The sequence below is a fragment of the Eleutherodactylus coqui genome, chromosome 12, assembly GCF_035609145.1.
Source record: "Eleutherodactylus coqui strain aEleCoq1 chromosome 12, aEleCoq1.hap1, whole genome shotgun sequence".
Lineage (NCBI taxonomy): Eukaryota > Metazoa > Chordata > Amphibia > Anura > Eleutherodactylidae > Eleutherodactylus > Eleutherodactylus coqui.
The window spans coordinates 17140151-17212239 of NC_089848.1; positions in this window are offsets into that span (position 1 = coordinate 17140151).

Here is a 72089-nt window from a genome sequence, read left to right on the forward strand (position 1 = left end):
TTCATACCCCCTCTGGCTGGATTATACCCCCATGATAACAGTAGTGTTGAGTGATATACACAAGAATTACTAACTGACTTCAATGTTAAAACTGTAAACACATAGACTTTTATTACTTCAACCAGAAAAACTTCAATCAGTAAAAATATTTGAACTACACAAAGTTGAAAGATTCCTGCCACACTTCTTAGTAGTGTTTACACATTCACATAAGGCACCCAAAACATTATAATTAGAGATGAGCGAGCACCAAAATGCTCGGGTGCTCATTACTCTAGTTGAGCTTTTCGTAATGCTCGAGAGCTTGTTTTGAAGTTGAATTCCAGCACATGGGCACATCGCACAACAGTCGGTACACTGGCAGCTGGAAGCGATGTTGCAGTGTCCTGAGGGTGGCAGCATCTGTGGTGGAATTTCTGAAATGTGCGCACACGTGAGCAGCTCTGACAAATTGGGGTAGTATTTAAGAAAGCACTGAACCACCAGATTGAACACGTGGGCCAGGCATGGCACGTGTGTTAGTCTGCCAAGCTGCAGAGCCGCCACCAGGTTACGCCTATTGTCACACACGACCATGCCTGGTTGGAGGTTCAGCGTCCAAAACCACAGATCTGTGTGCTCTGTCAAACCCTGTAACAGCTCTTGGGTGGTGTGCCTCTTGTCACCTAAGCTCAGGAGTTTTAGCCTGGCCTGTTGACGCTTCCCCACTGAAGGTGACGTGCTCACAGATTGTAATTGAGAGGTGGAGGAGGAGGAGGGGGGTGCCATAATAAGGCGGAGAAACCATGACCGAGGTAGGACCCACAATCCTCAGTGTGGGTAGCACGTGAGCGGACCCAGGGTCAGACTGGGTCCCAGTCTCCATTAGGTTAACCCAATGTGCCGTCAGGGAGATGGATGTAGTGTCCCTGCCCGCCAGCACTTGTCCCATGTCGGTGGTTAAGTGGACCTTCCCAGTTACTGCGTTGGTGAGGGCACGGTTGATATTCCGTGACATGTGCTGGTGTAGAGCGGGGATGGCACAGCAGGAAAAATAGTGGTAACTGGGGACCGAGTAGCGAGGGACGGGCACTGCCACAAAGTTGCGGAAAGCCTCAGTTTCCACCAGCCGTTATGGCAGCATCTCCAGGCTCAGCAGTTTGAAGATATGCACATTTAGCGATTGTGCATGTACAGCTGAACGCTGCACTGGGACTGGGACACATTGGTAAAGGCAGTGGAGGACCGTGCAGGTGAAGGGGTGGGTACAGGGCGGGAGACGCTCGTGCCTGTGTCCTGGGAGGAGGATTGCATCTCAGTGCCAGCATGTGACACAGGGGAAGAGGCAGTGGTGTGACCCGGTGGCGGTAAATGGCCTTCGTTCCACCTCGTCGCGTGCTTAGCTATCATATGCCTGCGCATGCTGTTGGTGGTCAGGCTGGTAGTGGTGGCTCCCCTGCTGATCTTGGTGCAGCACAGGTTGCACACCACTGTTCGTCGGTCGTCCGCGTTCTCATTAAAAAACCTCCAGATCTTCGAACACCTAGCCCTCTGCACGGGAGCTTGCCGTGAGGAGGTGATGTGGGGAACATATGGGGGATTACTTGCTCTGGCCCTGTTTCTCCCTCTGGCCATCCCACTGCCTCTTTCAACCTGTTCTGCTGCTGCACTTGCCTCACCCTCTGAAGCCCTGTCTTCAGTAGGCTTACCAACCCAGGTCAGGTCAGTCACCTCATCATCCACCAGCTCTTCCTCTGAAATCTCACTGACAGACAACTGTGTCTCATCATCATCATCAACAAATACCTCTTGAGACACTACTTGGTAGTCCCCACCCTCATCACCCCGAGACTGTGAAAGGTCCAAATTTTGGGCATCGGTCACAACAAACTCCTCAGGTGGCTCATGAACCATTGTTTGCCACACAGGAAAGGGACCTGAGAACAGTTCCTGTGAGCATGCCTGTTCTGAATCTCTCCTTTTCCTGGACTGAGCAGGCTGGGAGGGAGGAGGATCAGCGTGAGGATTCACAGGTCCAGTCCCTTGGCTAGCGTGAGTGGACTGCGTGGAAGACTGGGTGGTGGATAGATTACTGGACACATTATCTGCTATCCACGTCATCACCTGATTGCACTGTTGTACTTTTAATAATGGTCTACCACACGAACCTGCAAACTGTGAGATGAAGCTAAGGAGCGTAGATACGCAGCGTTCTACTTCTCCCTCAGCAGCAGGCACTGTTTCACCTCGCCCAGGACCTCGGCCTCTGCCCACACCCTCATTCAGATGCCCATGTCCTCGGCCTGTACCCCTAGTCTTCATCATGTTGTATAATGCACTGCGTCAAAATGCTACACAAACTGCAAGAAATTTTTTGCATATGCTTTAAGACCAAAATAGACATTGTAAACTACGTACAGTCTTGTTAGATAGTGTGGATCGACAGGACACACACAGGGGGATTTGGCATACACTTTAAGCCCAAAATAGACACTGTAAACTGCATACAGTCTTGTTAGATAGTGTGGATCGACAGGACACACACAGGGGGATTTGGCATACGCTTTAAGCCCAAAATAGACACTGTAAACTGCATACAGTCTTGTTAGATAGTGTGGATCGACAGGACACACACAGGGGGATTTGGCATACGCTTTAAGCCTAAAATAGACACTGTAAACTGCGTACAGTCTTGTTAGATAGTGTGGATCGACAGGACACACACAGGGGAAATTGGCGTACGCTTTAAGCCCAAAATAGACACTGTAAACTGCGTACAGTCTTGTTAGATAGTGTGGATCGACAGGACACACACAGGGGGATTTGGCATATGCTTTAAGCCCAAAATAGACACTGTAAACTGCGTACAGTTTTGTTAAATAGTGTGCATCAACAGGGCACACACGGGAATTTGGCGTATGCTTTAAGCCCATAATAGACACTGTAAACTGCGTACAGTCTTGTTAGATAGTGTGGATTGACAGGACACACACAGGGGGATTTGGCGTACACTTTAAGCCCAAAAAAAAGAAAAATGAGAGTTTTGTTACTTCCTATCTAGTCTGTGTACACCAGTAGCCGTATACTATATAGAACTGGTAACACTATGCAGTATACAGCCAGGATGCTTGTGAATGCTTTGTGCGCACTACTGGTCCCAGCCAGCCAAACTGCTGATGCACAAAAGTTGAGTTGCAGTCCTAAAAAGGACTGCTGTGTACTTTTTTACTTTTCTATCGATGCGTCCGTATAAAGGCTTGTTTTTTGCGTGGCGAACTGTAGTATTTGATGGTGCCATTTTTGGGTACATAGACTATATTGTAAAACTTTTATTTTTTTTTATGATAACAGGGAGAGAAAACGCATCAATTCTGCCATAGATTTTTTTTTACAGCGTTAGGCTGCCTGCAGACAGGCGGAAATTCCGCGTTGGGATTTCCCGCGGGATTTCCGCCGCTGGAAGCCTGCATAGGATTGCGTTAACAAACGCAATCCTATGCAGACGGCCGCGGTTTCGCCACGCACAGAAACTTCGCTCACCGTCCGCCTGGCAGCCGGCACATGAAAGAGCCGGGGCCGCAGGAGAGGTGAGTGCCCACGCTGCTCTCTGCAGGCGCTCTGCAGAATAAATGACACAATACATTTTTTTCTGTCGGCCGGAATGATTACGATACCAAAATTCTTATTTTTTTTTAGGTTTTCCGCTTTTCTGCAATAAAACCCCTTTTTTGCAAATCTTTGCATTCACTGCATTCAAAGTCCTGTAACTCTTTTATTTTTCTATGTACGGAGCTCTGTGAGAGACTATTTTTGCGAGACGAGTTGTAGTTTTTATTGGTACCATTTTGGGGTATGTACGGCTTTTTTGATCACTTTTATTGCGTTTTTTGGAAGGCAAAATGCTAAAAATTAGCATTTTGCCTCAGTTTTTTAGCGTTTTTTTACACTTTTTTTCCATGCAGAACAAAAAGCATGTGCCACTTATTGTACATGTCGTTGCTATTTTTATGCTAATATGAGAAAAAGAACCAAAAATGTGTTTTTTACTTTTTTATTTGCTTTTTTCTTTTTCGTACATTTTTATTGTCTTTTTTAAACTATTTGTGTCCCTCTGGGGGACTTACAGCACAGAAGTGATAATCGCTGTGAGAAGGCCTTATTGCTTATTACAGCGATCATTGGCAATGGCAATAAAGGACGCCTGTATTTAGCGTCCTGTTGCCATGGCAACCAGCCAGGCTCTCTGCAATTATATCGCTAGAGCCCAGCAACTTCACAGAGGGAGCATGCTCCCTCTGTGAACCCTTCCTATGCCGCAATGGCAGGGAAGGGGTTAACAGTGGGGGCGTATCTCCGATGCACCCCGGCTGTTGCAGTGGGAAGCCGGCTATCACTGACAGCAGGCTCCCGCTGCTGGATAGTGCGAGATCTCTTCTAATCTCGCGCTATCCCCAGGACGTAAGTTTACGCCCTGTTGTGGGAAGTACCCCACTGCCAGGACGTAAATTGACGCCCTGGAGCGGTAAGGGGTTAAGGACCGGACACTTTTTAGGTATTTTACCCATGTGGTGTCTTTACTGCCCTATTATATAGATATATATTTTTTCTTTTTCTTCAGCAACAAAGATCATTTTGCTGCATTTGTTTCTTTCTTTTTCAGTGACATATAGGGCTATTTTCTAAAATCTTTTATTCACTCACTTTTTTTTTTCAATTTTTCAGTTTTATCGGGGTAAAAAGCTTAATTTAAAAAAAAAAATTATGGTTTCTTTTTAAAATTAGTATATGTATGCTAAAATATACATTACAGAAGGGGAAATATGAAAACATAGAAACAATCGCAGAAAATGGCCATATACTTACAGACTAAGGGCTTATTCAGACCACCGTGTATCGGCTGGGTATTCACGCCAGTCAATATACGGCGTCCCGCTCTGCAGGGGGAGAAGGCTGGAAGCAGTGCACTGACCTCCCGCCCCCTCTCCGCCTATTTGCAATGAGAGAAGGCGCTGCGGAGGCAGAGCTAAGTTCCGAGACTTGGCTCCGCCCCGGTCCAGCTTTCTCCCATTGCAAATAGTGCCAAGGGGGGGAGAGGGGGCGGGAGCTCAGTAAACTGCTCCTGGCTCTTCAAGCCTCCTCCCCCTGCAGACAGGGATGCCATATATTGGCCGGCGTGACAACCCAGCTGATATACGGTCGTCTGAATAAGCCCTAAGGAGGGCAGATTGCTGCATCCTCTCACCATGCAGGTAGCAGACTATCAAACGAGGGAGCTAATCACACCTGAGAGAATGCACCAACCTGCCCTCCTTAGTCAGTAAGTATATGGCCATTTTCTGTGATTGTATGCTAAAATATAGTATAGGACGTTTTGATATATAATTTGTATAGTTTTGGATTACAGGAAGCATATGGCAATGGCTTTGCTTGACGTCGGCAGTGGACCATTTTCGTTATATATATATGTGTGTATAAGCCCTATATATATGACGAAAGCCCTGACTGACTGATTCTCTCACTTCCTGATGTCATAAAAACATGAAAGTTGGCACAAGCATAGATTATGTCCAAAATAGGAAAATTAAAGGAGTCCCAACTCGATTATTCAATTCTAGCACAAAAGAACTAGCGTCCAAATTTTACATACGTAATCTAATTCTCTCACATCCCGATATCATACAAACTTGAAATGTGGCACAAGTATTGATAATGTCATAAATAGGAAAAGCTAATGGGTTCCAACTCAATTATTCAATTCTAAGCGCAAAAGAATTAGCGTCAAAATTTTACTTACGTAATCTAATTCTCTCACTTCCCGAAGTCATAGAAACTTGATATTTGGCCCGAGCATTGATTATGTCATAAATAGGAAAAGCTATTGGGTCCCAACTCAATTATTCAATTCTAAGCGCAAAATAATTAGCGTCCAAATTTTACGTACAGAATCTAATTCTCTCACTTCCCGATGTCATAGAAACTTGAAATTTGGCACAAGCATTGATTATGTCATAAATAGGAAAAGTTAATGGGTCTCAACTCAATTATTAAATTCTAAGCGCAAAAGAATTAGCGTGCAGATTTTATGTACGTAATCTAATTCACTTCCCGATGTCGTAGAAACATGAAATTTAGCACGAGCATTGATTATGTCATAAATAGGAAAAGCTATTGGGTCCCAACTCAATTATTCAATTCTAAGCGCAAAATAATTAGCGTCCAAATTTTACGTACAGAATCTAATTCTCTCACTTCCCGATGTCATAGAAACTTGAAATTTGGCACAAGCATTGATTATGTCATAAATAGGAAAAGTTAATGGGTCCCAACTCGATTATTCAATTCTAAGCGCAAAAGAATTAGCGTCCAAATTTTATGTACGTAATCTAATTCTCTCACTTCCCAATTGTTACCGTGCAGGGCGGCGCGGGGTCCTCCAGTCAGCGCGCGCCGCCCCGGCTTCGGCTCCAGTGTCCTGAAGCTCTGACGTCAGGGCCTCCCCGGCGTTGGAGGGGGGCGGTGGGCGGCCGGTGGCGTGGGCGTGTCCGCCCGTAGGGTGTCGGCCGCACGCCTCCACCTCTCTTGTGCAGTAGTGGGGGAGTTGGCTCTTCCCCCCTCCACCCCTGGGCGGAGTCCTGTAGTCAAAAGGCTGGCGGTGACCTGAGCTCACCGCCAGTTGTTGGTTCTCTCGGCTCCTAGTTAGTCCTGTCTGCAGTTCTTCTCAGTCAGTACCCTAGTTTGCTCGTCAGCTTCCTTTCCCAGCTTTGCCTTGTGCTCCGTATTTCCTGTCTGGTCACTCCATCTGCCTTTCCTTGTCGGTACTCTGTCCCCCGTTAGTTAGGTACATCTAGTGCAGTCGCCAGGTCCCTAGCCAGGGTAGGGACCGCCGTCCAGTTGTCCGCCTGGGGTTAGCCAGGTCGAGGCAAGTAGGCAGGGACAGTGGGGTGTGGTAAGTTCAGGGCACCCCACCTGGCGCTCGGAGGGGGGTCAGAGTGCCGTAACATAATAACTGGCCAACATCTCCGTTTCCTTACTTCTCTTCCTACCCCGTCTGCCTGTCCTGCAGCTGATGTCACCACCGATGTGCTGCAGGGGGTATGGAAGGAAGTACAAAACAATCTGGAGGTAGTGGGGTCTCGCATGCAGTTGCGCAGTGGGAGAAGCCTCTCAGTTTCTGAACCTTACAGGGTGGGTCAGAAGGTGTATCTGTCATCCAGGAACCTAAGATTGAAGGTCCCGTCCTTAAAGCTGGTGCAGCGCTTTGTAGGCCCTTTTACTATCACGCGTGTAATTAACCCGCTCGCTTACGAACTTGAGTTGCCAGCCACGTGGAAAGTGCATAAGGTTTTCCACAAGTCCTTGTTGAAACCCTTTGTCCCTTCGGTGAGGCCCACCTTCGGTCCCCCGCCCCCCACCCTGGTGCGGGGCGAGGTCGAGTATGAGGTTCCGGAAATCCTGGATTCTCGTCTGCGATGGGGGACCTTGCAATATCTGATGGCTTGGAAGGGGTTTGGTCCTGAAGACAATTCCTGGGTGGCTGCACGGGAAGTTCACACTCCCGTGTTGGTATGGCGTTTCCACCGTCGTTTTCCGGATAAGCCTGGTCGGGTTTCTGGGGGCCCGGAGGTCCCCCGTCACAGGGGGTTAATGTTACTGTACAGGGCAGCGCGGGGTCCCCCGGTCAGCGCGCCGCCCCGGCTTCGGCTCCAGCGTCCTGGAGCTCTGACGTCAGGGCCTCCCTGGCGACGGGGGGCGGCCGGTGGCGTGGGCGTGTCCGCCCGTAGGGTGTCGGCCGCATGCCTCCACCTCTCTTGTGCAGTAGTGGGGGAGTTGGCTCTTCCCCCCTCCACCCCTGGGCGGAGTCCTGTAGTAATAAGGCTGGCGGTGACCTGAGCTCACCGCCAGTTATTGGTTCTGTGAGCTCCTAGTTAGTCCTGTCTGCAGTTCTTCTCAGTCAGTACCCTAGTTTGCTCGTCAGCTTCCTTTCCCAGCTTTGCCTTGTGCTCCGTATTTCCTGTCTGGTCACTCCATCTGCCTTTCCTTGTCGGTACTCTGTCCCCCGTTAGTTAGGTACATCTAGTGCAGTCACCAGGTCCCTAGCCAGGGTAGGGACCGCCGTCCAGTTGTCCGCCTGGGGTTAGCCAGGTCGAGTGAAGTAGGCAGGGACAGTGGGGTGTGGTAAGTTCAGGGCACCCCACCTGGCGCTCGGAGGGGGGTCAGAGTGCCGTAACACCAATGTCATAGAAACTTGAAATTTGGCACGAGCATTGATTATGTCATAAATAGGAAAAGTTAATGGGTCCTAATTAGATTATTTAATTCTAAGCGCAAAAGAATTAGCGTCCAGATTTTACGTACGTAATCTAATTCTCTCACTCCCTATTTTATATAAAGGAAATGTCGCATTGTTACCTCCACATGGTGTTTCCTGGGTAACGCAAAGAACCATGCAAAATTGTGAACATATTTTTTTCCTCTGTATCTCTAAAGTCACCACAACTTCATAAGATTTTCCATGTGAATATATATATATATATATATATAGTTTTTTTAACTTGTTAAAAAAAAGACCTCTGGAGTTCATTCACATTCTATTTCTTTTTTTATTTGATAACTTCCCACTTTAGCCAACCTGGCTGTGGCCACGTGTCATTAGTTGTGCCAGGAGCACATAGCCAATCACAAGCATCAGCAGTCAAATGCCTTCATAGCAAGCCTGTCATTGGCCAAGTGGTCATGTGCACAACCTGCAGCTGTCGTCTTATGGGTCTGTACGAGCAGAGATCGGGGCTCCAGTGCTGGACAGACAGTTACTTGGAGCATTCCTTATTACTTGGTTCCACAACCAGAGACATTTTTCTTTTTTTGAGTACTGGAAAACCTCCTTAAGAGTAGCAATTGTCATTAGAAAAGAATATTCTTTGTTCCTGCCTTTACTTATAAAGGCAAGTAACTAGAAATGAGCGAGCACCAAAATGCTCGGGTGCTCGTTACTCGAGTCGAACTTCCCGTGATGCTTGAGGGTTCATTTCGAGTAACGAACCCCATTGAAGTCAATGGGCGACCCGAGCATTTTTGTAATTTTTGTGAAAAAATTGATCTGAGTGGCCTAACATGGCGGTCTTTCACTGCACCCAGGACATAGGCCTCTGCACAAACCCTCAGCAATCGCGTGCCTACAGCGGACTCCAATGCTAGCGTAGCTGTGCACGTCTCATTAGCGCTGTATTGCTACTGTAGTTTGTCCCAATGAAGTGCCCCGGATAGTAGAGCTAACGTCAGATTAAATACAGGTGGGCTTCAGCCCACACTGCATGCCCCAGTCAGACTGGGGTTCTTTATAGGTAGACACAGGCAGGTACAACTCCGTGTGGACCGACAGCATGGACGGGTCCCAGGAAGCCACCGGCGTTACATAAATAAATCCCATTGCATTGCCCAGCACAGCTGAGGTAACGTCAGATTAAATACAGGTGGGCTTCGGCCCACAGCGGCTTGCCCTAGTCTGACCGGGGTTTTTAATACATAGACACAGGCAAGTACAAATCCCTAATGTGAAGTCCGTGTGGACCCAAAGCATGGGTGGCTCCCTGGAACCCAGCAGCGGTACATAAACAAATTCCATTGCAGTGCCCAGCACAGCTGAGGTAACGTCAGATTAAATGCAGGTGGGCTTCGGCCCACACTGCATGCCCCAGTCAGACTGGGGTTCTTTATAAGTAGACACAGGCAGGTACAACTCCGTGTGGACCGACAGCATGGGCGGGTCCCAGGAAGCCACCGGCGTTACATAAATAAATCCCATTGCATTGCCCAGCACAGCTGAGGTAACGTCAGATTAAATGCAGGTGGGCTTCGGCCCACACTGCATGCCCTAGTCTGACCGGGGTTTTTAATACATAGACACAGGCAAGTACAAATCCCTAATGTGAAGTCCGTGTGGACCCAAAGCATGGGTGGCTCCCTGGAACCCAGCAGCGGTACATAAACAAATTCCATTGCAGTGCCCAGCACAGCTGAGGTAACGTCAGATTAAATGCAGGTGGGCTTCGGCCCACACTGCATGCCCCAGTCTGACCGGGGTTTTTAATACATAGACATTGGCAGGTAAAAATCCGTAATGTGAAGTCCCTGTGGACCCACAGCATGGGTGGCTCCCTGGAACCCATCGGCGGTACATAAATGTATCCCATTGCAGTGCCCTGCTCAGCAGAGCTAACGTCAGATACAATACAGGTTGGCTTCGGCCCACAGTGCATGCCCCAGTCAGACTGGTAATATGTACCTTAACAGTAACCGCGTTGGTGGGAAAGTGGTCGCGACTGCGGACCTAGTAGCGCGGTTTTATTTAGTTGGTTTTTGGAATGTGGCCAGGATTAAGTGGGCCGTGGCGGGGGGATGGTGGGGGGGCTCTCTTGTTGTGTCGTTAAAGGTGAAATTCTTGGACTGCCACCAGACGGACCAATGCAAAGGTATTTGCCAAGAATGTTTTCATTGTTGGAGGAGGAGGGGGATGTTGGTGGGAAATGGCCTCGCCGCCATCATGTCTTTGGGAAGCCTCCGTTTCCAAACCCCAGTGACATAGCATTAGCAGCGGTATAGGCAGAGCCCAGAATTAGTAACATTTCAGCGGTAGCATTAGGGACAGGCCCCAGTAACATATCACTAGCAGCAGTATAGGGGGAGCACAGTATTAGTTCCATTTCAGTAATAGTAGCAGTCAAGACAGGCCCCAGTAACATATCACTAGCAGCAGTATAGCGGGAGCACAGTATTAGTTTCATTTCAGTAGTAGTAGCAGTCAAGACAGGCCCCAGTAACATATCACTAGCAGCAGTATTGGGGGAGCACAGTATTAGTTCCATTTCAGTAATAGTAGCAGTCAAGACAGGCCCCAGTAACATATCACTAGCAGCAGTATAGGGGGAGCACAGTATTAGTTCCATTTCAGTAATAGTAGCAGTCAAGACAGGCCCCAGTAACATATCACTAGCAGCAGTATAGTGGGAGCACAGTATTAGTTTCATTTCAGTAGTAGTAGCAGTCAAGACAGGCCCCAGTAACATATCACTAGCAGCAGTATTGGGGGAGCACAGTATTAGTTCCATTTCAGTAATAGTAGCAGTCAAGACAGGCCCCAGTAACATATCACTAGCAGCAGTATAGGGGGAGCACAGTATTAGTTCCATTTCAGTAGTAGTAGCAGTCAAGACAGGCCCCAGTAACATATCACTAGCAGCAGTATAGGGGAAGCACAGTATTAGTTCCATTTCAGTAGTAGTAGCAGTCAAGACAGGCCACAGTAACATATCACTAGCAGCAGTATAGGGGGAGCACAGTATTAGTTCCATTTCAGTAGTAGTAGCAGTCAAGACAGGCCACAGTAACATTCCCGTTGCAGCAGTTAAGGGAGATAACAGTCTTTTTCACATTTCAGTAGTTGCAGTATAGACAAGGCCCCAGTTACATTTATGTAGCAAAAGTGTAGGCCAACCCCACACACCTTGCTGTACCATGAGTGCAGGCGAAGCCCATAAAAATTACTAGGATTACACTGTAGGCGAGGGCCCAAAAAAATTGGTGTACCAACAGAACAGTACTAATGTACCTCAGAAAAATTGCCCATGCCCAACCAAGAGGGCAGGTGAAACCCATTAATCGCTTTGGTTACTGTGGCTTAATTTGTAACTAGGCCTGGAGGCAGCCCAGTTAAAATAAAAATTGGTTCAGGTGCAAGTTTCAACGCTTTAATGAGAATTGAAACGTAAAACATTGTTTACAAAAGTAATATGACTGAGCCTTGTGGGCCTAAGAAAAATTGCCCGTTCGGCGTGATTACGTGAGGTTTCAGGAGGAGGAGGATGAATATAATACACAGATTGATGAAGCTAAAAGGTCCCCATTTTTTATGGTGATAGAGAACGATGCTTCCATCCGCGGCTGCAGCCTACGTATTGTTTAGGTACCACTGCTGTCCGCTGGTGGAGAAGAGAAGTCTGGGGAAATCCAGGCTTTGTTCATCTTTATGAGTGTAAGTCTGTCGGCACTGTCAGTTGACAGGCGGGTACGCTTATCCGTGATGATTCCCCCAGCCGCACTAAACACCCTCTCTGACAAGACGCTAGCCACAGGACAAGCAAGCACCTCCAGGGCATACAGCGCGAGTTGAGGCCACGTGTCCAGCTTCGACACCCAGTAGTTGTACGGAGCAGAGGCGTCACGGAGGACGGTCGTGCGATCGGCTACATACTCCCTCACCATCCTTTTACAGTGCTCCCGCCGACTCAGCCTTGACTGGGGAGCGGTGACACAGTCTTGCTGGGGAGCCAGAAAGCTGGCAAAGGCCTTGGACAGTGTTCCCCTGCCTGCGCTGTAGATGCTGCCTGATCTCCACGCCTCCCCTGCTACCTGGCCCTTGGAACTGCGCCTTCGGCCACTAGCGCTGTCGGATGGGAATTTTACCATCAGTTTGTCCACCAGGGTCCTGTGGTATAGCATCACTCTCGAACCCCTTTCCTCTTCGGGTATGAGAGTGGAAAGGTTCTCCTTATACCGTGGGTCGAGCAGTGTGTACACCCAGTAATCCGTAGTGGCCAGAATGCGTCTAACGCGAGGGTCACGAGAAAAGCATCCTAACATGAAGTCAGCCATGTGTGCCAGGGTACCTGTACGCAACACATGGCTGTCCTCACTAGGAAGATCACTTTCAGGATCCTCCTCCTCCTCAGTCCACACACGCTGAAAATATGACAGGCAAGCAGCATGGGTACCCTCAGCAGTGGGCCGAGCTGTCTCTTCCCCCTCCTCCTCCTCCAAAACACGCTGAGATATAGACATGAGGGTGCTCTGACTATCCAGCGACATACTGTCTTCCCCCGCCTCCGTTTCCGAGCGCAAAGCGTCTGCCTTTATGCTTTGCAGGGAACTTCTCAAGAGGCATAGCAGAGAAATGGTGACGCTAATGATTGCAGCATCGCCGCTCACCATCTGGGTAGACTCCTCAAAGTTTCCAAGGACCTTGCATATGTCTGCCAACCAGGCCCACTCTTCTGTAAAGAATTGAGGAGGCTGACTCCCACTACGCCGCCCATGTTGGAGTTGGTATTCCACTATAGCTCTACGCTGCTCATAGAGCCTGGCCAACATGTGGAGCGTAGAGTTCCACCGTGTGGGCATGTCGCACAGCAGTCGGTGCACTGGCAGATTAAACCGATGTTGCAGGGTCCGCAGGGTGGCAACGTCCGTGTTGGACTTGCGGAAATGTGCGCTGACCCGGTGCACCTTTCCGAGCAGGTCTGACAAGCGTGGGTAGCTTTTCAGAAACCGCTGAACCACCAAATTAAAGACGTGGGCCAGGCATGGCACGTGCGTAAGGCTTCCGAGCTGCAGAGCCGCCACCAGGTTACGGCCATTGTCACACACGACCATGCCCGGTTGGAGGCTCAGCGACAAAAGCCAGCGGTCAGTCTGCTCTGTCAGACCCTGCAGCAGTTCGTGGGCCGTGTGCCTCTTCTCTCCTAAGCTGAGTAGTTTCAGCACGGCCTGCTGACACTTGCCCATCGCTTTGCTGCCACGCCACGCGACACCGACTGCTGGCGACGTGCTGCTGCTGACACATCTTGATTGCGAGACAGAGGTTGCGTAGGAGGAGGAGGAGGGTGGTTTAGTGGAGGAAGCATACACCGCCGCAGATACCAGCACCGAGCTGGGGTCCGCAATTCTGGGGGTGGGTAGGACGTGAGCGGTCCCAGGCTCTGACTCGGTCCCAGCCTCCACTATATTCACCCAATGTGCCGTCAGGGAGATATAGTGGCCCTGCCTGCCTGTACTTGTCCACGTGTCCGTTGTTAAGTGGACCTTGGCAGTAACCGTGTGGGTGAGGGCGCGTACAATGTTGCGGGAGACGTGGTCGTGCAGGGCTGGGACGGCACATCGGGAAAAGTAGTGGCGACTGGGAACCGAGTAGCGCGGGGTAGCCGCCGCCATCATGTTTGTGAAAGCCTCCGTTTCCACAAGCCTATACAGCAGCATCTCCAGGCTGATCAATTTGGCTAAGTGCACGTTTAACGCTTGAGCGTGCAGGTGCGTGGCGGCGTACTTGCGCTTGCGCTCAAACAGTTGCGCTAGCGATGGCTGGATGCTGCGCGGACAGACATTGCTGGATGGGGCCGAGGACAGCGGAGGTGAGGGTGTGGGTGCAGGCCGGGAGACGGTCGTGCCTATGTCCTGAGAGGGGGGTTGGATCTCAGTGGCAGGTTGGGGCACAGGGTGAGAGGCAGTGGTGCAAACCGGAGGCGGTGAACGGCCTTCGTCCCACCTTGTGGGGTGCTTGGCCATCATATGCCTGCGCATGCTGGTGGTGGTGGCTCCCCGGCTGATCTTGGCGCGACAAACCTTGCACACCACAGTTCGTCGGTCGTCTGCACTCTCAGTGAAAAACTGCCAGACCTTTGAGCACCTCGGCCTCTGCAGGGTGGCATGGCGTGAGGGGGCGCTTTGGGAAACAGTTGGTGGATTATTCGGTCTGGCCCTGCCTCTACTCCTGGCCACCGCACTGCCTCTTCCAACCTGCCCTGCTGCTGCACTTGCCTCCCCCTCTGAAGACCTGTCCTCAGTAGGCATAGCAAACCAGGTGGGGTCAGTCACCTCATTGTCCAGCTGCTCTTCCTCCGAATACTCTGTGCGCTCCTCCCTCGGACTTACTGCAATTACTACTAGCTAAGTGATAGACAACTGTGTCTCATCGTCATCGTCCTCCTCACCCACTGAAAGCTTAGTTTCTAATAAAGATCTACCGCGTGGACCCATTAATTGTGAGATGAATCTGGGGACCCCAGAAACTTGCCTCTCTCCTAATCCCGCAGCAGTCGGCTGCGATATACCTGGACCAGGAGCTTGGCCTGTGCCCACACCCTGAATTGGGCCTCCGCGTCCTCGCCCGCGTCCATGTCCGCTAGGCCTACCCCTACCCCTCAGCATGGTGTATTACGAGTAGAGCAGAAACAGAACGCTGTAATTAAATGTGCCGCTTATTGGCCTGTGGTTGAAGGCTGACTTCGCTTACGGAGCGCACAGCAGAGCCAGGAAACAATTATGCGCAAGCCTGTAGTGAGACCTAGGTGCATATGACTGAGCTACTGGAATTCAAAGCGAAGAACCAGTCAAGTGACCAAAGGCCAGTGGTAGGCCTTAAGTATTTTGCTTCAATTGTTTAAAATGGTGAGGTGAAAAACCAGACAGACATCGTATGCAGCGTAAATATGTATACTGTTTCCCTGTGGCGGGATGACGGTGATCATGTAACGGACACAGCAGAGCCAGGAAACAATTATGCGCAAGCCTGTAGTGAGACCTAGGTGCGTATGACTGAGCTACTGGAATTCTCAGCGAAGAACCAGTCAAGTGGCCAAAGGCCAGTGGTAGGCCTTAAGTATTTTGCTTCAATTTTTTAAAATGGTGAGGTGAAAAACCAGACAGACACCGTATGCAGCGTACATATGTACACTGTTTCCCTCTGGCGGGATGACGGCGATCATGTAACGGACACCTCTTTCCCTGTACCACTGTCCCCGCCTCACCAGTACTGCCCCTATACTCAGTAAAATGACTGCAGACTAAGGACGCTATGGTCTGCATGCCCGATATACAAAAAAAAAAAAAGGGCAACACTGCTAAAAGCAGCCTCAACAGTACTGCACACGGTCAGATGTGGCCCTAAGAAGGACCGTTGGGGTTCTTGAAGACGAATATAACAGCCTAACACTCTCCCTATAGCAGCTACAGCAAGACGGCACTTTCCCTAATGTCTCTCAGCGTGCATCTGTGGCGAGCCGCGGGCGGCCCCAGTTTATATACTCGGGTGGCACCTGATCTCCCCAGCCACTCACTGCAGGGGGGTGGGGTAGGGCTGGAACTTCACAGGAGGAAGTTGTAATGCCTTCCCTGTGTTACTATTGGCCAGAAAACGGCACAAAATTTTCTGGGAAGAAAATGAAAGTGACTCGAACATCGCGTGGTGCTCGTCTCGAGTAACTGACATCTCGAGTACCCTAATACTCGAACGAGTATCAAGCTCGGACGAGTACGCTCGCTCATCTCTACAAGTAACACTTCTAGGGCAGCATCACATGAGTGTGTTTATATGTGTATTTGCAGTCACAAAATCTGCACGCACAATGCATGCAGAATAGAACCCATTTGACTTCAGTGAGTTTGATTTCATGAGCGTGTTTTGTGTGCACAAAAAACGCAAAATGCTCTATTTTTGTACACATTTGCACACCAAAGGCACCCTAGACGTCTATAGGATGTGAGCAAATACACAAGAGGTTGCGTGAAACACCGCACAAAACCGCAAGAAAAAGAACACATCTGGACCTCATTAGGCTAATAGCCTTTTAATCCACTGAGAGGTTATGTTGCACGCGCATGTGAACTGGCCCTGCATGCGCAAAAAGTACGTTACCATGTGCCGATATGTGCACAAATATACTTCAACCAACCTTGTTTACGGCGCTAATATACGTTGTGCTGCGGTGAACATTTGTTTTTTGTTTTTTTTAGCAAAGCCAAAAATGAAAGCAAAAGGAATAGTGTATGTGTGTATTATATATATATATATATATATATATATATACATTTTTTTTTTTTAATTTATTTTTAAAAATATATATTATATATACACATAAATATTAAAGCACCATAAATTGCAGGGCACTTTGCATATGATAACAGGTTAAGTTAACTCTATTACATATGGAGAACAATAAACATGAACTACATGAGTTACAAACTGGTAAAGAGGGAGAGAGGACCCTGCCTGCTCACTGTTCGGACAATCCCTTTAAGGGACCTTTTACATGGGATGACTTGTTGCGCGCAGAAACCCAACAGATTGTTCCGGTGCTTTTACGCAAGAACGAGCATTGCTAGTGAATTAAGGCAAAGTGACCTGGGATCGTTTTGGCCCACCGCCTCCAACCACAGTAAATAGGCAGTCATAGTAACATAGTTTGTAAAGCCAAATGAAGACAGTGTCCATCTAGTTCAGCCTGTCTATCCTCCTGTGTTGTTGATTCAGAGGAAGGCAAAAAAAAAAACCAAAAGCAAAAGCCAATTAGCCCTTTTGGAGGGAAAATTCTTTCCCGACTCCCTAATGGTAATCAGACTAATCCCTGGATCAACCCCTAATAGTTCCTACCTGCCTGTATACCCGGATTAACAATTAACCTAAGATTTATATCCTGTAATATCCTTCCGCTCCAGAAAAACATCTAGACTCCTCTATGGATTTTGCCATCACCACATCCTCAGGCAGAGAGTTCCACAGTCTAACTGCTCTTACAGTAAAGAACCCCTTTCTATGTTGGTGATGAAATCTGCTTTCCTCTAGACGTAGCGGATGCCCTCTTGTTACCGTCGCAGTCCTGGGTATAAACAGATGATGGGAGAGAGCCTTGTATTGTCCCCTCATGTATTTATACATAGTTATTTGATCACCCCTTAGTCGCTTTTTTTCTAGAGTAAATAATCCCAATTTGGATAGCCTCTCTGGGTATTCCAGTCCCGTCATTCCGTTTATTAGTTTAGTTGCCCTTCTTTGAACCCCCTCCAGCACTGTAACATCTTTCCTGAGCACCGGTGACCAGAACTGTGCGCAGTTTTCCATGTGAGGCCTGACAAGTGCCTTATATAGTGGGAGAATAATGTTCTCGTCCCTTGCCCCTATACCTCTTTTAATGCACCCCAAGACTTTATTAGCCTTTGCAGCTGCTGACTGGCATTGGTTACTTCAGTTTAGTCTACAATCCACTAGTACCTCGAGGTCTTTTTCCATATCACTTTTCCCTAGTAGTACCCCATTTAGTGTATATTGGTGACATCCGTTTCTCCTGCCCATGTGTATAACCTTACATTTTTCAACATTGAACTTCATTTGCCATTTTCCTGCCCAAGCCCCCAGCTTATCTAGGTCCATTTGTAGCCGCACATTGTCCTCCGTTGCATTGATTATATTGTATAATTTTGTGTCATCTGCAAATATTGATATTTTGCTGTGCAGCCCCTCTATCAGGTCGTTAATAAATATATTGAACAGAATGGGGCCTAATACTGAACCCTGTGGCACCCCGCTAGCGTCTGTGGTCCAATCAGAGTATGAACCATTTATTATCACCCTCTGCTTTCTATCATAGAGCCAATTCTTTACCCAGATACACACGTTTTCACCCATTCCGAGCTGTCTCATTTTATATATCAGCCTATTATGCGACACGGTGTCAAATGCTTTAGAGAAGTCCAGATATACCAGATCAATAGACTCTCCCAGGTCCAGCCTAGAGCTTACTTCATCGTAGAAGCTAATCAGATTTGTCTGACATGATCGACCCTTCATGAACCCATTCTGGTGAGGAGTTATCCTGTTGTTCTCCTTGAGGTACTCTTCGATGGCATCTCTCAGAAACCCCTAGAATATTTTTCCCGTTACTGAAGTGAGACTTACCGGCCTGTAGTTACCAGGCTCACTTTCGGTCCCCTTTTTATGAATTGGAACCACTTTGGCAATTCGCAAATCCAATGGTACAACCCCGGTCTTAATAGTATCCACAAATATTAGATATAGCAGCCTAGCTATCACATCGCTTAGTTCCTTTAGTACCCTTGGGTGTATTCCATTTGGGCCTGGCGATTTATCTATTTTAATCTTTTTTAATCGGTTCTGCACTTTCTCCTGCGTTAGGTAGGAGATGTTTTGTGAGGGGTTCATTTTATTCCCCTGCATCTCGTGTGGCATTTCCTTTTCTTTTGTGAATACGCTTGAGAAGAAACTATTTAATAGGTTTGCCTTCCCTCCATCATCTTCAATGACTTCTCCCACATTATTTGTTAACGGGCCAGTGCTCTCAGTTCAAATCCTGTTGCTGTTAATATAGTTAAAAAATAGTTTCGGGTTGTTTTTGCTCTTTTTGTCGATTAGTTTTTCTGCCTCCTCCTTAGCAATTTTGATCTTATCTTTGCATATTTTGTTTTTTTCCCTGTACGATTTTAGCGCTTCTTCGCTGCCTTCTTGTTTTAGTAGTTTGGACGCTTTCTTTTTTTCGTTTATTGCCCCTCTTACCGTTTTGTTGAGCCACATTGGTTTCCTTTTACTCGAAGTTCTTTTATTTTTAAAGGGAATGAACTGCTCACATGAGGTGATTAGGATCCTTTTAAACTTTTCCCATTTGTCCTCTGTACTGATATTTTTGAGGATGTTGTCCCAATTAATGTTACCCGATAGTAGTTCTAAGCTGATCAAATTTTGCTTTACTAAAGTTTAGTTTATCACTCCCTGATAAAGTTTCTTATTGAATGACAGCTGGAAGTTGATTATATTGTGGTCACTGTTCCCCAAGTTCCCCTCAACCTCTACCCCCTTTATTCGGTCCGGTTTGTTAGTTAGTACTAAGTCCAGAATGGCCCTCCCTCTTGTTGGTTCCTTCACAAGTTGGATAAGGTAGTTATCTTTAATTGATCTCAAGAACTTATCACCCCTATGAGATTTGCAGGTTTCGTCTTCCCATATTATATCTGGATAATTAAAGTCCCTTCATGATAATTACTTTGTTGCGATTTGACACTTCTTCTATCTGCCTTAATAGTAAGGTTTCAGTTTCTTCTGTTGCTTTTGGTGGTCTATAGAAAACCCCTATCAGGATTTTGTTATTTTTTCCTCCCTGTATTTCTACCCACAGAGATTCCACCTGTTCATGTCCTGCACCTATATCTTCCCGTAGTCTCGGCTTTAAGTACGATTTAACGTACAGGCATACCCCTCCCCCTTTCTGGTTCCCGTGGTCTCTTCTGAAGAGATTTTAACTTTGCAAATTCGCCGACCAATTGCACTTATCATCCAGCCATGTTTCCATTATTCCGACTATATCATAGTTTTCATCAGTTATTCTCGCTTCAAGCTCACCCACTTTACCGATCAGACTTCTTGCATTCGTGGTCATGCAGTTTATACAGTTTTTTTTGTTCTTTAAATACGTTTTGTTGCTAATGGTACTATTGGCTGATCTGTCAGTTCTAACTGTACTTACCCCACCCCCTGCTCCGCCTCCATCCCCATTGCTTAGACCCAGGTTGCTAGCTACACTGACTACCCCACTATTTCTCTTTTTGCCCTTCCCCCCAGTCCTTAATTTAAACATTCCTCCAGCCTTCTAGCCATCTTCTCCCCCAGCATTCAGATTCCTGCTGGATGAGGGAATTTGAACGATTTATTGGCCTGTGTAATACGGCCCTAAGATGAGTTCTCAGTGTGGTTTCAGACGAGCGTATGCGCAAATACAATCGCCTCAGCGCAACGTATCTGGGCAGTGACTGAGGTTGATTTGTGTGCATATTGGTGCATAGTAGCATACTTTTTTGCAGACACAGAGCCTGTTCATATGCGTGTACAACACTCCTCTGCCCAGATTTAAAAGGCTATTTAGTCTAATGATATGTTCTTTTCACTGCAGTTTTGTGCATGACTTTTTTGGTACGCAAATATGCAGAAAGATAGATCAGGGCTTTATTTTTTGCTCGCTGATCGCTCAGTGTAAATAGCAGCTGTACTGAACGGCCACTATGTTAAGTTAATGGAGAGGGGTTGGGGAACGAGGAGAGAAATCTCCTGCAACCACCCCGCCCCTCTGCTGGCCGCTATGTGAGAGAGCCAGCAATACTAGCTCCAGTGCAACAGCACGAGACAAGTGTCAGGCATTGTTTGCCCGGTGCCCGTTAGAGGGGTATATTCTGGCCCGGAAGGGGAAAAGTCTGGCCTACGCTATTTTACACTCCCGGTTATAGTTTGGCCTAAGCCATAATTACCCAGGGTATAATCTAGCCTAGGCCCTTTTAACCCCTGGTATATTTTGGACAGGGGGTTAATTTGGTTTATTACACCGGCATTGTGCAGCTTTCATTACAACAGCTGGCAAACAGAAGAAGGTAAAAAAAAAGAGGGAACTTCCGCCCTAGTAGGGCATATACAAATGGGTCGTTCTGGTCGGACAATCCTTTTACATATTTTCAATGTACTAAACACCTAATAGAGATCCTACACAGAGAGCACAACAATATAAGTAGACAAGCTATTACACTGGGGAACTAGAAAAATCCCATTCATTTCGTTCTAGGAACTCTAGTTTTTGAGATACTCCTGATGTAATTATCTATTTTTGTTATATTTCCTTATTTTCCCACCAGCATTTGCTTACTATTAGTACATATGATACAAATTGCCACCACTGCACATCACACTTGGGTTGATGAAACAATGTGTAAAGATATTGAAGAGAAGTGGAAGGTGTTTCAGTTCCAAATTTAGAAAATTTCCTATGATGAGCATGAAGAAGCTAAAAGCAGGGAAATTCGATGGACCACAAATCCAGGAAATCATGAAAGACTGGGGTTTCCAAGATCCTGTGGACAACGTTTAAGCGTGTGTGCAGTCGTTGGTTTGTATGATTGTAAAGCATTTCCTTGGGATCTATAAGGCTGGTAACTCTGGTGAACTTGTGGAGAGTATGCTCACTGCTGTTTCTGAACACTTAAAGGGGTTGTCCTGCAGATTAAGTAATTTTTTTTTCTGCAGATGCCACCTGCAAATCAAAGCGATTAAAAGACACACTAAACCCCCATTTCAATAGCCCTTTCCGCTTACCTGAACAAGCTTTTTCTCTTCTTAGTAAAAATTCTCTTCAAAGATGGCACCGCGGGTCTTCTCCCATGGTGCACCGTGGGACTTCTCCCATGGTGCACCACAGTATATGCTCCGACACTGTGTCCTTGCCTCTTCTTCCAGCAGCAGCGGCAGGCATATTAGCACTTTCTGCTTAGGTTAAGCAGCGCTGCTGATTAGAGCCACCTGATTGGCTCTTCGGCACCACGTGACTACACAGCGTGCACCAATCAGGTGGCTCTAATCAGCAGCGCTGCTTAACCTAAGCAGAAAGTGCTAATATGCCAGCGGCAGGCAGACACTCACTCCGCTGGTATATGAAACCAGAAAGTGAGTGTACTGCGCATGCACTGACCGGCGGCGCGCGTTCCCTGCAATGATTCCAGAAAGAGCGCAGTTCCGGCGGAAGAATGAACTACTGCGCATGCGCTGAGGGAAAGAGGCTCGTTCCCACGCCGACGAGAGCTGCTGCCGGCCCGACAAGAAAACCAGAAGATTTCTTGTCGTAACCATGGACAACGGAGGAGCAACACAGGGGGGGGGGCACCCCTAAAGGTAAGTCAATAACTTCTGTTTGCATCATTTTCCATGCACAATGTATATTGCAAAGTGCATGGAAATGGGCAAACAGAAGTAATGAGATCTAATGTTTATGGCCGGACAACCCCTTTAATCATCAGATCGCAGGACCTGCAGTCATTCTGGGTGGATCTCCAGATTGTCTTGGTGATGTAAGTGATGAACAGAGTGAAGGATTTCACCAGGAAATAGAGACCGTCGAAAAACAGGACTGCGGCTGATGGGATACACATATGATGGCGTACTACTGGTAAAACATCCAGCGCGAGTGTCCAGAAACATCTCATTGCAAGAAATCACAGAAATGTAGTTTCATCGACATCTCAATGAAGAAACTCTTGTTTTATTCATGTTGTAGGCGTCTTGGGATTTATCTTTGTACCATCAGCTTTTGATTGACAATCATTACATGTATAATACAATATGTGTACATTTATATGGACATGTGTTGTATCTTGATTAGCAGACCTGATGGAGAAAAACTAATGTCATTTTCAGAATCTATGACCCGAAATATCACTAAAGTTCTAAGATCTCAGTCACCAAAAATTGTGTTCCCCAGTTAAATCTTTAATTTTCTGATCACAAGTCACCATAAAAAATGAGAATTACCAAAACCGTAAATGCGGTAGTTGTATTTAGCGAAGATCTACATTTATGCAGTATGTCTCTGTTGGTCTGGGTATATGGGATTGGGTTAGCTCATGGAGGTGGGCATCTCCTGAGCTGGACAAACATGCGGCAAGCATCCATTCAGTTACACCCACAACCGCAGATTTCTTCTGGCTTTCTCAAATAAATTATGAAAACAAAAACCGAAGACCCTTGGCATCCAGATTCTCTTCTAACCATAGTTAGCATGAAGACCAACTGCTCAGCATGAGACACAAATGTCACTGCATGTAAAATATCTGTTGTGTTATGTCAAAGTGAATCTGTAGAATTCTAGTAGGTCAACATGAAAAAACATTTTAGAAATGTCCAGCTATTCATTACATGTAACTCTTTGGCCATTCTGTCTTATTCCACATGACATGTTTAATCTGTTCTAGTACTATTTTCTAGTTTTGGTACTTAGATTTGATATATTTTCCGCAGAATGTTCACTGGATATCAGTATTCAGAAGACGCACTCTTTAGCACATATTAAGAATTACTCATGCTTATGAATTACAGTCATTAAATATACATAAACAACAATTGCTCTTGCTGCTGTAAAAAGCGAACTAATGTCAAAAATGAACCATAAACCTTTCAAAACACAGAATAGCAAATGACATACAGTAATCTGGAGGGATGGCAGCACAAGCGTGCCAACTATCTGCAGATGCTACGCTGTCTTCACCCATTTGATCAGTTATATTTGATGTCTAGAGTAACCCAAATTTATCATATTGAAATTGTCCCCAGATTAGTTTCCTATGGAAAAGGGAAAATAATTGTACAATGTTCTGTAGAGAAGGGATCACTGATTTGGATCTTCATCTCTTGGACACAGTATAGAGCCGGTACAGAAGGGCACCCCTCCTTCCAGAGAATCAGTCCTGCATTACACAGCCTATTGATTTGACTGGGGACAGTATAACGCTTGATTTCCCTTGTTATGGCACCGCAGAGATACTAAACACTTCCAGTGAAACATGTCGTGGTGGACTAGAGGAAATTGGTGAGTTTTAGGGCTTCTTCACATGGACATGTTGTAATCCTGTTATGCGTCCGTAATAATTACAGCCGCATAATGGGACAAAACAAAACTATTGGTTTCAATGGTTTTATTTCGGCAAGCGGTATTCTCGCCCATTAATGGTATGGGCGAGAAAGTATAGGACTTAAGTTTACGTCCTGGCAAGGTGGTAGTTAATGCAACAGGATGTAAACTTACGTCCTGTGGATGACCTGGCCTCCCACTGCAACAGCGGGGATCAATGAGAACACAGATCTTAACCCCTTACATGCCGTGAACAATACACATCGCGGCATGTAAAAGGTTCACAGAAAGAGTGGGCTCCCATATGCCATACACAGCTGTTCAGGCCTGCCATGGCCTGTGATCACTATCATGAGTGATAATGCATTGCAGTACAGAGGACTTTGAATGTAACGATGTAAAAAAAAAAAAAAAAAAAAAAATGGTTTTATTGCGCAAAAGTGGAAAAACATGGAAAAAAATTTGGTATTATCGTAATCATACTGTGATACGAGGTCTTATAAGCTATTGTTTCTCTGTTAACAGCCTGAAGGCTGAAGCATATTATATTTTGGTATTATCGTAATCATACTGTGATACGAGGTCTTATAAGCTATTGTTTCTCTGTTATCAGCCTGAGGGTGCATTCCCACGAACGTATATCGGCTCGGTTTTCACGCCGAGCCGATATACGTTGTCCTCGTGTGCAGGGGGGGAGGATGAAAGAGCCAGGAGCAGGAACTGAGCTCCCGCCCCCTCACTGCCTCCTCTCCGCCCCTCTGCACTATTTGCAATGGGGAGAGGCAGGCCGGGGCGGGGCTAATTCTCAGAACTTAGCCCCACCCCCAGCCCACCACTCCCCATTGCAAATAGTGCAGAGGGGCAGAGAGGAGGCGGGAGCTCAGTTCCTGCTCCTGGCTCTTCCATCCTCCCCTCCCCCCTGCACACGAGGATAACGTATATCGGCTCGGCGTGAAAACCGAGCCGATATACATTCATCTGAATGCAGCCTGAAGGCTGAAGCATATTATATCATATTATATCTGTTTCTTCTATTGTATACTAATTTGAGCCTTATTAGCGTCCCTTCCTCTTGAAACGTAGTTGTCTGTACATATAGTCTGCTTTACTATGTATCTAATCTTCTCCTGTGTGATACTAGCTGTAGCTAAGATACTGTGTAATGAGATACTAGGAACATAGCACTGGAATTTACCCACTAACTCCCTTCCCTTTTCTCACACTCTCTCCCCTTCCCTTTCCTAAAACCTGCTAAAGTGAAAGTAAAAACATATTTTCATGTCTTGTGTAAAGATGAACCAATAAGTGTTAGCTTTTAATATATAAACTGTTATATGTGATGTAATAACTCAGTCGGAGATATGTGAACGCACAGTTCCCGCTGACTAAACTGTGTCGACACATATAAATCTTTGTACACTTCCTACATCCTGGGTGTCCTGGCAAATGTTGGATCGTACATCAATACCAGCCTGCAAAAAAATGTATTATGTCATTTACAGTATGTTGCATGATTAATGCTGTAAAAAAATGGCAGAATTGGTGTTTTCTTTCGCTGCCTTCCAAAAGAATATCTAAAAGTTTTGCCACACATTATTTGTACCCAAAAATGGTACCAGTAAAAACTACAGCTCTCCGTGCAAAAATCAAGCCTTTATATGACCATGCCAACAAAAAACTAAAAGATTATGACTTTTGAAATGCAGAGATAAAAATTCCCCCAAAATCATTGTGTCCTAAGGGCCAAAATAGGCCACATCACTAATTGGTTAAAATTAGTGTATACTGCATCGAAAATTAAAAACAAGCAAATCTGTCAGTGTCCATTCATATTTATGTACGAGGGAGAATCACAATGTAATGCCTCCATATCTGCAACTTTTTATGTATTCGAGTGGGTACTCCACTAATGTAGGCTTTCCCTTTTCAGACTGTCTAATGAGAACCATGGACAAGAGGCTAAAACAAAGAGGTCAGGGTGTGCACCTAAGGAAATCCATAATTGGCTGAAGAATGTTTATGGGGACACTGTAATAGACATTAGTAATGTGCAGTGTTAGGTGGAGTAGCTTAAAGCAGGGCAAACCAAAAGTGCAGATAAACTGAGTAGTAATGGCCGTCTGTCAACATCAGTCACCAATATGAAATGACAGACTGCCAATGAGCTGATTTGAAGCAACAGACACAATGCAGTTCAGGGTGTTGCTGATGAATTGCATGTGTTATTTGGCTCTGTACAAGCAATGATCACTAACTTGGGGTATCATGAGGCCACTCTTATACACACACACCACTTTTTACCGCTATAAGCGCAGCGTCTTGAGCACCGTGCTACCCGGGGTTACTCAGACGTGTGCTCGAATGCCGTGTTTCTAACACCACAGTTTTTGAGAGCTGTCTGTTCTACTTTTGCTTTTTCGCATTTTTTATGTTCAAATAAATTTTTATTGTGAATGACATGTAAATGGTTACACATCCACATTTAAAAGGCAAGTCAATCTTTAGAAATTAACGTAGAGATTACTATAAACAAAAACAAGAGGGAGATAGTAAGGGGAAGAAAAATGGGATTAAGGCAGGGCCTCTCATGAATTTGTAAGTATTATGGTGATTGTTTATCTAGGTGGCCTTTTTGGAAAATAATTGGTAGCGTCTGGCTGTGTTACAAGGGTTCCGCTCAAAGAGGTTACTCTGATAGACAACCTCAGAACTTCCCAGGCTAACCCATGTGTGCCCTCTGGAACGTTTGGCGAAGAATGAATGCATATTTCCTGCGGGCATGGTGCATGCAGGTCTGGGCAGCACAGACGTATTAATTATTATGGTGACCTTTCCCTTATACCTCCCTTCAGTTGTAGCCGGGTGCTAGAAAACAAGTCACCGGCTGGTTCCGGATTGCATGTCGCCATCTTCCTCTCTAACATACAAACAAAGACAGAACTCAAGACAAAGGGGAAAAAGGGGAGGATGGCTGGGGGGGGGGGAAATCAAGAGTATTCAATGGTCTCAGTCTGGGGCATAAGTCAGGAGTAGATTCCCAATTCTGGGACTTTCCTGTCGGTCTCAATCACCTTAACTCCTCAACAGATTACCCCTTGTTCTACCCATCCCTTAAGGTCAGCTGACTCTCTGAACACTACCCAGGGCTGCCATGTTCCCTATGGGACACCTCCCATGCTTTAGGTTCCTCCGCCCCTAGTTCATCGTATCACATGAGGTTATGGAGTTCTTCCACCAACATTCCCCTAGTAGGAGCGGACGTGGAGCGCCAGAGCCTAGGGATGATCTTCCTCATAGCTATCACAAAGAACTTTAAGAGGCCTGTGTTAGCGTTCTTCACCGAGCCTGGGAACACCGAGAGCAGGGCCAATTGCGGCGTCATCTTCACCCTAGCATGGTTGATATGGTTAAATAGGGTTGTCACCTCTCTTCATAAGGTCGCGACTGGCGAGCAGTCCCACCAGATGTGAGTCATTGTGCCTCTGCTCTCGTTGCACCTCCAGCACGCTGGCGAGGTCTGGGGAAATATTTTCTGTAGCAGGTCAGGGGTCCTATACCACCTTGAAACTATCTTGAAGTTGAGGTCTTGGATCCTACCCTGTCAGCCCATAGATGTTTTAAGAAAATTAAATAAAACTATATTTTTAGTCTATATCTGTGAAGGGCTACCCGCAGAGGAGAGTTTATGGGTTAAGATCCAAAATTTGGACCAGTCCTCTTCCATAAAACCCACACCTAGTTCTTGTTCCCAGGCCTCTATGTATCTCACAGCCTCGTCCCCCGCCTCTCGAGCCAGCAACATCCTATAGATCCTGGAAATCATGTGTCTTGGGTTTATGAGTGAGGAGCAAAGCTGCTCAAATGCCGTGAGAGGCGCTGTCAGGTTTTCCTTGGGTGTCAGTGAGCTCACAAATCCCCTCAGTTGTAAGTATTGAAGCCAAGACCCAGGACGAGGTGTATTCTGTCCCAAGATTTCAGTCATGGATTTTACCCCCGTCTGCGTCACGACCTCTCTGAGTCTGGGGATCGGATCGGCCGGTAGGGCCAGGAGCTCCTGTTGTCTTAGTGTGATTTCAAATTGTGGGCTTGCAGTTAACGGTGTGAGGGGGCCTGGTACAGAGACCAGACGGCATCTAGAAGCGAAGCCTGCCCAGGTCTTGACCAAGTATAGAGTTAATCCATTTTGGTGGGATTCAGAAGGCCCCGCTCAGGCCGTCAATGTCGCCAGCATGCTCTATTTCCACCCAGAGCCTAGAACCTCTACTATTCAGGATGTCTAAGACACAAGTTGCAATATTGGCTTTATAGTAAAGGGAAAAGTCTGGGAGGCCCAGGCCTCCTATCACCTTTTGCCTTGTCAGCAGAGAAAAGCGCATACGCGGTTTACGTCCCCTCCAGACAAAGTTCGTGATTAAAGATCTAAGTTTTTTGAGAAAGGGTTTTGGGGGCCTGATCGGGATTGTTTGGCACAAGTAAAAGAATTTGGGTAACGCATCCATTTTTATCGCATTGACCCGGCCGTTCCAAGAAAGATATAGGGGTCCCCATTTACTCAGGTCTCATTCAAGATTTTCGGCAAAGGGGGTGAAGTTTAGCTTAAAGGCCTGGGAGGGATCTGTTGGGATTTGGATTCCCAAGTATTTGATGTGTGAATTGTTCCAATGGAAGGGGAGGGAGGACTCCAGATGCGTGACCTCGGCCTGTGGAAGCGAGACATTCAGGTCTTCAGACTTTTGCGCATTTATTTTGTAGTTGTTGACTCTCCCAAATTTTTCAAATTCTCTCAGCAGGACCGGCATACCGACCCAAGGATTAGTCAGATAGAGAAACAAGTCGTCCACAAAAAGCGCCATTTTGTGCTCCATTGAGCCAATCTTAAATCCTCTAATCGACTCATTGCTTCGGATGGCGTTGGCCAGGGTCTCCATTGTCAGAATATATTATAAAATACATTATTAGTGAGTGAATAATAATATTATAAGTGTTTAAATATATATCCAAACCAAACAAAACTGTATTTTATTGTGCATCTATTTATTTATACATTTTATAGCAAAGTATATATATATATATTAGACAGAATAAGCATATATTATAACCTTTGAGTTAAAAAAAAAAAGCTGATTTATTATTGATGTTTATTTTTAGAGATGCGCGAGCGTACTCGGAAAAGCACTACTCGCTCGAGTAATTTGCTTTATCCGAGTATCGCTGTGCTCGTCCCTGAAGATTCAGGTGCCGGCACGGAGCGGGGAGCTGCAGGGGAGAGTGGGGAGGAACGGAGGGGAGATCTTTCTCTCCCTCTCCCCCCCGCTCTCCCCTGCTCCCCGCTGTGACTCACCTGTCAGCTGCAGCGGCACCCGAATCTTCAGGGACGAGCACAGCGATACTCGGATGAAGCAAATTACTCGAGCGAGTAGTGCTTTTCCGGGTATGCTCGCTCATCTCTATTTATTTTACGATTATCTATATAAACATAATATTTATATTTTTAGGTATTTTTAAATATGAATATATCATGATTGCATTAATATAAATGAATTATGAACGAGATATATATATTTTTTATAAGTGCTTAACATTGCTTTAAACATCTCAATAGGAGAAAGCAGTGTATGGATTTGCTTGTATGAAGTTGCGGTCTAGACATTTATTTCAAACCGCTACGGAGTGTCATTCAAAATCAGAATAATTTTATTCCTGTCCGTGGAGGGTTGATTAACAGGGGCTGGTTAAGTCTGGATGCCGGAACGCACTTGCGTTCCACAAAAAGCACACATGTGTAGTAGATATGTAACTACGGTAAGCAGTGAGGAATAGATTGACGTCATCTGATTTCTGAGCGGCGTCTGGTGTTTGAAGATGGGCATCCGGCGCCATGCATCTCTACAATCAATCCCACACGGTAAGGCAGTGCACTATATATATGACTGTTTTTTGCATTATATGTTAGCTTGAAAAAGGCATTTTATTGTAAATAGAGATGAGCGAGGACCAAAATGCTCGGGTGCTCGTTACTCGAGTCGAACTTCCTGCGATGCTCGAGGGTTCGTTTCGAGTAACGAACCCCATTGAAGTCAATGGGCGACTCGAGCATTTTTGTATATTGCCGATGCTCGCTAAGGTTTTGATTTGTGAAAATCTGGGAAATTCAAGAAAGTGATGGGAACAACACAGAAACGGATAGGGTAGGCGAGGGGCTACATGTTGGGCTGCATCTCAAGTTCCCAGGTCCCACTATTAAGCCACAATTGCGGCAAGAGTGGCCCCCCCCCCAACAATTTTTACTTCTGAAAAACCCTCATTAGCAAGGCATACCTTAGCTAAGGATCACACTACCTCCAACAAAGCTCACTGCCTGCATGACACTCCGCTGCCACTCCTCCTGGGTTACATGCTGTCCAACCCCCCCACACGACCCAGTGTCCACAGCACACACCAAAGTGTCCCTGCGCAGACTTCAGCTGCCCTCATGCCACACGCTGGCCTCATAGCCACACCACCCTCATGTCTATTTATAAGTGCGTCTGCCATGAGGAGGAACTGGAGGCACACACTGCCCAGGGTTGGCAGGGCCAGGCAGCGACCCTCTTTAAAAGGGGCAGGGTGATAGCCCACAATGCTGTACAGAAGCAATGAGAACTCCAATCCTGTGCCACCTCGCACAGGGGAATGCAGCACAGTGATTAACGCGTCTACATAGGGACTGGGGGACAGAGAGGGTTAAGTAGGAGGAACGAGCTAGAGGAGCTAGGGGCGGAGTTTTATGAGGAAGAGGAGGAGCCAAAGAAGAGAGGAAGACAGAAGAAGGAGCGAGTGGAGGAAGAAAGAAGAGAAGAAGGGAGAAAAAGTAGTGGGCAAAGCAGAGAGAAATAGAAGAGGATAAGAGGAAGAATGGAAGACCTGCAATCAAGAATCCGGGAGGCAATCCAGCAGGACGGCATCAGATGGCTACTATAGCTGCTAGAAGGATGTAAAGGGCCATCCACGGTCGAAGCACCACCGCCGGGTGGATCCGAAGACCAGCGGCAGTAACCCCCCCAGGACCAACCAGCAGCAGTCGAGGAGAACGCTAGGGGAAGACCAAGAAGAAGAAAGAACCCACCTGCAAGGCTCAGCCCCAGCCCGGTGGCAAAGCGCGGGACCACATGAAGTAGCCCGGGAGCGGAGGAGCGGCGAGGGACCAGGTCCCTGAAGATGGCATCGCGGCAAGGAGCGGAGACGAGGAGGAGCACCGTCAGGTGTGCATACACGGAGGACGGCGGCGGAAGGGCTTGGCGATCCTACTCACCTGAAGAGCAGGGTCCCACGACAGTGGAGGCCGGGAACAGCAATCCGGAAGGACGGCGCGCGGTCGGGTGCACGGCAACAGCTAGTAAGGCAGCGCAGCGGGGGGGCAGGCAAGATGGCGCCGACCGTGCGGCCCAGCAAGATGGCGCCGAACACGTGACCAGGCAAGATGGCGGCGCCCGCGCGCACCACTGCGAGCGGGAGAGCGGGAGCCCAGAGCGGGGAAGGGGGGAGGGGGCAGAGTATACTCAGCGCCAGGTATAGAGCGAGCGGGAGGGCCTGGGTCAGCAGTAGCCCCCTTTGTAGCTCAGCCTAGAGCGAAGTGGGCTACAGCCATTTTAACCCCCGCAACTACACAGGCACCAGAGCAGGTTCTGCTCACCAGGCGCCTATGAGCGCAGGGCCCCATTCCTTAAGACAAGCGGATGCCCCCCACGGTCTCCAGCGTATGTACAACATTCCCAATATAGCCCTGTGGGTAATGATAACAGGCGGCAACAGGGTAGTGGGTGGTCCCCTAGGGACACTCAATATTTGAATCACGCGAGCCGCAGGGCAAGCGGGCAGGCAGAGTTGCCGACATTCTCTAGGCACCAACAGGCTTGCGACAGCCCAGATCACGCGGCTGGGTCACAGCGTTAGACAGGAGGCAGATGGCACAAGCGGCCGCGGCGGGGTGTCCCCCACTTATTCAGCGGAAGGCACAAGGAGCGCTGTGCGTGGAGGGCGAATGGACGAGAGGTCTTCAGAGCAGAGGGGTAGTAGCGCAGAGAGCAGGCGCAATGTGAGGCCTTGTCTCCCTACCCTTTGTCGTCCGGTATCTCTCTCACCAGCTTCCTCTTCAAGCGAGGGGCAACAACGCCGCAGGAGGCACGACACTCACGGGGAGCGGTCCTTCCGGGGCCAGGAGCCGCGTTTTCGGTCTGAAAAGGATCGCGGAGGGCACGTCGATCGCAACAGGAGACCGGTACCTTCAGAACAAAGAGGACAACCTGCAGATGTTGCACGAAGTATGTTAGTGGTGGTGCCGGAGGTCGGCCGTGGTGGTGAGTCCTCATTGTTTGCTGCTTGGAATAATGTAATGGATCCAGCCAGAGAGGCTGAGAAAGATGATTTCGTGATGGTTTTAAAATCACTGTTGGGAAAAATGGATAAAAAAGAAGGGCTTTTAGTGTCCTCCGGGCCAGGGGGCATGGGCCCGCCTGACGTGAGTGAGAAGTCGGTAGACCATTCAGAGGGTCTACAATTTGCTGATCCCCTTTTCTGTGGTGTAGCCCCGTTGGGTGGCGGTTTGCCGGAAGAAACAATCGAGAAAGTGAAAAAAGGGCTTTACGTTGAGATTTGGTCGCTTCTGTCGCCGGGACACATGACAGTAGATAGGGAGCGCTCATACGAACGCGGGTCCGAGAAGAAGCCTAAGATAGCTAGGACCTTCGGGAACTGGCTTCAGGCTTTCTTGGTGCTAGCACATGTAGCATGTCAACACAACTCTAGCAAGGGTCCGAAGTTGATGGTCTACATGAATACCATATATAGTGCGTACAAACTGCATGGCGGATCGGCGTGGTGGAGGTACGACGAGGATTTCCGGCGTCGGGTTTCTGGTGCGAGTCAAATCAGCTGGGCGTCCAAAGCAACGGATGTTTGGATGCAGCTGATGTTGGCTCAGCGCCCGCAAAAAAAGTCCTTTCTTGGATGAGCCGCAGCGGCTGGGCAACAGCCGTCTGCGGCCTAGTCCCGTCCAAACGGCTCTTGTTGGTTGTACAACGAGGGCCACTGCAGGTTCTATGCAACGTGCAAATTCCGCCATGAGTGTTCGGTATGCGGAGGACAGCACGCAGCTGTCCGATGCTTCCGAAAACCACGACCAACCATGGTGGGTCCTGCAAGCAGCGCGACGCACCCCGGTGAAAGACAGTTACCTGCACCAGTGGTTAGAACTGTGCCACAGGAAACGGGAGGAAAGTCTGCTCAAGGCGGGCTTCACTAAGGGGTTCATGATCCCTTACGTGGAACAAGCGTCTGCAATGTTTTGCCACAATTTGAAATCGGCGCTAGACAATATCGAATTGGTAAAAGAGAAACTGTTAAAAGAGGTTAAGTTGGGCCGAATGGCAGGTCTGTTTTTAGAACCGCCCTTTCCCAACTTACGAGTCTCCCCGCTGGGCTTAGTTCCAAAAAAGGAACGCGGAAAATTCCGCCTGATTCATCATTTGTCTTTTCCAAATGGCGAATCAGTAAACGACGGGATATCAAAAGAACAAGCAACGGTAAAATATACATCTTTCGACAGCGCAGTGCAATTGGTTCGATCAGCCGTAAAGGGCGCCTTGATGGCGAAAGCGGACATTGAGTCCGCTTTCCGATTGCTGCCGGTTCACCCGGAGTGTTTCCATCTTTTGGGTTGCAGGGTTGAGAATCAATTCTTCATTGATATGTGCTTGCCCATGGGATGCTCCATCTCTTGTTATTATTTTGAGGTTTTCAGTTCCTTTTTTGAGTGAATGGTAAAATTCGAGACGGGCATTCCATCGGCGATACACTACTTGGACGACTTTCTGTTCGTCGGGCCCGATGCGTCAGGTGACTGCGAATTGTTACTTTCGACCTTCAGGAAGCTAATGCGCAAAGCCGGCGTCCCTCTGTTGGGAGAAAAAAACCATGGGCCCAGTGACAACGATAGTTTTCCTGGGCATCGAGATTGATTCATCCGAGATGGTTTTCAGATTACCGTCGGAAAAAGTCGCACGCTTGCGACAATTGGTGACCACGATATCTGCGGCAAAGAAGGCAACCCTGCACCAAATGCAAGTGTTGATAGGCCTGTTAAATTTCGCCTGTAGAGTCATCCCAATGGGACGACCGTTTGCGAGGAGGCTATCATTAGCCATGGTGGGGGCAAGAGAGCCTCATCATTTCATTCGGATAACACAGGGCATTCGTGCGGACCTTCACATATGGAGGGTTTTCTTGCACGAATTTAACTGTCAAGTGATCTGCCAGGAAAATGAAAAGTCGAGCAGTGAGCTCAGTTTGTTCGCCGATGCGGCGGGTTCAGCAGGTTTTGGAGTCATCTTTAAAAACCACTGGTGCAGGGAGTCCTGGCCAAAGGTATGGGTGGAAAGAAAATGGACGAAGAAGAATGTTACGCTGTTGGAATTCTTCCCGGTATTGGTGGCGGTGGAGTTGTGGGGCCCTCAGTTGGCTGATCAAAAAATATGTTTCTAGTCGGATAACGCAGCAGTGGTCCAAATTGTGAACAAGCAAACCGCATCATCGGAGGTGGTGTTGGCACTGCTGAGGTATTTCGTTTTACGGTGCCTGCAATTAAATATTTGCTTCAGGGCAAAACACGTGCCGGGATGCGAGAACGGGCCAGCTGATGCTCTCTCTCGTTCGCAGATCGAGACGTTCAGGGAACGTCACCCTACGGCGGACAAGGAGGGGGTGCGTTGCCCTGCTTTTCTGTGGAATCTGGTAGACGAGAACTGATGGCATTGGTGCGTGCATCAGTGGCTGGCTCTACATGGAAGGCCTACGAGTCAGTATGGGACACGTGGTTGAGCTTTGCGGGCAGCGAAGCGGTAGACGAGCAGCGCGCTCGGACAGCAACATTTGATATGTTAGCGTCACTGAGGTTACGGAAAGTTACAGTGGGTGTGGCTAAGAAACATCTGGCCGGGGTGGCCTTTTTCTTGCAATTGCACGCAAAAACAGATATAACGAAGGATTTTGTCTTTAAAAAAATCATATAAGGTTGGAAGAAGGAGGGGGGACCGGTGGACTCCCATCGCCCCATCACCTTTTCCATTTTACTGGAACTTCTGGAAGTTTTAGGGTCAACTTGTAGGGACGAGTACGAGGTTTTATTGTTCAGAGTTGCATTTTCACTAGCGTTTTTCGCAGCCCTTAGAATTAGCGAGCTAGTTGCGGCTAGCAAAAGTAGACCAGGAGGCCTGAAGGCAGCAGACGTTTTGTTATCGGAAGACGTTTTAAAAGTTTGCGTTCGTAAGTCAAAAACGGACAGATACGGTAGAGGAGAATGGCTGTCCATAAGCAAACTGGACGGCGAGTGGTGTCCGTTAAGACTTGTTTCGCGATATATGGCGGTCAGGCCAGCGACCCATCAGTTTTTAGTTCACTCACCGGGCCTCCCTCTCACCTGGTTTCAATGTTTTGCGGTTTTACGTTCGGCAGTTTCCAAGTTGGGGCTAAACCCAACGGAATTCGGGACCCACTCATTTAGGATTGGCGCGGCCACTATGACAGACGCGTGCGGGATGCGTGGGAAGGTGTGAAAAAACTAGGGAGGTGGAAGACGGATGCATACAAAACATATGTGAGACCAGATTTGATGATTCGTTGAGTATAAAAAAAAAAAAATTAATTGTGATAGTTGTATTAGGAATTAAGTTACCGATTTACACAAGAGCGGTTCCGTGTGCAAAAGTATATCGGTTAGTATTTTGTTGTTCCAGTGCTCGAACAATGGACAGTGTGGATTATCGGGCACTGGGCGGAGAAGAGGGCAGTGGTTCGCCCAATCGGAAGGAATTTAGGTTTGCAAGGCATAGATGTTCATTGGCATGGGATTCGAGGACTTCAATGGCCCAGGCTCCTACGAGAAGTAATGCAGATCGGCAGGTGGTCCCCCCGAAGAGTCGTCCTAGTGGTACATGCCGGGGGGAACGACCTGGGAAGGATAAAAATGGGAGAGCTGCTGGTCCTTATGAAACAAGACATGTTACGTTTCAGAGAATGTTTTCAGGAATCGGTGATGGTTTGGTCCAACATCGTGACCAGGAGGCACTGGAAAGAGGCTAGAGACCCAGGAGCCATCGAACGCGTGAGAAGCTAATTAATCTGAAGATGTCGCAATTCATGCAAGTGTTGGGAGGAATCGCAATCAGGCATTGGGAGCTGGAAGATAGGGAAAGGGGAGCCCTTAGGCGGGACGGGGTTCATTTAAACGAAGTCAGGTTAGATACCTTTTTGTCGGGATTACAGGACGGAGTGGAGGCAGCATTAATTAGAGCTGCGGGGGTGGGGCGGCCTACGGCGTAGGGATACGCCGCATACCTTTTGGCATATGAGCTTCCATGCCGGTGGTGTTGTTTCGTGGAGGGTTAGCAAGCCCGGAACGAGATCGGGGCTTTCCAACACCCAGGATGGTTTCTACGGTATTCAAAGCATGGAAAAGTTTAAATATCTGAAAGTTGCAGTTATAAATTATTTAGAGTTAATAAAAGCTGTGGCCTACCCCATGATTATTTACCAACAAGAAGTAGTTGAATCGTTTATTTTAAGAGCGAGTTCGAAAAGGTTTTTTGTTAAGTGCCCACAGTCGGGAATGCAGCACAGTGATTAACGCGGCTGCATAGGGACTGGGGGACAGAGCTGGTTAAGTAGGAGGAACGAGCTAGAGGAGCTAGGGGCGGAGTTTTATGAGGAAGAGGAGGAGCCAAAGAAGAGAGGAAGACAGAAGAAGGAGCGAGTGGAGGAAGAAAGAAGAGAAGAAGGGAGAAAAACCCGCCCACCCATCCTAATTGGAAGGGTAAGGGAGGAGATTTGGCCATTTAGCATGGCAAAGCAGGCATTGGTTACAGGAAGTCGTCACAGCTTGTGGAGAAGGCATATGAGTTTCCATGCCGGTGGTGTTGTTTCGTGGAGGGTTAGCAAGCCCGGAACGAGAACGGAGCTTTCCAACACCCAGGATGGTTTCTACGGTATTCAAAGTATGGAAGAGTTTAAATATCTGAAAGTTGCAGTTCTAAATTATTTAGAGTTAATAAAAGCTGTGGCCTACCCCACGATTATTTACCAACAAGAAGTAGTTGAATCGTTTATTTTCAGAGCGAGTTCGAAAACGTTTTTTGTTAAGTGCCCACAGTCCTGCAAACGTGGGCATAGCAATGGGGAATCCATGTGCCACACAGTATTCATTTCTGTCAAGGTGTCGCATAGCTCAATCCACACTGCAAGGGGAAAGCCGTCTGCGCTCTGCCCCCTACCCAAGTCAGTCAGTGCCTTTGTGCCAGACAGGTCAAACACCGCAATGGGAACTAAGTTTGCACCAACAGCATAGGTGGGTCCTAGGAAACCCAAGACATGAACCAAAAATTGATCTGAGCGGCCAAACATGGCAGACTTGCACCGCGCCCACGGCATAGGCCTCGGCCCACAGATTCAGCAATCCTAGGCTGGAAGCGGACTTTCACTGCACCCAGGACATAGGCCTCTGCACAAACCCTCAGCAATCGCGTGCCTACAGCAGACTCCTATGCTAGCGTAGCTGTGCACATCTCATTAGCGCTGTATTGCTCCTGTAGTTTGTCCCAATGCAGTGCCCCAGATAGTAGAGCTAACGTCAGATTAAATACAGGTGGGCTTCGGCCCACACTGCATGCCCCAGTCAGACTGGGTTTTTTTTATAAGTAGACACAGGCAGGTACAAATCCCTAATGTGAAGTCCGTGTGGACCCAAAGCATGGGTGGCTCCCTGGAACCCACCGGCGGTACATAAACAAATCCCATTGCAGTGCCCTGGACAGCAGAGCTAACGTCAGATTAAATACAGGTGGCCTTCGGCCCACACTGCCTGCCCCAGTCAGACTGGGGTTCTTTTTAAGTAGACACAGGCAGGTACAACTCCGTGTGGACCGACAGCATGGGTGGGTCCCAGGAAGCCACCGGCGTTACATAAATAAATCCCATTGCATTGCCCAGCAGGGCTGAGGTAACGTCAGAATAAACGCAGGTGGGCTTCGGCCCACACTGCATGCCCCAGTCAGACTGGGTTTTTTATAAGTAGACACAGGCAGGTACAACTCCCTAATGTGAAGTCCGTGTGGATCCAAAGCATGAGTGGCTCCCTGGAACCCACGGGCGGTACATAAACAAATCCCATTGCAGTGTCCTGGACAGCAGAGCTAACATCAAATTAAATACAGGTGGGCTTCGGCCCACACTGCATGCCCCAATCAGACTGGGGTTCTTTTTAAGTAGACACAGTCAGGTACAACTCCGTGTGGACCGACAGCATGGGTGGGTCCCAGGAAGCCACCGGCGTTACATAAATAAATCCCATTGCATTGCCCAGCACGGCTAGGATAATGTCAGATTAAATGCAGGTGGGCTTCGGCCCACACTGCATGCCCCAGTCAGACTGGGTTTTTTTTATAAGTGGACACAGGCAGGTACAACTCCCTAATGTGAAGTCCGTGTGGACCCAAAGCATGGGTGGCTCCCTAGAACCCACCGGCGGTACATAAACGAATCCCATTGCAGTGCCCAGCACAGCTGAGGTAACGTCAGATTAAATGCAGGTGGGCTTCGGCCCACACTGCATGCCCCAGTCTGACCGGGGTTTTTAATACATAGACACTGGCAGGTACAAATCCGTAATGTGAAGTCACTGTGGACCTACAGCATGGGTGGCTCCCTGGAAGCCACCGGCGGTACATAAATGTATCCCATTGCAGTGCCCTGATCAGCAGAGCTAATGTCAGATACAATACAGGTGGGCTTCGGCCCACAGTGCATGCCCCAGTCAGACTGGTAATATGTACCTTAACAGTAACCGCGTTGGTGGGATTGTGGTCGCGACTGCAGACCTAGTAGCGCGGTTTTATTTAGTTGGTTTTTGGAATGTGGCCAGGATTAAGTGGGCCGTGGCGGGGGATGGTGGGGGGGCTCTCTTGTTGTGTCGTTAAAGGTGAAATTCTTGGACTGCCACCAGACGGACCAATGCAAGGGTATTTGCCAAGAATGTTTGCATTGTTGGAGGAGGAGGGGGATGTTTTTGAGGCACCACGTGTCCGTGGTTATATGCACCTTAACAGTAACCACGTTGGTGGGAAAGGGCCTCGCCACCATCATGTCTTTGGGAAGCCTCCGTTTCCACACCCCAGTGACATAGCATTAGCAGCGGTATAGGCAGAGCCCAGAATTAGTAACATTTCAGTGGTAGCATTAGCGACAGGCCCCAGTAACATATCACTAGCAGCAATATAGGGGGAGCACAGTATTAGTTCCATTTCAGTAGTAGTAGCAGTCAAGACTGGCCCCAGTAACATATCACTAGCAGCAGTATAGGGGGAGCACAGTATTAGTTCCATTTCAGTAATAGTAGCAGTCAAGACAGGCCCCAGTAACATATCACTAGCAGCGGTATAGGGGGAGCACAGTATTAGTTCCATTTCAGTAGTAGTAGCAGTCTAGACAGGCACCAATAACATATCACTAGCAGCAGTATAGGGGGAGCACAGTATTAGTTCCATTTCAGTAATAGTAGCAGTCAAGACAGGCCCCAGTAACATATCACTAGCAGCGGTATAGGGGGAGCACAGTATTAGTTCCATTTCAGTAATAGTAGCAGTCAAGACTGGCCCCAGTAACATATCACTAGCAGCAGTATAGGTGGAGCACAGTATTAGTTCTAATTCAGTAGTAGTAGCAGTCAAGACAGGCCCCAGTAACATATCACTAGCAGCAGTATAGGGGGAGCACAGTATTAGTTCTAATTCAGTAGTAGTAGCAGTCTGGACAGGCCCCAGTAACATATCATTTATCACTGTAGGGAACCACTAGTAAGATAAAACGTAACTTTTATTATAAATATACGTGACAAACAAAACAAAAGTAATAAAAAACACAACAATATGAGTTGTGTGTATGTGCGTGATACTGTATTTGATAATATTATGCTCGCACCAAGGAGGAAAACCGTATAATTGACTCTGTATAACATAAATCAGAATGACACAATGTCATGTAGTATAGTATATATATTATTGATGATAAATATATAACTATTATGTCAATTCATATAGATGTTATATCGGTAAGCAGAGTCAAACTAAAGTCCTAATTTTCTGGATGTACACCCAAGGGGCTATGCGTTGTATTGGGTCTTATACGCATAGTTCTCACAGGCCGATATGCACGTTTGTTCTTATATTTAATTTCTCCCTTTTTGACCAAGATGGGAGGTATAGGTAGCAAAGGTTATGAGAAAGCTCTTGAGTTTGTTAATAGAGCAGATGTAGCGGCCAATATTTGTATCGATGCGTGTTTAATGCATCGATTTATCATCAGCAATGAGTATTTATGATGATGAATAATGCATCTATTTTTATAAAGATTCTTTCCTCTGATGTATGAATAGAGGTTATGTAGAATCCTTAGGTCAGTGACGCATCTCAATAAATACGTTAATCATTGCATTGTGTGCATATTATTTCTCTTGAATTAAAGGTGCTTATTAATAATATTATATAAAGCACCTTTTAATATTCAGAAAAATAAAGGACATATATCAGTGGTAGACAGATGTTGTTGAAGTCGTCTATCACTGAATGAAATGTTTTATAGACATTAGATTCCCATTTAGTATGATGACAAGGGGAAAAAATATGTCTAACTCCAAACATATCAGCAGAGTAATTGAATTAAATAGATTGCTGTTCAATTCTCTGATTACATGAAACGGAGCTCCTTATAAGTGTTAGATCGATATAGATTTTACAACGATTTTGTCTGTAGATAGATAAGTGTATTCAATTCTTAGTCATACACTTATGAGAAACAAGTCTTCCTATATGCATCACCCAGCTATAGGTTAGATTAGATGTCAATCTAACTGGGTGATAGCTAATGAAGAGCTAATCTGCCTAGGTGAATTGTTTAGCTGAAAGCTAAAGACTGATATTAGACACACTAGGAGATAGAGAGGTGTCCAGCAACGCGTTTCTACTGCTTAGTATTAACTCGCAGTGTCATCAGGATGGACATAGAACTGCAGAGCAGTCAGAGAACCATTCAGCACGGTGGCTGTCAGACAAATGAGCATAGATGGTCAGTAATCCCGGTATCCGGGTTTATATTACACATACCACGCCTCCCAGGCAGGGGGGTTGGTTGCCGTGCCTCCAATAAGCTTGCTAGAGCGTCGCACACCTTCTCCCGAAGTCTCGCGATAAATCGTGAGTCCGCGCATGCGCAGTAGAGTCCAAGCGTGAATTTGCCAATCATTGCCAACCAGGTAGAGAACATCGTCCGCTGGTGTAGCTGCAGTTCATCGCTCTGGTAGCGGCAATGCACGAGGGTTTAGGGCATCGACATATGGAGGGACAGGTGCACTAGTCCCCTGTATGTGGGCAGATAGTTAAAGGGGTGTGTGAAAGCACAACAGTATAGATGATTAAAGGGTCCTCATTTTTGACATCAAATAAGAGCTGGTATTAAAGCAAGTCAAAGCAATGTGAATTGCTATGTTGACAATATAATGACAGTGATGAAATTAAGTATTCAATTACGAGAAAATGCTGAATACTATAATGAGAGGAAATAATAGCATCCTCGGGGGGATTATATAGTATAACCTATGTAACATATATAGGTATCACTAAACAGCCCCTATTCTATCTGTCGATCGTCATTGATTCATCAATGTTGGAATATTGTATAAATGGTACCTATATACTAAGGACATTGATAATATTAATATAGTGATCACACTGACATTGATGCATTGATTGTTGCACAAGTAGCAGTATTTGGGACTAGAATGACATGTCATGCTACGACATCTGTTAGTTCTACATTTATTAGTCCTCCTATAATCAAGTATAGATAAACAGTATAGGGTACATATATGATGATCTACCCTCTAATAAGCAATAATCCGATGATAATTGATATACAGATAGGGATCTTTTATCATACAGTAGGAGTAACCACTTAGGCTATTAGTATCGCATCATTATTACTGCCATATATGTCAATAAGGATCATAGTGATTTGGTTACAGATATAGGCCATTTATCTTATGATAAGAGTAACCACCCAGGTTGTAGGTATCGCATCGTATTCACTGCCATATATGTCAATCAGGATCATTGATCCCAGTTCTTATTATCAATATTTACATTTACTGAGGAGTTTTAGATATATGAGGAAAAAGACTGGCATTCATTGAGGCCTCTGGGGGCACACGAGTCAAGGCGAAAAATCCATTGACTCTCTTTTTGCAGTAACCGTCAATCCCGGTTGCCGCGTCTCCCATTATCCCGTAAAATTTCTAGGCCTTGAAATTTGAGGACATTTGGGTCATTACCATGATGTTCCTTAATGTGTGTAGATAGGCTCGTGGGTTCCCCTCGTTCTACATTCCCAATATGAGCCAGCAACCGTCGGCGTAGTTGTTGTGTGGTTTTACCCACGTAGTCGAGGGGGCATGAACACGTTGCTTTGTATACCACAAATTGAGATCTACAGTTGATAAAATCTCGAATATGGTATTCTTTCCCTGTTGAGGAACTTGTGAAGATGCTACCTCTCTTGATAAACTTGCAGGCTTTGCATCCCGCACATGGGTAGCAACCTCTCGGTAAATCGGACCCTAGCCACGTTTTTTGTTGTTTTAGGTTCTGGCTAAAATGGCTGTGTACCAGCCGATCACCCAAATTTCTCCCCCTTTTATAGGTGATTAGAGGTTTTTCGGGTAAGTATTTGGCCAAATCCGTGTCACGACGGAGAATATGCCAGAATTTTTCAAGGATCGTTCGTACCTCTTTTGAACAGTCGTCGTATGTGCCCACAATGCGAATCTTATTGTCCCCAATTTTTTGTGGCTTCTTCTGGATAAATTCATCTCTTTGCTTTTCTTTAACAAAGTCATTTGCTTGGGTTATTACAGATGATGAATAGCCTCTATCTTTGAAGCGTTGTGACATTTCTTGTGCCTTAGATTGAAATTCTCTATCCGAGGAACAGTTTCTCCTGACTCGGATGATTTGACCCTTAGGTATACCACGTTTTAGAGCTATTGGGTGAAGACTTTCCCAATGGAGTAATGTGTTGGTAGCTGTACTCTTACGAAAAACGGTGGTATCAAGGGAGCCCTGTTAATCATCTATACTGTTGTGCTTTCACACACCCCTTTAACTATCTGCCCACATACAGGGGACTAGTGCACCTGTCCCTCCATATGTCGATGCCCTAAACCCTCGTGCATTGCCGCTACCAGAGCGATGAACTGCAGCTACACCAGCGGACGATGTTCACTACCTGGTTGGCAATGATTGGCAAATTCACGCTTGGACTCTACTGCGCATGCGCGGACTCGCGAATAATCGCGAGACTTCGGGAGAAGGTGTGCGACGCTCTAGCAAGCTTATTGGAGGCACGGCAACCAACCCCCCTGCCTGGGAGGCGTGGTATGTGTAATATAAACCCGGATACCGGGATTACTGACCATCTATGCTCATTTGTCTGACAGCCACCGTGCTGAATGGTTCTCTGACTGCTCTGCAGTTCTATGTCCATCCTGATGACACTGCGAGTTAATACTAAGCAGTAGAAACGCGTTGCTGGACACCTCTCTATCTCCTAGTGTGTCTAATATCAGTCTTTAGTAGAGATGAGCGAGCACCAAAATGCTCGGGTGCTCGTTACTCGAGACGAAATTTTCGCGATGCTCGAGGGTTCGTTTCGAGTAACGAACCCCAATGAAGTCAATGGGCGATTCGAGCATTTTTGTATATCGCCGATGCTCGCTAAGGTTTTCATTTGTGAAAATCGGGGCAATTCAAGAAAGTGATGGGAACGACACAGAAATGGATAGGGCAGGTGAGGGGCTACATGTTGGGCTGCATATGAAGTTCCCAGGTCCCACTATTAAGCCACGATGTATATTCAGAATAAGCAAAAAGACTCACTTAATGCGCTCCGTCCAACCGTATCAAAGTATGGAAATCTTACTTGAAGCGGGGTGCCTGGACTCCTGGCACCCCAATATCCAAAGGAAACAGGGAAATTCCAACGAGGCAGGGGTATTCTTCATAAAACAATTTATTGCATACAGAAACAAGTGGGTATCGCAACGCGTTTCGGCTTTTGACAAGCCTTTTTCAAGCATAGGGAGCAATTGTCAAGTGCTTCCTATTTATAGCAAACAAACACTGAGGGAAAAGGAAAGGGAGGAGCTTTGGTGTGAACAATCACTATGTGCAATCTCTAAATGATAGGTATAATTCAATAGATAGTATCATATCCTCATTTATAGTGGCATACTATTATAATTGTTAATACAATGCATGCAAAATTAAATATATCAGACGATCCCCATAAGGGAACACTCTGCTAATCAACCACGTGATCGGAACTCAACAAGGAAAGGGGGAAGTAATAAGGTGTTACACTATAAGGTGGAACGTTCCTTTAGACCGATACGACCAGCGTTCGGTATCCTTGGATACAGGAAGGGGGCGGGTTCCCATTACGTCTCATCCAGGAGATCTTTTGCCATGTCTTTCGGGAGGTCACGTGATATTACGCTGGACGTGATGACGTTCAGTATGTTAATCGTCCCGTGACATGGTCACATGGAATTACATGTGCGTGGTGACGTCCAACGTTCAAAGACGTTGTGTCACATGATCGCACTATCAAAGTGCTATGGGGAAAAGGTTTACTTATAGATTCTCATGTGACTAACTATGGTGGCCCCTTGGGACCAGAATTAGGTAAAGGAGACATATCATAGAAGACAGCAGCATGCCAAATAGCTATATAGGAACAGTATTGTATATTATTGTTTAGTATATTCCTTTCTCATAATTTCAAAATAAAAATAAAAATAAAAAGGAATAAATAGAGAAATAAAAAGGATTAAAGGAAAAAGAAAAAGAAAAGGGAGGGGGAGGGGGAAGGGAATAAGATCACAAAGTTATATGCATTGCATCATATAAAACCGCTTATCAAAAGATAAAAAATAAAATTATGATAAATATTAATCTTAAAATCAAATAAATTTCTCTTATTAATATAATGTTACTAAAATTATTAATACAATTTCTCCAGTGTTTCATTTAGTCCTATGGGGTGTAATGTATTGAATTTAAATATATAAAACATTTCTTTCCTTACTAACCTAGAGTGGTTCCCTGATGAATTTTGCTCCAAGGGAGTGATGGATAATCCCGAGGGGTCCGCATTGTGATAAATCGAGAAGTGTTTAGAGACACTATGTGATAAAAATTGTCTTTTAATATTATAACGGTGCTGATTGAGTCTGCACCGTAATGTATTTGACGTTCGTCCTATATAACGTAAAGAGCAAGGACATTCAATAAGATAAATTATATTCTTGGCGTTACATGTTAAAAACTGTTTGATTTGATGAGATGGAGTGGTTGGACCTAAATCAACAGATTTTCTCTTATTACAAATGTTATCACAACATTTGCAACCGGTTTTTCCGCATTTATAAGATCCTATTGTTTGGAATATTTTATTTTTCTTATGGTTTAATTTTAAATTGATTGATTGAGGACAAGATGGAGCCAGAATATTTCCAAAAGTTTTATTTTTACGGTATGTTAGGTTCGGTTTTAATGGAATTTCTGACGATAAATGTGGGTCCGCCTTAAGAATATTCCAGTGTTTTGTTATGATTTGTTTCAATTCTTTATGTTTATTGTTATATTTTGTAATGAAACGTAGCACTCCCTTTTCTGCTGATTGAAATGATGTTTTGTTTTTCTTTCCCACTATTCGTTCCTCGTCTCTAGCTTTCCTATAAGAATCATTTATAAGGGTCATCGGGTATTTCTTTTCTCGGAACCTATCACACAAGATTTTTGCTTGTTTTTCAAAGTTTCCATTAGAGGTACAGTTTCTTCTAATCCTTTTAAGTTGTCCATAGGGGACATTAGTTTTCCATGCTTTGTGATGATTACTCCGGAAATCCAACAGGCTGTTAGCATCTACTTCTTTAAAGTGTGTCTGGGTCTCAATTTTACCTCCCTTGATACTGATATCTAAATCTAAGAATGTGACTTCAGTAGGACTAAGGGTTCCTGTGAATTTGAGATTCCAATTATTGGAATTGAGTTTAGAAACAAAATTGTTTGCTTCATCGATTGTCCCATTCCATATCATGATGATATCATCGATGAAGCGTCTATAGAAACGAATGCGGGGGTCTATAATAGTCTCCTCAAATGCCCCCATATAAAGGTTGGCAAAACAAGGGGCACACTTCGTGCCCATTGCTGTACCACGGGTCTGGACATAGTGCTATCTGTCATGTTTGAAATAGTTATTTCGTAGAATAAATGACAAACCATCCAATAAAAACTTTTTTTGGGTTTTAGGTATAAGTTGATCTAAATGTAAAAAATGCGCAACGGCCTGTACGCCTTCTTGATGGGGAATGTTGGAGTAGAGGGCACATACATCTAGTGTTACCCAGATGTATGAGGATTGCCAACAAATAGACTCCAATAAAGTAAGAAGATGAGATGTATCTTTTAGATAGGCTGGTAAACTTTGGACTATTCGCTGGAGCTGATGATCGATATACTGTGACAAATGACTGGTAAGTGAGCCAATACCTGAAATAATAGGACGTCTAGGTGGGTTGTGTAGTGACTTGTGTATTTTCGGGAGGAAATAAAAATAGGCTATTTCTGGGTGGAATGGAGAAAGGAAGAGTTTTTCTTCTTTGGATATACATTGGTTTTCAAATGCCTCATTAATCAAGCTAAAAAGCTCGCTTTTTAATTGGCTTGTTGGATCTCCAGGTAATTTGACATAGTATTCAGGATCTCCCAAGATTCTTTGGGCCTCGGTATCATAGAAGTCCCTATCCATTATCACAACCCCCCCCCCCCCCCTTTGTCTGCTTGTTTAATTACAATTTTTGTGTTTTCTTTCAGTTTTTGAACCGTTTTTAATTGGAAAGGTTTTAAATTTCCATTTGTATTTTTGTTCTTGGTTTTGGTAGTGGTTAAACATCTGAAGTCCTCTAGGACTTTATTGTAAAATGTAGAGATGAAGGGACCTTTGGAGTCGATAGGGTAGAATGTACTAGGTAACTTCAAGTTTGTGAGTAAAGGTTGTACTGGTACTGCAGTTGTGTCTGCAGTATCACTATTGATTGTGAGTTCATGATTCAATCTTTCTCCATGTAGTGGCTCAGCTCTATGGTCCTTAATATGAAAATGTCGTTTAAGTGTTAATTTTCGAGTAAAACAATTTAGATCTAGAAATAAATCAAATAAATCTGGTTCTATAGAGGGACTGAATGATAACCCTCTAGCCAAAATATTGGCTTCTGCAAAAGATAATGGATGGGATGAGATGTTAAAAATGCCCATTTTTACTGCTTCTGTATTGGGGATTGTATTTTTTGAGTTGATTTGGTTGGAATTAAATTTTTTGTTGTTTGTTTTGATGTAAATTTTTCGCCCCGCACGTTTTCCTCTCCTACATTTTTTTCTATTGGTTTTTGTGGTGGTGTCCTGTGGGGTGATCTGTAAAATTGTGTTATCTTGCTGTTGTTGTTTTTGACACTTGATGTTTGTTTGAGTGGAATTTTTCCTTTGTCCATAAGTGAAATGGTCGAACTGCGTGTGACTCTCGTGGTCGGCTGGAGTTCTTCGTTCCTGGGAAGACCTGCTCCTAAAAAATTAACTGATATTTCAGATGTTTGGAGCACCGGACTGGGTAGGTTCAATCTATTATCTAAATGATTGGCTATCACATTCTCGTCTAGTGTTTGGGAAACAGTGGCTAGTATTTCCTGGTTGCCTATACAATCTATCAAATCAGATGGGCTCCCAGGAACCTCCTCCATCAAGGGAGGTACAGGTAAAGGGTTGGTATTAGACTGTTTTGTGGATCCTGGATTTATTGGTTGGGGAGGTATAATTTGTCCCAAACGTGGTGAATCGATATTTTTATTGATGTTTTTAAACATATTAGTTCTTTCAGTCGTATCATGAAGTGATAAATGCATAAGGGCTGGAATAGAGTGTTTGTTTTTTCTGTATTGGTAATTATTATTATTGTTATTATTGTATCTTCTCCAGTTGGTCCCAAATTGGTTCCTATGAGAGTAGTTACGTCTCTGTGGATGTTGCCAACAATTCCTCTCATACGTATCTGTATATCGATTATGAGTAACAGAATTAAAGGTGGTGGGTGGAGGTCTGTTACCATGGTAATGGGTATAGGACCATGGTTGGTGAAAAAAAGGCTGGGGGGGGGAGGAGGGGGAACATCATTATATGATTTCCATGGGTTATACGTGTCATGGTCCCGAGGATGATGGTTATGCCTAGGGAGTGTTCTAGTGGATCTAAAATTAAAATGTCTCATTCCTTTGGAATTCTTAACATTGGGTAACGGGTCTATTTTAGTGTTAATGACATTTCCTTTAGGGTGTTGGTGTTTAGAAGATTTATATTCCCAAGGGAAATCCTTGTCTTCTTTTTTATCTTTCAAATCTCTAAACAATTTTTTTATTTTACGGTTGATGATGTCCTTTTTAATTTTACCGATCTGTTCTAGGATATATGTAGAACAATCATCCGGACATTTAGATCCCAAATGGAGTGTCTTCAATAGATATGCATCACTAAGTTGTTTTCGTTTTTCAACTATTTTGCCAAGCATAAGGTCTGAGAATGTTCTCAACATAATCCTCCATTGGCCTGAGAAGTCTGAATCGTTGGGGAAAGCTGATTTTATAGGTACTCTTAGTCCCCTAGGCGCTATGTGATTTTCTCGATACAAAGTTAACATTAACCAATCAAATGTATGTCTATATAACTTATCAATGTAATCTTTTGTCATAAATTTAAGCTTAGAAATGTCTACAGGCACTTCTGCGGAATCCTCAAGAAATGCATCCTTGATTGAAGATGCATCCCAGACTTTATTAAAGTTTTCTATTGATGTCGATTTGAACGAATCCAAATTGGTAGGAAGGTCCAGGTGGATGGCTTGGATAAAGGTAGTGGGAAGAAGTAGCCAATCTGTTTCAATCGTTTCCACCACGGTTCGGCCAGCTTCAAAAGTGTTGCCGGAATTCTCCATGGAAGACCGTAAAAGTAAGCGTAAATTATTGGATCAGAAGCGGCGCTCCAATGGTGTACAAGAAAATTGAAAACAGAATAAAATAGGGAAGGAAACTCACCGCAACTGAGCCGGTCCTATGAAATAGAGACCGGTCAGTTCGTGGGTCCACTGGGGCTTTTCAAACCAATTTATGGCAAAATACGGGACGATTAACATACTGAACGTCATCACGTCCAGCGTAATATCACGTGACCTCCCGAAAGACATGGCAAAAGATCTCCTGGATGAGACGTAATGGGAACCCGCCCCCTTCCTGTATCCAAGGATACCGAACGCTGGTCGTATCGGTCTAAAGGAACGTTCCACCTTATAGTGTAACACCTTATTACTTCCCCCTTTCCTTGTTGAGTTCCGATCACGTGGTTGATTAGCAGAGTGTTCCCTTATGGGGATCGTCTGATATATTTAATTTTGCATGCATTGTATTAACAATTATAATAGTATGCCACTATAAATGAGGATATGATACTATCTATTGAATTATACCTATCATTTAGAGATTGCACATAGTGATTGTTCACACCAAAGCTCCTCCCTTTCCTTTTCCCTCAGTGTTTGTTTGCTATAAATAGGAAGCACTTGACAATTGCTCCCTATGCTTGAAAAAGGCTTGTCAAAAGCCGAAACGCGTTGCGATACCCACTTGTTTCTGTATGCAATAAATTGTTTTATGAAGAATACCCCTGCCTCGTTGGAATTTCCCTGTTTCCTTTGGATATTGGGGTGCCAGGAGTCCAGGCACCCCGCTTCAAGTAAGATTTCCATACTTTGATACGGTTGGACGGAGCGCATTAAGTGAGTCTTTTTGCTTATTCTGAATATACATTTCTTTCCTCCTTGACACGATGGTTTCGGAGTTGCTCGTTGCTGCTCTCCCTCAGGGGATGTCTTAGGACCGCCAACGTATTTTGCCATAAATTGGTTTGAAAAGCCCCAGTGGACCCACGAACTGACCGGTCTCTATTTCATAGGACCGGCTCAGTTGCGGTGAGTTTCCTTCCCTATTTTATTCTGTTTTCAATTTTCTTGTACACCATTGGAGCGCCGCTTCTGATCCAATTATTTACGCTTACTTTTACGGTCTTCCATGGAGAATTCCGGCAACACTTTTGAAGCTGGCCGAACCGTGGTGGAAACGATTGAAACAGATTGGCTACTTCTTCCCACTACCCTTATCCAAGCCATCCACCTGGACCTTCCTACCAATTTGGATTCATTCAAATCGACATCAATAGAAAACTTTAATAAAGTCTGGGATGCATCTTCAATCAAGGATGCATTTCTTGAGGATTCCGCAGAAGTGCCTGTAGACATTTCTTAGCTTAAATTTATGACAAAAGATTACATTGATAAGTTATATAGACATACATTTGATTGGTTAATGTTAACTTTGTATCGAGAAAATCACATAGCGCCTAGGGGACTAAGAGTACCTATAAAATCAGCTTTCCCCAACGATTCAGACTTCTCAGGCCAATGGAAGATTATGTTGAGAACATTCTCAGACCTTATGCTTGGCAAAATAGTTGAAAAACGAAAACAACTTAGTGATGCATATCTATTGAAGACACTCCATTTGGGATCTAAATGTCCGGATGATTGTTCTACATATATCCTAGAACAGATCGGTAAAATTAAAAAGGACATCATCAACCGTAAAATAAAAAAATTGTTTAGAGATTTGAAAGATAAAAAAGAAGACAAGGATTTCCCTTGGGAATATAAATCTTCTAAACACCAACACCCTAAAGGAAATGTCATTAACACTAAAATAGACCCGTTACCCAATGTTAAGAATTCCAAAGGAATGAGACATTTTAATTTTAGATCCACTAGAACACTCCCTAGGCATAACCATCATCCTCGGGACCATGACACGTATAACCCATGGAAATCATATAATGATGTTCCCCCTCCTCCCCCCCCCCCCCCCCAGCCTTTTTTTCACCAACCATGGTCCTATACCCATTACCATGGTAACAGACCTCCACCCACCACCTTTAATTCTGTTACTCATAATCGATATACAGATACGTATGAGAGGAATTGTTGGCAACATCCACAGAGACGTAACTACTCTCATAGGAACCAATTTGGGACCAACTGGAGAAGATACAATAATAACAATAATAATAATTACCAATACAGAAAAAACAAACACTCTATTCCAGCCCTTATGCATTTATCACTTCATGATATGACTGAAAGAACTAATATGTTTAAAAACATCAATAAAAATATCGATTCACCACGTTTGGGACAAATTATACCTCACCAACCAATAAATCCAGGATCCACAAAACAGTCTAATACCAACCCTTTACCTGTACCTCCCTTGATGGAGGAGGTTCCTGGGAGCCCATCTGATTTGATAGATTGTATAGGCAACCAGGAAATACTAGCCACTGTTTCCCAAACACTAGACGAGAATGTGATAGCCAATCATTTAGATAATAGATTGAACCTACCCAGTCCGGTGCTCCAAACATCTGAAATATCAGTTAATTTTTTAGGAGCAGGTCTTCCCAGGAACGAAGAACTTTAGCCGACCACGAGAGTCACACGCAGTTCGACCATTTCACTTATGGACAAAGGAAAAATTCCACTCAAACAAACATCAAGTGTCAAAAACAACAACAGCAAGATAACACAATTTTACAGATCACCCCACAGGACACCACCCCAAAAACCAATAGAAAAAAATGTAGGAGAGGAAAACGTGCGGGGCGAAAAATTTACATCAAAACAAACAACAAAAAATTTAATTCCAACCAAATCAACTCAAAAAATACAATCCCCAATACAGAAGCAGTAAAAATGGGCATTTTTAACATCTCATCCCATCCATTATCTTTTGCAGAAGCCAATATTTTGGCTAGAGGGTTATCATTCAGTCCCTCTATAGAACCAGATTTATTTGATTTATTTCTAGATCTAAATTGTTTTACTCGAAAATTAACACTTAAACGACATTTTCATATTAAGGACCATAGAGCTGAGCCACTACATGGAGAAAGATTGAATCATGAACTCACAATCAATAGTGATACTGCAGACACAACTGCAGTACCAGTACAACCTTTACTCACAAACTTGAAGTTACCTAGTACATTCTACCCTATCGACTCCAAAGGTCCCTTCATCTCTACATTTTACAATAAAGTCCTAGAGGACTTCAGATGTTTAACCACTACCAAAACCAAGAACAAAAATACAAATGGAAATTTAAAACCTTTCCAATTACAAACGGTTCAAAAACTGAAAGAAAACACAAAAATTGTAATTAAACAAGCAGACAAAGGGGGGGGGGGGGGTTGTGATAATGGATAGGGACTTCTATGATACCGAGGCCCAAAGAATCTTGGAGATCCTGAATACTATGTCAAATTACCTGGAGATCCAACAAGCCAATTAAAAAGCGAGCTTTTTAGCTTGATTAATGAGGCATTTGAAAACCAATGTATATCCAAAGAAGAAAAACTCTTCCTTTCTCCATTCCACCCAGAAATAGCCTATTTTTATTTCCTCCCGAAAATACACAAGTCACTACACAACCCACCTGGACGTCCTATTATTTCAGGTATTGGCTCACTTACCAGTCATTTGTCACAGTATATCGATCATCAGCTCCAGCGAATAGTCCAAAGTTTACCAGCCTATCTAAAAGATACATCTCATCTTCTTACTTTATTGGAGTCTATTTGTTGGCAATCCTCATACATCTGGGTAACACTAGATGTATGTGCCCTCTACTCCAACATCCCCATCAAGAAGGCGTACAGGCCGTTGCGCATTTTTTACATTTAGATCAACTTATACCTAAAACCCAAAAAAAGTTTTTATTGGATGGTTTGTCATTTATTCTACGAAATAACTATTTCAAACATGACAGACAGTACTATGTCCAGACCCGTGGTACAGCAATGGGCACGAAGTGTGCCCCTTGTTTTGCCAACCTTTATATGGGGGCATTTGAGGAGACTATTATAGACCCCCGCATTCGTTTCTATAGACGCTTCATCGATGATATCATCATGATATGGGATGGGACAATCGATGAAGCAAACAATTTTGTTTCTAAACTCAATTCCAATAATTGGAATCTCAAATTCACAGGAACCCTTAGTCCTACTGAAGTCACATTCTTAGATTTAGATATCAGTATCAAGGGAGGTAAAATTGAGACCCAGACACACTTTAAAGAAGTAGATGCTAACAGCCTGTTGGATTTCCAGAGTAATCATCACAAAGCATGGAAAACTAATGTCCCCTATGGACAACTTAAAAGGATTAGAAGAAACTGTACCTCTAATGGAAACTTTGAAAAACAAGCAAAAATCTTGTGTGATAGGTTCCGAGAAAAGAAATACCCGATGACCCTTATAAATGATTCTTATAGGAAAGCTAGAGACGAGGAACGAATAGTGGGAAAGAAAAACAAAACATCATTTCAATCAGCAGAAAAGGGAGTGCTACGTTTCATTACAAAATATAACAATAAACATAAAGAATTGAAACAAATCATAACAAAACACTGGAATATTCTTAAGGCGGACCCACATTTATCGTCAGAAATTCCATTAAAACCGAACCTAACATACCGTAAAAATAAAACTTTTGGAAATATTCTGGCTCCATCTTGTCCTCAATCAATCAATTTAAAATTAAACCATAAGAAAAATAAAATATTCCAAACAATAGGATCTTATAAATGCGGAAAAACCGGTTGCAAATGTTGTGATAACATTTGTAATAAGAGAAAATCTGTTGATTTAGGTCCAACCACTCCATCTCATCAAATCAAACAGTTTTTAACATGTAACGCCAAGAATATAATTTATCTTATTGAATGTCCTTGCTCTTTACGTTATATAGGACGAACGTCAAATACATTACGGTGCAGACTCAATCAGCACCGTTATAATATTAAAAGACAATTTTTATCACATAGTGTCTCTAAACACTTCTCGATTTATCACAATGCGGACCCCTCGGGATTATCCATCACTCCCTTGGAGCAAATTACATCAGGGAACCACTCTAGGTTAGTAAGGAAAGAAATGTTTTATATATTTAAATTCAATACATTACACCCTATAGGACTAAATGAAACACTGGAGAAATTTTATTAATAATTTTAGTAACATTATATTAATAAGAGAAATTTATTTGATTTTAAGATTAATATTTATCATAATTTTATTTTTTATCTTTTGATAAGCGGTTTTATATGATGCAATGCATATAATTTTGTGATCTTATTCCCTTCCCCCTCCCCCTCCCTTTTCTTTTTCTTTTAATCCTTTTTATTTCTCTATTTATTCCTTTTTATTTTTATTTTGAAATTATGAGAAAGGAATATACTAAACAATAATATACAATACTGTTCCTATATAGCTATTTGGCATGCTGCTGTCTTCTATGATATGTCTCCTTTACCTAATTCTGGTCCCAAGGGGCCACCATAGTTAGTCACATGAGAATCTATAAGTAAACCTTTTCCCCATAGCACTTTGATAGTGCGATCATGTGACACAACGTCTTTGAACGTTGGACGTCACCACGCACATGTAATTCCATGTGACCGTGTCACGGGACGATTAACATACTGAACGTCATCACGTCCAGCGTAATATCACGTGACCTCCCGAAAGACATGGCAAAAGATCTCCTGGATGAGACGTAATGGGAACCCGCCCCCTTCCTGTATCCAAGGATACCGAACGCTGGTCGTATCGGTCTAAAGGAACGTTCCACCTTATAGTGTAACACCTTATTACTTCCCCCTTTCCTTGTTGAGTTCCGATCACATGGTTGATTAGCAGAGTGTTCCCTTATGGGGATCGTCTGATATATTTAATTTTGCATGCATTGTATTAACAATTATAATAGTATGCCACTATAAATGAGGATATGATACTATCTATTGAATTATACCTATCATTTAGAGATTGCACATAGTGATTGTTCACACCAAAGCTCCTCCCTTTCCTTTTCCCTCAGTGTTTGTTTGCTATAAATAGGAAGCACTTGACAATTGCTCCCTATGCTTGAAAAAGGCTTGTCAAAAGCCGAAACGCGTTGCGATACCCACTTGTTTCTGTATGCAATAAATTGTTTTATGAAGAATACCCCTGCCTCGTTGGAATTTCCCTGTTTCCTTTGGATATTGGGGTGCCAGGAGTCCAGGCACCCCGCTTCAAGTAAGATTTCCATACTTTGATACGGTTGGACGGAGCGCATTAAGTGAGTCTTTTTGCTTATTCTGAATATACATTTCTTTCCTCCTTGACACGATGGTTTCGGAGTTGCTCGTTGCTGCTCTCCCTCAGGGGATGTCTTAGGACCGCCAACGTATTTTGCCATAAATTGGTTTGAAAAGCCCCAGTGGACCCACGAACTGACCGGTCTCTATTTCATAGGACCGGCTCAGTTGCGGTGAGTTTCCTTCCCTATTTTATTCTGTTTTCAATTTTCTTGTACACCATTGGAGCGCCGCTTCTGATCCAATTATTTACGCTTACTTTTACGGTCTTCCATGGAGAATTCCGGCAACACTTTTGAAGCTGGCCGAACCGTGGTGGAAACGATTGAAACAGATTGGCTACTTCTTCCCACTACCCTTATCCAAGCCATCCACCTGGACCTTCCTACCAATTTGGATTCGTTCAAATCGACATCAATAGAAAACTTTAATAAAGTCTGGGATGCATCTTCAATCAAGGATGCATTTCTTGAGGATTCCGCAGAAGTGCCTGTAGACATTTCTAAGCTTAAATTTATGACAAAAGATTACATTGATAAGTTATATAGACATACATTTGATTGGTTAATGTTAACTTTGTATCGAGAAAATCACATAGCGCCTAGGGGACTAAGAGTACCTATAAAATCAGCTTTCCCCAACGATTCAGACTTCTCAGGCCAATGGAGGATTATGTTGAGAACATTCTCAGACCTTATGCTTGGCAAAATAGTTGAAAAACGAAAACAACTTAGTGATGCATATCTATTGAAGACACTCCATTTGGGATCTAAATGTCCAGATGATTGTTCTACATATATCCTAGAACAGATCGGTAAAATTAAAAAGGACATCATCAACCGTAAAATAAAAAAATTGTTTAGAGATTTGAAAGATAAAAAAGAAGACAAGGATTTCCCTTGGGAATATAAATCTTCTAAACACCAACACCCTAAAGGAAATGTCATTAACACTAAAATAGACCCGTTACCCAATGTTAAGAATTCCAAAGGAATGAGACATTTTAATTTTAGATCCACTAGAACACTCCCTAGGCATAACCATCATCCTCGGGACCATGACACGTATAACCCATGGAAATCATATAATGATGTTCCCCCTCCTCCCCCCCCCCCCCCCCCAGCCTTTTTTTCACCAACCATGGTCCTATACCCATTACCATGGTAACAGACCTCCACCCACCACCTTTAATTCTGTTACTCATAATCGATATACAGATACGTATGAGAGGAATTGTTGGCAACATCCACAGAGACGTAACTACTCTCATAGGAACCAATTTGGGACCAACTGGAGAAGATACAATAATAACAATAATAATAATTACCAATACAGAAAAAACAAACACTCTATTCCAGCCCTTATGCATTTATCACTTCATGATACGACTGAAAGAACTAATATGTTTAAAAACATCAATAAAAATATCGATTCACCACGTTTGGGACAAATTATACCTCCCCAACCAATAAATCCAGGATCCACAAAACAGTCTAATACCAACCCTTTACCTGTACCTCCCTTGATGGAGGAGGTTCCTGGGAGCCCATCTGATTTGATAGATTGTATAGGCAACCAGGAAATACTAGCCACTGTTTCCCAAACACTAGACGAGAATGTGATAGCCAATTATTTAGATAATAGATTGAACCTACCCAGTCCGGTGCTCCAAACATCTGAAATATCAGTTAATTTTTTAGGAGCAGGTCTTCCCAGGAACGAAGAACTCCAGCCGACCACGAGAGTCACACGCAGTTCGACCATTTCACTTATGGACAAAGGAAAAATTCCACTCAAACAAACATCAAGTGTCAAAAACAACAACAGCAAGATAACACAATTTTACAGATCACCCCACAGGACACCACCCCAAAAACCAATAGAAAAAAATGTAGGAGAGGAAAATATGCGGGGCGAAAAATTTACATCAAAACAAACAACAAAAAATTTAATTCCAACCAAATCAACTCAAAAAATACAATCCCCAATACAGAAGCAGTAAAAATGGGCATTTTTAACATCTCATCCCATCCATTATCTTTTGCAGAAGCCAATATTTTGGCTAGAGGGTTATCATTCAGTCCCTCTATAGAACCAGATTTATTTGATTTATTTCTAGATCTAAATTGTTTTACTCGAAAATTAACACTTAAACGACATTTTCATATTAAGGACCATAGAGCTGAGCCACTACATGGAGAAAGATTGAATCATGAACTCACAATCAATAGTGATACTGCAGACACAACTGCAGTACCAGTACAACCTTTACTCACAAACTTGAAGTTACCTAGTACATTCTACCCTATCGACTCCAAAGGTCCCTTCATCTCTACATTTTACAATAAAGTCCTAGAGGACTTCAGATGTTTAACCACTACCAAAACCAAGAACAAAAATACAAATGGAAATTTAAAACCTTTCCAATTAAAAACGGTTCAAAAACTGAAAGAAAACACAAAAATTGTAATTAAACAAGCAGACAAAGGGGGGGGGGGGGGGGTTGTGATAATGGATAGGGACTTCTATGATACCGAGGCCCAAAGAATCTTGGAGATCCTGAATACTATGTCAAATTACCTGGAGATCCAACAAGCCAATTAAAAAGCGAGCTTTTTAGCTTGATTAATGAGGCATTTGAAAACCAATGTATATCCAAAGAAGAAAAACTCTTCCTTTCTCCATTCCACCCAGAAATAGCCTATTTTTATTTCCTCCCGAAAATACACAAGTCACTACACAACCCACCTGGACGTCCTATTATTTCAGGTATTGGCTCACTTACCAGTCATTTGTCACAGTATATCGATCATCAGCTCCAGCGAATAGTCCAAAGTTTACCAGCCTATCTAAAAGATACATCTCATCTTCTTACTTTATTGGAGTCTATTTGTTGGCAATCCTCATACATCTGGGTAACACTAGATGTATGTGCCCTCTACTCCAACATCCCCATCAAGAAGGCGTACAGGCCGTTGCGCATTTTTTACATTTAGATCAACTTATACCTAAAACCCAAAAAAAGTTTTTATTGGATGGTTTGTCATTTATTCTACGAAATAACTATTTCAAACATGACAGACAGTACTATGTCCAGACCCGTGGTACAGCAATGGGCACGAAGTGTGCCCCTTGTTTTGCCAACCTTTATATGGGGGCATTTGAGGAGACTATTATAGACCCCCGCATTCGTTTCTATAGACGCTTCATCGATGATATCATCATGATATGGGATGGGACAATCGATGAAGCAAACAATTTTGTTTCTAAACTCAATTCCAATAATTGGAATCTCAAATTCACAGGAACCCTTAGTCCTACTGAAGTCACATTCTTAGATTTAGATATCAGTATCAAGGGAGGTAAAATTGAGACCCAGACACACTTTAAAGAAGTAGATGCTAACAGCCTGTTGGATTTCGGGAGTAATCATCACAAATAGAGATGAGCGAACACCAAAATGTTCGGGTGCTCGTTATTCGGAACGAACTTCCCGCGATGCTCGAGGGTTCGTTTCGAACAACGAACCCCATTGAAGTCAATGGGCGACCAGAGCATTTTAGTATTTCGCCGATGCTCGCTAAGGTTTTCATGTGTGAAAATCTGGGCAATTCAACAAAGAGATGGGAACGACACAGCAACGGATAGGGCAGGCGAGGGGCTACATGTTGGGCTGCATCTCAAGTTCACAGGTCCCACTATTAAGCCACAATACCGGCAAGAGTGGGCCCCCCCCCCCCCTCCCAACAACTTTTACTTCTGAAAAGCCCTCATTAGCATGGCATACCTTTGCTAAGCACCACACTACCTCCAACAAAGCACAATCACTGCCTGCATGACACTCCACTGACACTTCTCCTGGGTTACATGCTGCCCAACCGCCCCCCCTCCCCCCACAGCGCACACCAAAGTGTCCCTGGGCAGCCTTCAGCTGCCCTCATGCCACACCACGCTCATGTCTATTTAGAATTGCGTCTGCCATGACGAGGGACCGCAGGCACACACTGCAGAGGTTGGCACGGCTAGGCAGCGACCCTCTTTAAAAGTGGCGGAGCGATAGCCCACAATGCTGTACAGAAGCAATGAGAAATAGAATCCTGTGCCACCGCCATCAGGAGCTGCACACGTGGGCATAGCAATGGGGAACCTATGTGCCACACACTATTCATTCTGTCAAGGTGTCTGCATGCCCCAGTCAGACCGGGCTTTTTAATTCATAGACACAGGCAGGTACAACTCCCTATTGTGAAGTCCCTGTCGACCCACAGCATGGGTGGCTCCCTGGAACCCACCGGCGGTACACAGAAATATCCCATTGCATTGCCCAACACAGCTGAGGTAGTAATGTCGTGCTTAATGCAGGTGGGCTTCGGCCCACACTGCATGCCCCAGTCTGACTGGGGTTCTTTATAAGTGTACAGATGTAGTAAAAACTCCGTGTGCACCTACAGCATGGGTGGGTGCCAGGAAGCCACCGGCGGTACATAGAAATATCCCATTGCATTGCCCAACACAGCTGAGGTAGTAATGTTGTGCTTAACCCTTTCCAATCCAATTTGTATATTGTTTTCCTAGGGGGCTTACTCTTTTTCTGCCGTTATACAACGGCGCTATATGCTGGCTAAAGCCAGTACTGCATGAGCTGACACGTAGGATAGGCTCCGACAGCAGAGAGGCTGGCAATATACAGTAAGAGAACCCCGACGGACGTCTACCAACAACGGAGCTGTACAGCCTTAAACCCTAATGTCTTCACAGGTCACACAGTGGACTGGAAAGGGTTAATGCAGGTGGGTTTCGGCCCACACTGCATGCCCCAGTCAGACTGGGTTTCTTTATAAGTGGAAACAGATGCATTTATAATTCCCTGTGGACCCACAGCATGGGTGGGTGCCAGGAAGCCACCGGCGGTACATAGAAATATCCCATTGCATTGCCCAACACAGCTGAGGTAGTAATGTCGTGCGTAATACAGGTGGGCTTCGGCCCACACTGCATGCCCCAGTCAGACTGGGGTTCTTTAGAAGTGTACAGATGTATTAAAAACTCCGTGTGCACCTACAGCATGGGTGGCTCCCTGGAACCCACCGGCGGTACATAAAAATATCCCATTGCATTGCCCAACACAGCTGAGGTAGTAATGTCGTGCTTAATGCAGGTGGGCTTCGGCCCACACTGCATGCCCCAGTCAGACTGGGGTTCTTTACAAGTGGACACATGTAGGTTAAACTCCCTGTGGACCCACTGCCTGGGTGGGTGCCAGGAAGCCACCAGCGGTACATAGAAATATCCCATTGCATTGCCCAACACAGCTGAGGTAGTAATGTCGTGCGTAATACAGGTGGGCTTCGGCCCACACTGCATGCCCCAGTCAGACTGGGGTTCTTTAGAAGTGTACAGATGTATTAAAAACTCTGTGTGCACCTACAGCATGGGTGGCTCCCTGGAACCCACCGGCGGTACATAAAAATATCCCATTGCATTGCCCAACACAGCTGAGGTAACGTCAGCTGTAATGCAGGTGGGCTAAAAATTAATTTGATTACACTGTAGGCGAGGGCCCACAAAAATTGCTGTATCAACAGTACTAATGTACATCCCAAAAATTGGCCATGGCCAGCCAAGAGGGCAGGTGAAACCCATTAATCACTTTGGTTAATGTGGCTTAAGTGGTAACTAGGCCTGGAGGCAGCCCAGTGTAACGAAAAATTGGTTCAAGTTAAAGTTCCAATGCTTTTAAGCGCATTGAAACTTATAAAAATTGTTCAGAAAAATTATTTGAGTGAGCCTTGTGGCCCTAAGAAAAATTGCCCGTTCAGCGTGATTACGTGAGGTTTCAGGAGGAGGAGCAGGAGGAGGAGGAGGAGGAATATTAGACACAGATTGATGAAGCAGAAATGTCCCCGTTTTGGATGGTGAGAGAGAACGTAGCTTCCATCCGCGGGTGCAGCCTACGTATTGCTTACGTATCGCTGCTGTCCGCTGGTGGAGAACAGAAGTCTGGGGAAATCCAGCCTTTGTTCATCTTGATGAGTGTTAGCCTGTCGGCACTGTCGGTTGACAAGCGGCTATGCTTATCTGTGATAATTCCCCCAGCCGCACTAAACACCCTCTCCGACAAGACGCTAGCCGCAGGACAAGCAAGCACCTCCAGGGCATACAGCGCTAGTTCAGGCCACGTGTCCAGCTTCGACACCCAGTAGTTGTAGGGGGCAGAGGCGTCACCAAGGATGGTCGTGCGATCCGCTACGTACTCCCGCACCATCCTTTTACAGTGCTCCCGCCGACTCAGCCGTGACTGGGGAGCGGTGACACAGTCTTGGTGGGGAGCCATAAAGCTAGCCAGGCCCTTAAAGACTGTTGCACTGCCTGGGATGTACATGCTGCTCGATCTACGCACATCCCCTGCTACCTTGCCCTCGGTACTGCGCCTTCTGCCACTAGCGCTGTCGGCTGGGAATTTTACCATCAGCTTGTCCGCAAGGGTCCTGTGGTATAGCAACACTCTCGAACCCCTTTCCTCTTCGGGAATCAGAGTGGGCAGGTTCTCCTTATACCGTGGATCGAGCAGTGTGTACACCCAGTAATCCGTAGTGGCCAGAATGCGTGCAACGCGAGGGTCACGAGAAAGGCATCCTAACATGAAGTCAGCCATGTGTGCCAGGGTACCTGTACGCAACACATGGCTGTCTTCACTAGGAAGATCACTTTCAGGATCCTCCTCCTCCTCAGGCCATACACGCTGAAAGGATGACAGGCAATCAGCCGGTGTACCGTCAGCAGCGGCCCAAGCTGTCTCTTCCCCCTCCTCCTCATCCTCCTCATGCTCCTCCTCCTCCTCCTGTACGCGCTGAGATATAGACAGGAGGGTGCCCTGACTATCCAGCGGCATACTGTCTTCCCCCGCCCCCGTTTCCGAGCGCAAAGCAGCTGCCTTTATGGTTTGCAGGGAATTTCTCAAGATGCATAGCAGAGGAATGGTGACGCTAATGATTGTAGCATCGCCGCTCACCACCTGGGTAGACTCCTCAAAATTACCAAGGACATGGCAGATGTCTGCCAACCAGGCCCACTCTTCTGAAAGGAATTGAGGAGGCTGACTCCCACTGCGCCGCCCATGTTGGAGTTGGTATTCCACTATAGCTCTACGTTGTTCATAGAGCCTGGCCAACATGTGGAGCGTAGAGTTCCACCGTGTGGGCACGTCGCACAGCAGTCGGTGCACTGGCAGCTTAAAGTGATGTTGCAGGGTGCGCAGGGTGGCAGCGTCCGTGTGGGACTTGCAAAAATGTGCGCAGAGCCGGCGCGCCTTTACGAGCAGATCTGACAAGCGTGGGTAGCTTTTCAGAAAGCGCTGAACCACCAAATTAAAGACGTGGGCCAGGCATGGCACGTGCGTGAGGCTGCCGAGCTGCAGAGCCGCCACCAGGTTACGGCCGTTGTCACACACGACCATGCCCGGTTGGAGGCTCAGCGGCGCAAGCCAGCGGTCGGTCTGCTGTGTCAGACCCTGCAGCAGTTCGTGGGCCGTGTGCCTCTTATCGCCTAAGCTGAGTAGTTTCAGCACGGCCTGCTGACGCTTGCCCACCGCTGTGCTGCCACACCGTGCGACACCGACTGCTGGCGACATGCTGCTGCTAACACATCTTGATTGCGAGACAGAGGAGGAGGAGGAGGAGGAGGAGGAGGGTGCTTTAGTGGAGGAAGCATACACCTCCGCAGATACCACCACCGAGCTGGGGCCCGCAATTCTGGGGGTGGGTAGGACGTGAGCGGTCCCAGGCTCTGACTCTGTCCCAGCCTCCACTAAATTCACCCAATGTGCCGTCAGGGAGATGTAGTGGCCCTGCCCGCCTGTGCTTGTCCACGTGTCCGTAGTTAAGTGGACCGTGGCAGTGACCGCGTTGGTGAGGGCGCGTACAATGTTGCGGGAGACGTGGTCGTGCAGGGCTGGGACGGCACATCGTGAAAAGTAGTGGCGACTGGGAACTGAGTAGCGCGGGGCCGCCGCCTCCATGATACTTTTGAAGGACTCCGTTTCCACAACCCTATACGGCAGCATCTCAAGGCTGATGAATTTTGCTATGCGGACGGTTAACGTTTGAGCGTGCGGGTGCGTGGCGGCGTACTTGCGCTTGCGCTCCAACAGTTGCGCAAGCGACGGCTGGACGGTGCGCTGAACTACACTGCTGGATGGGGCCGAGGACAGCGGAGGTGAGGGTGTGGGTGCAGGCCAGGAGACGGTAGTGCCTGTGTCCTGAGAGGGGGGTTGCATCTCAGTGGCAGGTTGGGGCACAGGGGGAGAGGCAGGGGTGCAAACCGGAGGCGCTGAACGGCCTTCGTCCCACCTTGCGGGGTGCTTGGCCATCATATGTCTGCGCATGGTGGTGGTGGTGAGGCTGTTGGTGTTGGCTCCCCGGCTGAGCTTTGCGCGACAAAGGTTGCACACCACTGTTCGTCGGTCGTCAGGCGTCTCTGTGAAAAACTGACAGACCTTAGAGCACCTCGGCCTCTGCAGGGTGGCATGGCGCGAGGGGGCGCTTTGGGAAACACTTGGTGGATTATTCGTTCTGGCCCTGCCTCTACCCCTGGCCACCGCACTGCCTCTTGCAACCTGCCCTGCTGATGCCCTTGACTCCCCCTCTGAAGACCTGTCCTCCTGAGTAAGCGTTGCACACCAGGTGGGGTCAGTCACCTCATCGTCCTGCTGCTCTTCCTCCGAATCCTCTGTGCGCTGCTCCCTCGGACTTACTGCCCTTACTACTACCTCACTGCAAGACAACTGTGTCTGATCGTCATCGTCCTCCTCACCCACAGAAAGTTGTTGAGACAGTTGGCGGAATTCCCCAGCCTCTTCCCCCGGACCCCGGGAACTTTCGAATGGTTGGGCATCAGTGACGATAAACTCCTCTGGTGGGAGAGGAACCGCTGCTGCCCAATCTAAGCAGGGGCCCGAGAACAGTTCCTGGGAGTGTTCCGGCTCCTGAGCAGGTGTTATTGTAGTGGAGTGAGGAGGCTGGGAGGAAGGAGGAGCAGCAGACAGAGGATTCGGATTGGCAGCAGTGGACGGCGCAGAACTGCGGGTAGACGATAGGTTGCTCGAAGCACTTTCTGCCATCCAGGACAGGACCTGCTCACACTGCTCATTTTCTAATAACCGTCTCCCGCGTGGACCCATTAATTGGGCGATGAATGTGGGGACGCCAGAAACGTGCCTCTCTCCTAATCGCGCAGCAGTCGGCTGCGACACACCTGGATCAGGAGCTTGGCCTGTGCCCACACCCTGACTTGGCCCTCCGCGTCCTCGGCCGCGTCCACGTCCTCTAGGCCTACCCCTACCCCTCAGCATGCTGTATTACCAGTGATTTGATTTCACAGGCAGGAAATAAATTGGCGCAAGACTGCAGGCCAAATATAATTTTTTCCCTTTTTTGAAAACGAAAGGCCCCACTGCCTCTAGTGAATGAATAATCTAAGTTTAATAACTGTGCTGTTTTCCTGCTAATGTGTCACAGAACGTGAGGGTAGCAGAGTTATTAACTGTGGCAGAGCAGGTATTTTTTTTCCCAATTAAGGAAAGCAAATGGCGAAGCCAGGAGTAAAACGTAGCTGGGTGCGTATGATTTTTACAGGTTGCAGACGCAGCCGACACGTGTCCACCGGCGTTAGGACGGACAGAGGCAGGACAAATAGAATTATTTTCACTTGTTTTACAAGCAAAAGGCAGCACTGCGTATATTCTATGAACATGAGAAGTTTAATAACTGTGCTGTTTTCCTGCTAATGTGTCACAGAACGTGAGGGTAGCAGAGTTATTAACTGTGGCAGAGCAGGTATTTTTTTTCCCAATTAAGGAAAGCAAATGGCGAAGCCAGGAGTAAAACGTAGCTGGGTGCGTATGATTTTTACAGGTTGCACACGCAGCCGACACGTGTCCACCGGCGTTAGGACGGACAGAGGCAGGACAAATAGAAATATTTTCACTTGTTTTACAAGCAAAAGGCAGCACTGCGTATATTCTATGAATAATAACTGTGTTGTGGCCCTGCCTATACAATTCTTTCCCTGCAGTATCAATGGAGGGTGGAATGCTCTGCAGAGGCGATTTTGAGAAGCAAAAAAAAATGCAGCACAGCTAACAGCAGCCTGGACAGTACTGCACACGGATAAATATGGCCCTAGAAAGGACCGTTGAGGTTCTTGAAGGCTACACTCACTCCTAACACTCTCCCTGCCTATGCAGCACTTCTGTCCCTAATGCCAGGTGCAACGCTCTGCAGAGCCGATTTTGAGAAGAAAAAAAATGGCACTGCTAACAGCAGCCAACACACAGCTATCAGTGGCCCTTATAAGGACCTTTGGGGGGTCTTGAAGCCTACACTAACTACCAATTCTTTCCCTACAGCAGCTCCGGTACAAACAGCACTGTCCCTCATCTAACTCACACGGCATCTGAGCCGAACCGCGGGAGGGGCCGACTTTTATGTTCGGGTGACACCTGATCTTCCCAGCCACTCACAGCAGGGGGGTGGTATAGGGCTTGAACGTCACAGGGGGAAGTTGTAATGCCTTCCCTGTCTTTCAATTGGCCAAAAAAAGCGCGCTAACGTCTCAGGGAAGGAAGTGAAAGTAACCAGAACACCGCATGGTGTTCGTTACGAATAACGAACATCCCGAACACCCTAATATTCGCACGAATATCAAGCTCGGAAGAACACGTTCGCTCATCTCTAATCACAAAGCATCGAAAACTAATGTCCCCTATGGACAACTTAAAAGGATTAGAAGAAACTGTACCTCTAATGGAAACTTTGAAAAACAAGCAAAAATCTTGTGTGATAGGTTCCGAGAAAAGAAATACCCGATGACCCTTATAAATGATTCTTATAGGAAAGCTAGAGACGAGGAACGAATAGTGGGAAAGAAAAACAAAACATCATTTCAATCAGCAGAAAAGGGAGTGCTACGTTTCATTACAAAATATAACAATAAACATAAAGAATTGAAACAAATCATAACAAAACACTGGAATATTCTTAAGGCGGACCCACATTTATCGTCAGAAATTCCATTAAAACCGAACCTAACATACCGTAAAAATAAAACTTTTGGAAATATTCTGGCTCCATCTTGTCCTCAATCAATCAATTTAAAATTAAACCATAAGAAAAATAAAATATTCCAAACAATAGGATCTTATAAATGTGGAAAAACCGGTTGCAAATGTTGTGATAACATTTGTAATAAGAGAAAATCTGTTGATTTAGGTCCAACCACTCCATCTCATCAAATCAAACAGTTTTTAACATGTAACGCCAAGAATATAATTTATCTTATTGAATGTCCTTGCTCTTTACGTTATATAGGACGAACGTCAAATACATTACGGTGCAGACTCAATCAGCACCGTTATAATATTACAAGACAATTTTTATCACATAGTGTCTCTAAACACTTCTCGATTTATCACAATGCGGACCCCTCGGGATTATCCATCACTCCCTTGGAGCAAATTACATCAGGGAACCACTCTAGGTTAGTAAGGAAAGAAATGTTTTATATATTTAAATTCAATACATTACACCCCATAGGACTAAATGAAACACTGGAGAAATTTTATTAATAATTTTAGTAACATTATATTAATAAGAGAAATTTATTTGATTTTAAGATTAATATTTATCATAATTTTATTTTTTATCTTTTGATAAGCGGTTTTATATGATGCAATGCATATAACTTTGTGATCTTATTCCCTTCCCCCTCCCCCTGCCTTTTCTTTTTCTTTTTCCTTTAATCCTTTTTATTTCTCTATTTATTCCTTTTTATTTTTATTTTTATTTTGAAATTATGAGAAAGGAATATACTAAACAATAATATAAAATACTGTTCCTATATAGCTATTTGGCATGCTGCTGTCTTCTATGATATGTCTCCTTTACCTAATTCTGGTCCCAAGGGGCCACCATAGTTAGTCACATGAGAATCTATAAGTAAACCTTTTCCCCATAGCACTTTGATAGTGCGATCATGTGACACAACGTCTTTGAACGTTGGACGTCACCACGCACATGTAATTCCATGTGACCGTGTCACGGGACGATTAACATACTGAATGTCATCACGTCCAGCGTAATATCACGTGACCTCCCGAAAGACATGGCAAAAGATCTCCTGGATGAGACGTAATGGGAACCCGCCCCCTTCCTGTATCCAAGGATACCGAACGCTGGTCGTATCGGTCTAAAGGAACGTTCCACCTTATAGTGTAACACCTTATTACTTCCCCCTTTCCTTGTTGAGTTCCGATCACGTGGTTGATTAGCAGAGTGTTCCCTTATGGGGATCGTCTGATATATTTAATTTTGCATGCATTGTATTAACAATTATAATAGTATGCCACTATAAATGAGGATATGATACTATCTATTGAATTATACCTATCATTTAGAGATTGCACATAGTGATTGTTCACACCAAAGCTCCTCCCTTTCCTTTTCCCTCAGTGTTTGTTTGCTATAAATAGGAAGCACTTGACAATTGCTCCCTATGCTTGAAAAAGGCTTGTCAAAAGCCGAAACGCGTTGCGATACCCACTTGTTTCTGTATGCAAGAAATTGTTTTATGAAGAATACCCCTGCCTCGTTGGAATTTCCCTGTTTCCTTTGGATATTGGGGTGCCAGGAGTCCAGGCACCCCGCTTCAAGTAAGATTTCCATACTTTGATACGGTTGGACGGAGCGCATTAAGTGAGTCTTTTTGCTTATTCTGAATATACATTTCTTTCCTCCTTGACACGATGGTTTCGGAGTTGCTCGTTGCTGCTCTTCTTCAGGGGATGTCTTAGGACCGCCAACGTATTTTGCCATAAATTGGTTTGAAAAGCCCCAGTGGACCCACGAACTGACCGGTCTCTATTTCATAGGACCGGCTCAGTTGCGGTGAGTTTCCTTCCCTATTTTATTCTGTTTTCAATTTTCTTGTACACCATTGGAGCGCCGCTTCTGATCCAATTATTTACGCTTACTTTTACGGTCTTCCATGGAGAATTCCGGCAACACTTTTGAAGCTGGCCGAACCGTGGTGGAAACGATTGAAACAGATTGGCTACTTCTTCCCACTACCCTTATCCAAGCCATCCACCTGGACCTTCCTACCAATTTGGATTCGTTCAAATCGACATCAATAGAAAACTTTAATAAAGTCTGGGATGCATCTTCAATCAAGGATGCATTTCTTGAGGATTCCGCAGAAGTGCCTGTAGACATTTCTAAGCTTAAATTTATGACAAAAGATTACATTGATAAGTTATATAGACATACATTTGATTGGTTAATGTTAACTTTGTATCGAGAAAATCACATAGCGCCTAGGGGACTAAGAGTACCTATAAAATCAGCTTTCCCCAACGATTCAGACTTCTCAGGCCAATGGAGGATTATGTTGAGAACATTCTCAGACCTTATGCTTGGCAAAATAGTTGAAAAACGAAAACAACTTAGTGATGCATATCTATTGAAGACACTCCATTTGGGATCTAAATGTCCGGATGATTGTTCTACATATATCCTAGAACAGATCGGTAAAATTAAAAAGGACATCATCAACCGTAAAATAAAAAAATTGTTTAGAGATTTGAAAGATAAAAAAGAAGACAAGGATTTCCCTTGGGAATATAAATCTTCTAAACACCAACACCCTAAAGGAAATGTCATTAACACTAAAATAGACCCGTTACCCAATGTTAAGAATTCCAAAGGAATGAGACATTTTAATTTTAGATCCACTAGAACACTCCCTAGGCATAACCATCATCCTCGGGACCATGACACGTATAACCCATGGAAATCATATAATGATGTTCCCCCTCCTCCCCCCCCCAGCCTTTTTTTCACCAACCATGGTCCTATACCCATTACCATGGTAACAGACCTCCACCCACCACCTTTAATTCTGTTACTCATAATCGATATACAGATACGTATGAGAGGAATTGTTGGCAACATCCACAGAGACGTAACTACTCTCATAGGAACCAATTTGGGACCAACTGGAGAAGATACAATAATAACAATAATAATAATTACCAATACAGAAAAAACAAACACTCTATTCCAGCCCTTATGCATTTATCACTTCATGATACGACTGAAAGAACTAATATGTTTAAAAACATCAATAAAAATATCGATTCACCACGTTTGGGACAAATTATACCTCCCCAACCAATAAATCCAGGATCCACAAAACAGTCTAATACCAACCCTTTACCTGTACCTCCCTTGATGGAGGAGGTTCCTGGGAGCCCATCTGATTTGATAGATTGTATAGGCAACCAGGAAATACTAGCCACTGTTTCCCAAACACTAGACGAGAATGTGATAGCCAATCATTTAGATAATAGATTGAACCTACCCAGTCCGGTGCTCCAAACATCTGAAATATCAGTTAATTTTTTAGGAGCAGGTCTTCCCAGGAACGAAGAACTCCAGCCGACCACGAGAGTCACACGCAGTTCGACCATTTCACTTATGGACAAAGGAAAAATTCCACTCAAACAAACATCAAGTGTCAAAAACAACAACAGCAAGATAACACAATTTTACAGATCACCCCACAGGACACCACCCCAAAAACCAATAGAAAAAAATGTAGGAGAGGAAAACGTGCGGGGCGAAAAATTTACATCAAAACAAACAACAAAAAATTTAATTCCAACCAAATCAACTCAAAAAATACAATCCCCAATACAGAAGCAGTAAAAATGGGCATTTTTAACATCTCATCCCATCCATTATCTTTTGCAGAAGCCAATATTTTGGCTAGAGGGTTATCATTCAGTCCCTCTATAGAACCAGATTTATTTGATTTATTTCTAGATCTAAATTGTTTTACTCGAAAATTAACACTTAAACGACATTTTCATATTAAGGACCATAGAGCTGAGCCACTACATGGAGAAAGATTGAATCATGAACTCACAATCAATAGTGATACTGCAGACACAACTGCAGTACCAGTACAACCTTTACTCACAAACTTGAAGTTACCTAGTACATTCTACCCTATCGACTCCAAAGGTCCCTTCATCTCTACATTTTACAATAAAGTCCTAGAGGACTTCAGATGTTTAACCACTACCAAAACCAAGAACAAAAATACAAATGGAAATTTAAAACCTTTCCAATTAAAAACGGTTCAAAAACTGAAAGAAAACACAAAAATTGTAATTAAACAAGCAGACAAAGGGGGGGGGGGGGGTTGTGATAATGGATAGGGACTTCTATGATACCGAGGCCCAAAGAATCTTGGAGATCCTGAATACTATGTCAAATTACCTGGAGATCCAACAAGCCAATTAAAAAGCGAGCTTTTTAGCTTGATTAATGAGGCATTTGAAAACCAATGTATATCCAAAGAAGAAAAACTCTTCCTTTCTCCATTCCACCCAGAAATAGCCTATTTTTATTTCCTCCCGAAAATACACAAGTCACTACACAACCCACCTGGACGTCCTATTATTTCAGGTATTGGCTCACTTACCAGTCATTTGTCACAATATATCGATCATCAGCTCCAGCGAATAGTCCAAAGTTTACCAGCCTATCTAAAAGATACATCTCATCTTCTTACTTTATTGGAGTCTATTTGTTGGCAATCCTCATACATCTGGGTAACACTAGATGTATGTGCCCTCTACTCCAACATTCCCCATCAAGAAGGCGTACAGGCCGTTGCGCATTTTTTACATTTAGATCAACTTATACCTAAAACCCCAAAAAAGTTTTTATTGGATGGTTTGTCATTTATTCTACGAAATAACTATTTCAAACATGACAGACAGTACTATGTCCAGACCCGTGGTACAGCAATGGGCACGAAGTGTGCCCCTTGTTTTGCCAACCTTTATATGGGGGCATTTGAGGAGACTATTATAGACCCCCGCATTCGTTTCTATAGACGCTTCATCGATGATATCATCATGATATGGGATGGGACAATCGATGAAGCAAACAATTTTGTTTCTAAACTCAATTCCAATAATTGGAATCTCAAATTCACAGGAACCCTTAGTCCTACTGAAGTCACATTCTTAGATTTAGATATCAGTATCAAGGGAGGTAAAATTGAGACCCAGACACACTTTAAAGAAGTAGATGCTAACAGCCTGTTGGATTTCCGGAGTAATCATCACAAAGCATGGAAAACTAATGTCCCCTATGGACAACTTAAAAGGATTAGAAGAAACTGTACCTCTAATGGAAACTTTGAAAAACAAGCAAAAATCTTGTGTGATAGGTTCCGAGAAAAGAAATACCCGATGACCCTTATAAATGATTCTTATAGGAAAGCTAGAGACGAGGAACGAATAGTGGGAAAGAAAAACAAAACATCATTTCAATCAGCAGAAAAGGGAGTGCTACGTTTCATTACAAAATATAACAATAAACATAAAGAATTGAAACAAATCATAACAAAACACTGGAATATTCTTAAGGCGGACCCACATTTATCGTCAGAAATTCCATTAAAACCGAACCTAACATACCGTAAAAATAAAACTTTTGGAAATATTCTGGCTCCATCTTGTCCTCAATCAATCAATTTAAAATTAAACCATAAGAAAAATAAAA